The 72,089-nt window shown below is 33.9% G+C and overlaps 4 protein-coding genes across 7 annotated transcripts in view; 1 reads left to right on the top strand and 3 right to left on the bottom strand.

The window, feature by feature from the left end:
• LOC140830623 (uncharacterized) overlaps window positions 1–1,138 on the bottom strand; it is a 3,739-nt gene extending 2,601 nt beyond the window's left edge. Inside the window, exons 1-2 of the mRNA XM_073194033.1 lie at window positions 664–1,138; window positions 1–562 (exon numbers count right to left, since the gene is read on the bottom strand). The exon at window positions 1–562 is cut by the window's left edge and continues 613 nt beyond it. Of these exons, the coding sequence (XP_073050134.1) occupies window positions 1–562; window positions 664–779 (678 nt within the window). The 5' untranslated portion in view covers window positions 780–1,138. The remainder of the gene's footprint in view (window positions 563–663) is intronic.
• Window positions 1,139–21,676: 20,538 nt separating this feature from the next.
• Window positions 21,677–25,367, bottom strand: LOC140830622 (uncharacterized). Of its 4 annotated transcripts, none has more exons than XM_073194028.1 (8): window positions 25,228–25,367; window positions 24,428–24,770; window positions 24,228–24,299; window positions 23,279–23,343; window positions 23,053–23,209; window positions 22,788–22,880; window positions 22,199–22,288; window positions 21,677–22,066 (listed from the first exon to the last, which is right to left on the bottom strand). In XM_073194028.1, the coding sequence occupies exons 2-8, from the start codon at window positions 24,719–24,721 to the stop codon at window positions 21,917–21,919; spliced, it is 921 nt and encodes a 306-aa protein (XP_073050129.1). In that variant the 5' UTR covers window positions 24,722–24,770; window positions 25,228–25,367; the 3' UTR covers window positions 21,677–21,916. The 4 variants fall into 4 exon arrangements, with proteins under 4 accessions (XP_073050129.1, XP_073050133.1, XP_073050131.1 ...); XM_073194032.1 differs by having other exon boundaries at window positions 24,428–24,688; XM_073194030.1 differs by having other exon boundaries at window positions 25,057–25,229.
• A 12,356-nt stretch (window positions 25,368–37,723) lies between these two features.
• Window positions 37,724–62,558, top strand: LOC140830621 (beta-1,3-galactosyltransferase GALT1-like). The gene is made up of 8 exons (XM_073194027.1): window positions 37,724–37,838; window positions 39,031–39,789; window positions 39,916–40,145; window positions 40,233–40,514; window positions 61,192–61,320; window positions 61,401–61,580; window positions 61,674–61,781; window positions 62,027–62,558. Exons 1-8 carry the CDS (start codon window positions 37,763–37,765, stop codon window positions 62,231–62,233), a joined length of 1,971 nt encoding a protein of 656 aa, XP_073050128.1. The 5' UTR covers window positions 37,724–37,762; the 3' UTR covers window positions 62,234–62,558.
• Window positions 62,559–65,340: 2,782 nt separating this feature from the next.
• Window positions 65,341–65,907, bottom strand: LOC140829605 (probable calcium-binding protein CML46). The gene has a single exon (XM_073192919.1). It carries the CDS (start codon window positions 65,905–65,907, stop codon window positions 65,341–65,343), a length of 567 nt encoding a protein of 188 aa, XP_073049020.1.
• Between the last annotated feature and the right edge of the window lie 6,182 nt (window positions 65,908–72,089).

Here is a 72,089-nt window from a genome sequence, read left to right as displayed (position 1 = left end):
TTCATCAGAAAAATCTTGATCCTCCATAGATTCAACGTCCATTGATTGGATCGCTTCAAACCGAAGAATTTTATCATTGAGGGTTGCCGAAATTTCTCCGCCACAAAGACTAAGACTTATGGCAGAGCTCTTCATCTTTTCCTGATCAATAACTTCGAGTTCCTTATCAAATTCTAGAATATTTTGTTCCATTTTTTGCTCCAAATACTCTATTTTTGGAGAAATTTCATCATCAAGACTCTGGTCACTGCAGCTCAAAGCATCATTTGATCCAACAAACATTTCTTTAACATGAAATTCGACAGTCTCGGGTTCTTCAATGAATCCACTTACATTTTCTCTAGGCATAAATTGATACTTATTTTTGCTAGAAATCAATTCAGCTTCCATGAAAACAGAGTCCTCTGTTTTCGAAGTAATTTCATCAAGATTCACACTTTTTGAACTCCCTTTTTCTGCAAGACCACTTAACAAAAAATCAGTGGGATTCTCGGAAACAACTTCGTCACCTTCTTTAGAATGGTCAGCACTAAAATATGAATCATTCCCTTCTGTATTTGATCTGTAAAGCAAACAAAAAAAGCAGAAAATAGAATCTAAAAATCATCTCCCCAAAATATAACAACGAAAAAAGATAAATTTCATAAACCAAAAAACTCATACCTGCAGACATATTTGGCGACGAATCCAAGAATCTTGAGTATGAAAGCATACACAGGAATCAAGAAACTACTGCAAGCCCTAACCATTTTATTTACATGAGTAAACTGGCTCATCATCACAGAAAATCGAATCTTTCCCAAGGAAATATACGATGAACCCAGAAATATTTTTTTTGTTCCAAAGCAAAAATAAGGAAAATCAAATAACAATCATGCACAAGATTCCTACTTTCCTGTCTCTCTGTGTTCCAAAACAGTACTATATACAGTAGTAGATTTTTTTCTTATTTTTTCTCTCCTTCACGTAAGTGGAGTAAGCATTTCCATTAATGGGACACCATTATACGTGAAGGAATAGATATATATCTACCAAGAAAATACAAATTTGTATGGAATTGTTGAAGGTTGGCGATGATTTAATGGAAAGAAATAGAATGATTTTCAGAGGAATAATAATGACGTGGAAGCTACGTGGTTGGTGTGTGAATTTTTTTTTCTTGTGTTAATTTGAGCCGTTGAGAGGCTGATTTTGGCTGGTCCGAAGCCTCGTCGGTCAGATTTTGGAAGTGTGGCTAATGGATACGGTACTATAAAAATATTGAGATGTCAAACAAATAATTAGAAATATATATTTTATATGTATTTATAAAAATTACAATTTTAATTATACAAATTGACTTGTTTTAGATTTTAATTCTGATATTGTTTTGGATTTTAATTTTGGAGTGAGTCTCATGTGAGACCGTCTCACGGGTCATAATCCGTGAGACGGGTCAACCCTACCCATATTCACAATAAAAAGTAATACTCTTAGCATAAAAAGTAATAATTTTTCATGGGTGACCCAAATAAGAGATCTGTCTCACAAATACGACCCGTGAGACCGTCTCACAAATACGACCCGTGAGACCGTCTCACACAAGTTTTTGCCTTAATTTTTGATAGTTGTCAATATTAGGTTTTCATGGAGTAATTTGGATTTTTTTTAATATTAAGTTTTTATATAATAATATGGATTTTTTTTCCTGTTATGATATTTTTTGTCCAAAACTATTAAGTCTATAGAATATAATTTATTTTATATTGATTTTCTCTTATGTTACAAATGTACCGGGAATATAGCTCATATTAATTACACTAAAATTCGTATGATAAAAACAAAACAAAATAAAACAACCACCGATACTTCAAAAAAAGAGAAAAAAAGTTTGTTGTTTATCTTTATTTTTGTTTATGTATATTTTTAATGTGTGTAATATAAGTTTTGTTTTTGTCATATGAGTCACGTATGAGAACATCAATGTCAAATAAGTAATATATGGTATATTTAATTGTTTTGGGTAAAAAAGACTCAAATAAAAAAAAAAAATCAAATTATTTGATAAAAAATAATCATTGATAGATTACAGAACTAAAACTCAAAATAAGTCAAGTCCCTATGTTTTTTTTTATATTTAATTATTCTTTTATGTGAGAAATTTGTTATTATGATATTGTGTATTTGTTTATTTATGATTTTAGTCATCTGTTGTCGGATTTTGATCTTAATTATGTACAATGTTTAAATGACGGGAGGTGGTGGCATGGCGGTCGGTGACCGCCTACCGTCTCAGCCGCTTCTTACTGCTGGTGGCGGGTGTCAAGCAGCGGCAGACAATTTGTGTGGTGGGCTTAGTGGTTGATAGTGAGAAGGAGTGAGAACGAAAAGTTTTTTAAAAAAAAAGTGGGGTGTGATTTAAATATATAAGGTTTTGAGTTTTAATATTAGTTGATTTTGACTAAGTTTTTAAAATTGTTGACTACAACTTAAATATATTGACTGTCTCACCTGGCTCACCTGCTCGCCGCCTCGACCGCCTGCCCATCGCTCTCGAATGTCTGCCCACCACTATATAGTTTGGGCCGCCTAAAACAATCGTCTAATGCATAGGTAGTGTGGTCGAGGATTGCAGCCTCCTCGACACGCTTAGATCATGTATCATTATTTTTTTGTAATTTTAATAATTTTTATATAAAAAAGTTGATGTTGTAACATTAGAAAAATGATTAAAAAATAAAATATAATAAAATTTAAATTTGATAATATAGGTAATCAAAATTAGAAAAAAAAATATATATATATATATATATATATATATATATATATGTGTGTGTGTGTGTGTGTGTTATATGTTATATCAAGATGCGATGATTTTATAGACCAATATATATTTTATAATTTATTTATTTTTAATATAAGAAAATTGTGATTTTTATGTATATTTGTCCAATAGCGATTTTAAGCTTCTATTTCTCAAATTTAAGTATTAATCGTGTATTTTTTAATTTTCCATAAATTTTGTTCTTTCTCCTTATAAATGTTGATGTAACCATGTATATATTAATGCCGTGATGACACCACACGAAAAACAAATTAAAAATTTGATATAATAAGACAAAATTTGATAATATAGAAAATTAAAATTATAAATAGATAAATATAAATGATCAATATTATAATTTCATGGTATATACACACACACTATATTACAAAAATATAGTACCTTAGAAAAATTACATTGATATGGCCACTTCAAAATTACAATTATCACCCTTATTTTAATTAATTTATTAATTATTTATTTGATAAAATATCTAACAAAAATGAAACTCAGGTGATTTTTTTAATTAATTAAATTAAATTAATATTTTTAGATAACTATCTCGAACAACTTGAAAATATTAAAAGAAAAATAAGAAATCCGAGAGCTCTTACAAAACAAAGAAAAATAATAAACAAAAAATGTCAAATTTCAAATTTCCTACTAAAAAATATTATACATAAAAAGGATTATATAAACAGAAAATATGTGCATGTGATCGCTAATATACATGCCTAAACTTGGCAAAACTTTGTTTGCTTTATGGAATAGTCGAGGAAAAGTTACAAAACATCCAAATAAGAGTGGACTTGGTCGAAATACTAAATGAAAAAGTAATTTTGTAAGAAATTGTGGTGTACGGCCCCAAGTTCGATTGGAGTTGATTGATGATACGAAAAATATATATAATTTTTAACACATAAATTAATAGAGGCAAAAACTTGTGCGAAACGGTCTCACGGGTCGTATTTGTGATACGGGTCTCTTATTTGGGTCATCCATGAAAAAATATTAAAATTAATAGTCCAATATTTATCGTTAAAATTTTAAGTTGTTTTAATAATCATTTTGACCCGGTTTAAGATCCAATTTTATGGATAACTATTTGATTAATAAAATTGGATATTAAACCGGGTCAAAATGATTATTAAAACATCTTAAAATTTTAACGATATATATTGGACTATTAATCTATCCTTATTTAATTCACTCAACCAAACACACCCTAAGGCACTGTTTGGTACACGGGATAAGGGTGAGATTGATAAATAATCCGCCTTATTCCACGTTTGGTACATTTTTAAAAAGCACATGATAATATCATGGGCCCTTGATAAATACATTTTTAGAAGGATAAAACATCCTTAGTAAGAGGTGTGATAGTTTTAATTTAATGATAAAATACATTACAAATTACTTAATTACCCTCAATTTATAAATGATTTTTTCTTATAAATCTATGCTAGAAATTAAAATCAAATAAATATTTTATTAATTTTTATATATTATATAATATGATGATTATATAAATGAATTCGAGATAATTATATAAATAATTTTTATAAATCTCAATAAAATTATTATTATCACTCGATTAACCTTAAAAATTGATATTTGACTTGACTCAAAAAATCAAGGGCTCAATTATCATATTATATAATATATAAAATTAGGTAAAAATAAATAAATCATGCAAGTACTATCGACACATGAACAGATAAAAAATATGAACTCAAGCAACAACTTTGAAATTATAAAATTTATTATGATAAGGTTAATTTTGTCATTACAATCTAATATATAAATTTAATCACTCTTATTAAAATCATACCAAACATTAAATATAATATCCTACATCTTATTTATCCTTAACTTATCCTTATATTATATATCACATGTTTATCCTATCATGTGTACCAAACTATGCCTTAGAGTATTATTTTTTATTGTGAATATTGGTAGGGTTGACCAGTCTCACAGATTAAGATCCGTGAGACGGTCTCAAATGAGACTCACTCATTAATGAAAGTTTGTAATTTATTAAGTCCGATAGTATATTATTTTAATTATTAGAAATATAAAATAATAATGATATTGTATGAATTTAAATCCTCATTCTACCATTCAGAAACCAAAACAGTGACGTGAAACAAACCAAAGATTGTTAACTTAGATAACTCTTATTAATTCGCATTTTATTGATGTAATCAACATGTCGATACACACTTTAGGGACCATTAGCTTTTCGTTTCATTTTTATGTTTTATATGGGTCGATTTTAAATTTACATTCGCAAGATTTGGATTGGGAACATGACATGATTTTTAATCTATATTACCAAGTGAGGTAAAATAATAATAATAATAATAATAATATATAAAGAAAATTCTAACATTATGAAAAAACGTCTCACCAATACGACCTATTAGACCGTCTCACACAAGTTTTTGTCCATTTCGAAAGTAAAAGATAAAAGAAAAAAAGAAAGAAAGAAAATAAAAGCAGACAAAAAAAGTGAAAAAAATAAAAAGAAGAAGAAAATCATGGCTCGGAAGCTAGCTGTTCAAAATATGGATACGTTAGAAATGACAAAATTTTGTGTGATATGGTTTCACGAGTCGTATTTTGTGAGACATATCTCTTATTTGGGTCATCCATGAAAATTTATTAATTTTTATGCTAAGGGTATTACTTTTTATTGTGAATATTGGTAGAGTTGATCTGTCTCACAGATAAAGATTCATGAAACCGTCTCACAAGAGACCCACTCGTCAGAAATATAGATTTCTGAGAATAAAAGTGGTGATTTAAAATTTCATATAGAGCCAGAAAATATAGCGTGGAGACGAAAAGGAATGTTTTTAAATATATAATTATAATAAAATATTGTTGAGAAGAATTTAAAATAATATATGTAAACTAAAAGTCATATAAAAATGTTGGTAGGTAATTTACCAGTAAAGAAAACATCAAATATGAAAATATCGAAACATTCAACGTAACAGATTAACAAACAAAATTCGAATTTGATCAAATCAAATCGATAAAAATAATTAGATTTCAAATAACAAAATATTACTTAAAAAGTACTATCAATAACAAAAAAAATTCGCACATAAAAGTATATGAAATACCAAAAATATATCTAGTTCGGGCTTGATTGTGGAAAACGGTAGCTTCCTATATTCGGAACTATTAGACATGTCAAAACGGGTTGCGGGCATGAACCTCTAAATGGTCAACCCAGCTCAACCCACTTTGGGCCGCGGGTCGACCCGCTTATTTTTTAAAGAAAAAAATGTTACACACCGTGACAGTATCATAGTAAATATATTAGAAAAATATATTTCAGTCAAATAGTTTCATAAAATACTTAAAAACATTGAAATAAGAAATTGAGAAAACATAAACAACAAAATCCATAAAAGGTAAATTGTTTAAACCAATCATTAATAAATTAAACAAATACTATAAAATCAATTCTCATTAAATTTTATTCAATCTTAATCTTCTACATTAGCACATATATTTAGATTTTACCAGAGTGAGTGATGGAAGCGTAACGCATGAAAAAATAAGATAAAAGATTGATGGAGGCCCGGGAAAATTATTCCTCAAATGGACCCCGTTTGGCCCGTTTCCAAACAGTCTGTTATTTTATCAACCCAACTCGTTCAATTTTTATAATTTTATCAACTCAACTCGTTCAAGTTTTATAGTGGGACGGGCCGGCCCGACCAGACCCGACGGGCCCAATTTGACAAGTCTAGGAACTACACTCTTTGTCTTTGGTTTTGTTTGTCGATCAGCGAACCAACCGACTCATACTTTGGCTAGTTGATTTTTGCTTTTCTTTAATTATCATGTAGTATCTGATTTATTACAATGAATTTGATGTTATTTTCAGAAATAAAATATAACAAATTAGTAGTCCACGAATGCATCTGTCTCTTTCTGCCGATGTCTGCTGCGTTAGCCGCTGCCCGCTGGAAATTAAAACGAAATGTGTCTCTATTATAACTAAAGTATTATTGTATATGTATCATGTACAAATAATAGAATAAAAAAAAAGCCGATAATATGAACCTAATGAAACCAACATTTTAAAAATAAACCTACTAAAATTTCCGTAATTACAAAAAATAAAAAGTTGAAAAATATTTTATTTCAGACAGTAGTGGTGTAAGAATATTGTGAGAACATAAAAATCACAAAATATTAAGCCAATTTTGGGTACTATGAAAGCTGATGAAAGTAAATATATTTTCTGTCTTTTCCTTTTAGACATATGCTATTGAAAAATCGAGCTTATTGATCACATGTATATGCAGCTAAACATTTATTGTCAAAACAAAGATTAAACTTTTAGAATATATGCGAGGACTCAAATAAATTAAAAGAGAGAGGAACCTTGGTCGAACTGTATGATGCCGGCGGTTTTAGGTAAGAGAATGACTCTTGAATGTTGTTTGTGACTGACGACAAGAGATCAATAGAAGAAAAATGATGAATGACGTGATGAGAAATAAAAAGGATCAAGAAGAGAATAAATATTTGAATGAGTTTCATTTTATTGAAATCCAAATCCGGCATACGGGTCGTATTTTGTGAGATAAATTTCTTATTTGGGTTATCAATGAAAAAATATTACTTTTTATTGTGAATATCGGTAGGGTTGACCCGTCTCACAGATAAAGATTCGTGAGACCGTCTCACAAGAATTCCTGAGATTTGATGAGTCGGTCTCTTTTGAGACGGTCTCACGAATCTTTATCTGTGAGACGGACAATCCTACCGATATTCACAATAAAATATAATACTCTTAGCATAAAAAATAACATGGCAAAAATTTGTGTGAGACGATCTCACTGGTCGTATTTGTGAGACGGGTCTCTTATTTGAGTTACCCATTAAAAGTATTACTTTTTCGTCTCACAGATTATGATTCGTGAGACGGTCTCACATGAGACTAACTCAAATAATATTTTTTTATGGATAACCCAAATAAGATATTCGTCTCACAAAATACAATCTGTGAAACCGTCTCTCACAAATTTTTGCCTCGAAACAATGTGTTAGTGTAAATAGTTAAAGATCTTGCAGGGTTTAAATAGCTGGACGAGTCTTTGTTAAAAATTCGCGTTTAATTGAAGTGGATTACATTGATGAAGATAATAACTGATGCCATTTGTTGTAGCTTGAATGAATTGTACCTACTGTAGGAAGGGTTGGAAGCAGTATTTCATTCATTATTCTTGAAATTTCTGCTGAAGAACAAAAATTACAGATCCCAACATCGTTTTCTCTACATCATATATATTTGGGGATCTGAAAACTAATATTTGCTTTGTGTAAAGATGTCATGTAGATGTTGTATTTATCCACTACTCCCCTGAATATGTTTTTGAATTTTAAATTCGACCGGCGATTAGCTGCAATATGTAGGAAGGCTCATTCTCTTGGCTCAAAACAAAATGTTCTGATATTTTTTTCTTGTAAAGTAGTAAATTGCTACTGTTTCTTGATGCTCATACATAAAATGTTTCAATGGTAAAAATCACTTGTATGTGGGGAATATTGCCATATCCTGGAAGAGTGATCTGATTCATTTAGGCAGGTTCAAATCAATATATTCTATAATTGTGAAGAATATAGTCTTAGTGTTAAGATTGGAACTTGAACCTAACTCAACCCTAAAAGCTAACTCAATGAGGGAGGATTGTCCAAGCCAATATATACAATTCTCAAGATATTTATCCAACCGATGAGTCCAACACATAACGGTGGAACCCCGGCTCTGATACCATGTTAAGATTGAAACTTGGACCTAACTCAACCCCAAAAACTAGCTCAAGGGGGGAGGATTGTCCAAACCAATATATGTAACTCTCAGGTTATTTATCCTACCGATGTGGGACAATTAACACTTAGTATGCCATTAACCACGTGAAACGAATTCAGGTTTTCCAATGTAATTGTGCTCAGGAGCCATTATTCTGAACTTTTGCAAACAGAGGAAAAGGAAAATTGTACTAGTGGTTAGTGATTGAAAATGCTACAGCAAACTACATAGTGTTTTTTTATGAACTCTTGCAATTTATAGAACAGGGTTCTTGCTTTTGCAGGTTAGATGAATCAATTAAAAATGTCTTTGATGTCAGACAAAGAAAATGGCTGCAAACTTATTTTCCCAGTAGATTGTGAGTATTTTTTCAGTGATGAATTGATATTTTCTGCTGGTGGGCCGGAAGTTCAGAATACCCTCTCGAAACTTTATGCATCCCATGTTTAATATTGAAGAGATTAAATATTAGAACAGGACAAAGGAGAAACAAAATACTATTAAATTTCTGAAAACCTACGAGACAATGAATCCAAACAGACCAAATCTTCAGAGTGAAAACCACTTGCATGATGGCCTTCATGTGCCTTGCTCTATCAAGATGTGTAACAGCGATTTTCAAATGTGTGATTGCTTCCATTGCCGATTAATAACTATTCTACACTCATTTTGCACATGATCTACTGCTAAACCTCCAAAACTGTAGAGGAAAGTCATCCAAGGGAACTGCGAATAAACCATAACTAGAAGGTACGATCGATGCATCACCTGATTCTTTCAGGTGCGTGATCTTGTGCCTGTTACAACACATTTTGTACAAGCTTTTTGTTTTCATCAAGTCTTGTTATGGATCGGGTTTGATCCTCTTCCAAATCTTCTTTTGTTTGATTGATTTGAATCAAATCTCTTGTTTACAGGTACTTGTTTCTTGTTTACATCCAGGCTCTTCATGTCTACTGCCTTGAACATTCGACGATTCTTCACCATCGCTGTTTGATCTCTTCTTCCTTCTCCTAAAGCAAAGTCTGACCCGCAGACTTCATTCGGTTGAAACATTAATAATCCTATGCAGATGAGTAACATAAATGTACTATGGATGTGCAGAGCCATGGTTTCTTTGCAAAAGATGAAGTGCAGACAGAATTTATTGGGGTTGTGGTTTCCATTCCTGTAAATATAATTCTTATAGAATTTGGAGGGGAATTTAAAGCATAAAGCAGGATGGCCCCAGAATCCATATGTGAGTTTTAGATTCATTCCAATCATATATATCGGCAAATCTATGCAAAATAATGCTGTTTTAGGGAAAAAAAAAGAATCTCAATTGGATAAAGGACGTGACTGGAACAAACATCCACCATAAGGGAAGCACTTTTTCATTGGTTTCCCTACATTTCTAATTATTTTAGGCTTTTGTCTCCGAACAAAGACCAATCCAGTGACTTAGACTGCCAGTCTCGTCCCATCTAGTTACATCGATGAGACTGATCTCTGATATTATGTTAAGATTGAGACTTAGATATAAGTCAGCTCCAAAACGAATTCAATTAGAATGATTGTTTAAGTCCATATACTCAACTCTCAAGAACTCCGTCCAACCGATGTTAACATATTAACTTGTTTCTCGCCGCTCTAGGGTTGTGCGGCATAGTTTTAGAATCGACAATCAACGATTTCAATTCTAATGAAAATTTTGATCCGGATTTTTAAATATCAAGAAAAAGGAATCAGTATGGGCAATATTGAAACTTGTTGTGAAAAAGTAAAAATTTACGGTAAAAAGTAAAAATCTCAAACTCTCAAAATTATCAAACTACACACTTTATAATATTTTTCTCTCAACTCAATTGTTATTTCATTCACAAATGAGTGCTCTATTTATAGAGTTTCATATACAAATATTCCAAAATAAATTACCTCATTACATACATCATCACACACTAATTTTCAATATTCAACACCTAATTTTACCTAATTTTCAACATTCAACATTCAACATACATATTTTAATATTATATTTTCAACACTCCCCCTTGTGATGATGATCATAATGATTGTCTTCATTACGTGTTTTTATACTGCCTCGTTAAAAACCTTACTTGGAAAAACCCATTGGGATAAAAACCATAGTAAGGGAAAAAGAGTGCAGTCACGTAAACTCCCCCTGATGTTGACATGAACAGTTCTTCACAAATTTCGTAGATTGCGCATCCCAATATTATATATGTGCTTTCTGAATATTGACGTAGGAAGTGCCTTTGTGAAGAGATCTGATGAGTTTTCACTTGATCGAATGTGACGAACATCAATACATTTATTCTTCTCAAGCTCCTTGGTGAATGCGAAGAACTTAGGAGGAATATGTTTAGTTCTGTCGCTTTTTATGTATCCTTCTTTCATTTGAGCAACACATGCAGCATTATCTTCATATAGTATCACAGGTTTCTCGTCGAATGATAATCCGCATGAGATTTGGATATGTTGGGTCATTGATTTTAACCACACACATTCACGGCTTGCTTCATGTAGTGCAATAATCTCGGCATGATTTGATGAAGTTGTTACTAGTGTTTGTTTCTGTGAACGCCAAGAAATTGCAGTGCCTCCACGAGTAAATACATATCCAGTTTGGGAACGTGCCTTGTGTGGATCAGATAAGTATCCAGCATCAGCATAACCAATTATACTTGGATTAGCATCTTTTGAATACAAAAGTCCCAAGTCTGTCGTTCCTCGTAGATAACGGAATATATGTTTAATTCCGTTCCAGTGTCTCTTTGTTGGATATGTGCTAAATCTTGCCAACAGATTCACGGCAAAAGATATATCAGGCCTTGTACAATTTTTAAGGTACATAAGGGCACCGATGGCACTTAGATATGGTACTTCTGGACCAAGAATATCTTCATCATCTTCACATGGACGGAATGGATCTTTTTCTATGTTTAATGATCTAACAACCATTGGAGTACTTAAAGGATTTGCTTTATCCATATTAAAACGTTTAAGAATCTTTTCTGTATAATTTGTCTGGTGAACAAACATTCCACATTCTTTTTGTTCGATTTGCAAACCCAGACAATACTTGTTTTTCCAAGATCCTTCATTTCAAATTCTTCCTTCAAGTATGACACAACTTCTTGAATTTCCTTACTCGTTCCAATGATGTTTAAATCGTCAACATATACAGCAATAATTACGCATCCGGATGTTGTTTTCTTAATGAAAACACAAGGGCATATTGAATTGTTTACATATCCCTTTTTCATCAAATGATCACTTAGTCGATTATACCACATTCGACCTGATTGCTTTAACCCATATAACGATCTTTGTAATTTCACAGAATAACATTCTCTGGGTTTTGAACTTTGTGCTTCAGGCATCTTAAATCCTTCAGGGATTTTCATATATATATTACTATCAAGTGATCCATATAAGTAAGCTGTAACAACATCCATAAGACGCATTTCTAAATTTTCAGATACCGCCAAGCTAATCAAATACCGAAACGTAATTGCATCCATCACAGGAGAATACGTTTCTTCATAATCAATTCCAGGCCTTTGAGAAAAACCTTGTGCAACAAGTCGAGCTTTAAATCTTACTATTTCATTTTTCTCATTTCGCTTTCGAATAAAAACCCATTTGTATCCAACAGGTTTTACACCTTCAGGTGTAAGGACTATAGGTCCAAAAACATTACGTTTATTTAGCGAATCTAATTCAACCTGGATGGCATCTTTCCATTTTATCCAATCCTGCCGATTTTTACATTCACCAAAAGATTTTGGTTCATGATCTTCGTTATCATTTATGATGTCGATTGCCACATTATAAGAAAATATATCATCAATTTCATCTATATCTTTTCGGTTCCATATTTTTCCAGTATTAATGTAATTGATAGAGATTTCATGATTCTCGTCAGTTTGTGGTTCTGACAGAACATTTTCATCATCATGTGTTTCTTCAGGAACACCATTCTCTATTTTGTGATCATCATGTGTTTCTTCAGAAACATCATTCTTTATTTTGTGATCATCGTGTTTCTCTATGAATTTTCTTTTTCGAGGATTTTTATCCTTGGAACCGACTGGCCTTCCACGCTTCAGGCGTTTAATGACATCATGAGTATCTTCCATTTGTTTCTTTGGAATTTCAATTCGAGCAGGGGCATTTGCAGCATGTATATATGATTTAGTTACCCCTTTTGTGTCTGCAAATGCATCTGGTATTTGATTTGCTATTCTTTGCAAGTGTACAATTTGCTGTACATCCTTTTCACATTGTTTTGTTCTTGGATCCATATGTAACAATGATGATACATACCACGTAATTTCCTTTTCGGTATGTTTCTGTTCTCCCCCTAACATTGGGAAGATTTCCTCATTAAAATGACAATCAGCAAAACGTGCTGTGAACACGTCTCCTGTCTGAGGTTCAAGATATCGAATGATTGATGGACTATCATAACCGATATAAATTCCAACCTTTCTTTGAGGTCCCATTTTCATTCGTTGCGGTGGTGCAATAGGCACATACACCATACATCCAAAAATTCTCAGATGAGAAATGTCTGGTTCTTGACCAAATGCAAGCTGTAATGGGGAGTATTTATGATATGCACTTGGTCTGATGCGAATTAATGCAGCGGCATGTAAAATTGCATGTCCCCATATAGAAATAGGGAGTTTTGTTTTCATAATCATTGGTCTAGCAATCATTTGCAGACGTTTAATCAATGATTCAGCCAATCCATTCTGTGTATGTACATGAGCAACAGGATGCTCAACAATGATTCCCATAGACATACAATAATCATTGAAAGTCTGGGAAGTAAATTCACCAGCATTATCAAGTCTAATTTTCTTGATTGTATAATCGAGAAATTGATTCCTCAATTTTATTATTTGAGCAAGTAATCTTGCAAATGCAACATTTCGAGTTGACAATAAACATACATGTGACCATCTGCTGGAGGCATCAATCAATACCATAAAGTATCTAAATGGTCCACATGGTGGATGGATTGGTCCACAAATATCACCCTGAATACGTTCAAGAAACATTGGTGATTCAGTTTGGATTTTGCCTGGTGATGGTCTTATAATAAGTTTTCCGAGAGAACAAGCTTTACATTGAAACTTATTATTCTGAAAGATCTTCTGGTCTTTCAACGGATGACCATGTGTATTTTCTATAATTCTTCGCATCATTGTTGAACCAGGATGTCCCAATCGATCATGCCAATTGGTTAATATCGAAGAATTATCAACTACCATGTTTGATTCAATGGGACTTATATGTGTATAATGCAATCCAGTAGGGAGCATTGGTAATTTTTCAATCACATATTTCTTTCCTGATTTATATGTGATAAGACACATATATTTCTCATTCCCTTCATTCATTGTTTGAGTATCATACCCATGGGAATATATATCATTAAAACTCAACAAATTTCTTTTCGATTGTGGTGAATATAAAGCATCATTGATCAAAAATTTTGTACCATTAGGTAACAAAAATTGTGCTTTACCACATCCTTTAATCAAGTCTACAGGACCTGATATTGTATTCACCGTTGTTTTTGTTGGTTTTAGTTCCAAGAAATATCTTTTATCTCGGAGGATAGTGTGCGTTGTACCACTATCGGGTATGCAAACTTCAGCTTTGCTCATAGCATTTTCCATATTTGAACTTCAAAAAAAATATGCAATGAAATAAATTACTGGCAATATATATTTAAATATAACACATATCATAATTATACAATAAAACATTATTTTATGAATACATGAAAAACAAATTATTGTACATTTATATTCTACCACTATATTGTTCATTTTCAGAAAAATCATTGAGAAAATCTGCAGCATCAAAATTGTTCATTTCTATCCCACCAACATGTTGATCATTTCCAGAGAAATCATTCATAAAATCACCAGCATCAAGATGAGTTGAATCACTCAAACGGTCACTGCGTTCAGTGAAGTTGGTCTCCTTTTCTTTCCCCTTTAATGATTCTTTATAAAGTTTACAAAGGTGCTCAGGGGCTCGACAAACTTTGGACCAATGTCCTGGAGTACCACATCTGTAACAAGAACTTTCATATCTTTTTGAGTGATTCTCATTAACACTTGTATTCTCATGATGCCTTTTCTGTGGATGGTTTGGGACGCTCTTTTGAGATGAGTTATAAAAATAACTATCTCTATTATTTTCAAAACCACGGCCTCGACCACGACCACGGCCAAATCCACGTCCACGTCCACGTCCACGACCTCGACCTCGACCTCGACCAAAATCTTGTCTTTGAATTTGATTTTGGTTCCGAGGTTTAAATTCATTTTTATTTACAGCATTTACTTCGGGAAATGCTGTTGATCCAGTGGGTCGGGACTGATGATTTCTCACTAGAAGCTCGTTGTTCTTTTCCGCCACAAGAAGACAGGCGATGAGTTCAGAATATCTGGCAAATCCACGTACTCTATATTGTTGCTGTAGAGTAATATTTGATCCATGAAATGTGGAAAATGTTTTTTCAAGCATCTCAGATTCAGTAATCTCATGGCCACAAAATTTCAATTGCGAGATTATTCTATACATCGCCGAATTGTAATCACTGACTTTTTTAAAGTCTTGGAATCTTAATGTATTCCATTCATCCCGGGCGGTCGGAAGTATAACTTCTCTTATATGTTCAAATCTTTCTTTTAATCCCTTCCACAAAGCCATGGGATTTTTTTCAGTCAGATATTCACATTTCAATCCATCGTCGAGATGTCGACGTAAAAATATTATGGCTCTTGCCTTTTCTTGTGACGTGCATATGCCATTTTCTTTAATGGTCTCGCTTAGACCCAATGACTCGAGATGCATTTCTACATCTAGAGTCCATGGCATATAATTTTTCCCAGTAATGTCAAGAGCGATGAATTCGAGCTTTGTCAAGTTTGCCATGGTGGTACTAAAAATCACGATGCATTTTATTAGTTAATGAATATTGCAATACAAAGTAATGGATAAACAACAAGTACAAGTATTCGTAAAAATAAAGAAAACACACGAGGAGGATATTCTCCGATAAATACAAGACTCGTGAGTATGATAACTAAAATAATTAAAAATAATCTTGCGAAAGCCATCTTCTTTTTTCTCCGAAAATTTGATGAAGAATAATTTTTAGAGAAGAAGAGAAAGTTGGGGTGATTGAATGTGTTTGAGAGATCATATTTATAGGGCAAAAACTAGCCGTTTTGTTACCGTTTATGACCGTTGGTGAATAAAAGAATAAATGTATGTATTTGTATAATTTTATGGTAATAATATGGTATATATAATATTAGACATGTTTAAATAATTATATATATCATATCATAATATTATAACGACTGTCATAATTTATTTTGTTTAAAAACCTTATAGGCTTTTATACTTGTCGTATCTCTTGCCGGGAGTGTGGGATGTCGTCTTAACATCCTCCCAGGATTTATAACAAGTTTATGAAAAATTTATTTTATTATTTCTAATAATAACATTATATTGTATATTAAATAAATACACAATAAATAAATAACAGTAAAATAAATATAATTACTTTTGTTACCTTTTTCTTCTGTTTGGAGCTTGGAAAAGTATGTAGGACTTTTAGAGCTTCGTGCTGATAACGTGTTGTGAAAAAGTAAAAATTTACGGTAAAAAGTAAAAATCTCAAACTCTCAAAATTATCAAACTACACACTTTATAATATTTTTCTCTCAACTCAATTGTTATTTCATTCACAAATGAGTGCTCTATTTATAGAGTTTCATATACAAATATTCCAAAATAAATTACCTCATTACATACATCATCACACACTAATTTTCAATATTCAACACCTAATTTTACCTAATTTTCAACATTCAACATTCAACATACATATTTTAATATTATATTTTCAACAAAACTAAGTTAGGTTCAATTATCGTATCACAAAAAATATTATGCATGCTTCACTTTTCTATTGGGATAAAGAAATGAAAACAAGTCGTGAATTTAGTGGGCTGTATTCAATTCAGAGTTTTGATGACTTTTAATGACTTTTTTAAATGATAGACTGTTATGGATTTGATAAATTTTTATTGACTTTTATGGAATCTCACATATTTATAAACAGATTTATGTGGATTTATGTAGACTTTTTTGCAAGATTTTTGTAGATTTTTTTTATAGAATTTTATAAATTTTGTACTTAACTATAACATGTGTTTTTTATTAATTTCTTTGAACCAATAATTAATTGACATATATAACATATTCAATTTGAAATTATTTTTAATATTTATATTAATAAATAAATTTACTTATTTAAAAGTTAAATTGTTTAATCCTTACATGTATATATATGTGGGTTTATATGCATGTTTGTAAATTTTTAAAAATACATCAATTGATTAACATGTAATCTTATTTTTAAATTGATAATATAAATATAAAAATAATATTATTTATTATTGTGTGAATATAATTTTGTATAAAAATATCATAGCTTACATATTAATTAAAAATACGAAAATGAATTTAAAAAATCATTGTTGTTACGAAACTATTCAATTATTAAGAATTAAACAACATTTTTTTGATCATATTTTATTATTATTGAATATTACATTAATTTGTATAAATCATAAATTAAAAATTACAAAATCAATTCTATAATTCAAAATTTCCCCGTGTTATTAAAATAAAAAATTATTAAATGAACAATCAGCCAAAAAATGAAAAATTTGAAAAAGAAAGATGAAAATATATATAGAGATACACTTCGAAAATTTGAGAGAGTAATAGAAATAGATGAGAGGAGAGAAGATATGAAGATATGTGATGTGAAGCGACAGAGAGAGAGTTAGAAGTTTTAAAAATTCATTCAAATCTTTGGGGTGAACCAAATACAATTTTTTACAATTTGTAGTTGTATCTTAGGCTTTAATGTTTGTATGTCAATGAATTCCATTGAGTTATTAAAAGTCCATGGAAAATTTGAATACCTGTAGACTTTTATAAAGTTTATAAAAGTCAATGTTGAATATCACTTGACTTTTTAAAACTCCATGAAAATCTATTTTGAATACCACAAGACTTCTATAGAGTATGCAAAAGTCTTGATTGAATACCTCTAGATTTTTAAATTCTACAAAAGTCATTAAAAGTCAATAAATTTCCCAATTATGACATAAATCAAAGAATTTATAATATTGTGGTCTTAATTTAAGATGAATTTAAAGTTGAGGTTTTGATTGATGGAGTTTGTTCCATTTCAATATTCCTTAACCACTAAGAAAGATGTGAGATTTTGAGCAGCCGAAACACAAAATCTCAAAGCAAATCCTAAAGCAAAAGAGAAGTTGGGAGAATAGAACATCTTCCCTTAAAAAACCAACATTAGCTTTAGAATCCCAGTCTCTTTTCCCTACGCACCAAATATACCACCAATATTGAATTTTTCTTATTTTATACCGAGTATGTCTCTTGTGAGATGGTCTCACGAATCTTTATCTATTAGACGAGTCAACCCTATCGATATTCATAATAAACCGTAATACTTTTAGCATAAAAAGTAATACTTTTTCATGGATGACCCAAATAAGATACCCGTATCACAAAATACGATCCGTGAGACCGTCTCACACAAGTTTTTGCTTTTATAAATGTTTCTTTTCTTTTTTCTTTTTTTTGGCTAGTTTCTTTGAGTATTTAATTGAATCCCATTCAAATATCACTTTTTCTTTAAAAATAAATTAATCAGTATCTTATTGTTTAAAAATTGGAACATTCTAAAGCATCGGTTCTATCACGTCGGTCGGATTGACTGGTCATAACTCAGAAATAATGAGGTCCACTTTACTTAGTTTAGTTATTGATCAAATAACTCAGAAAAAACAACGGGAAATTTGTGTTCAGTCCCCAGTCGTTGTTATTTTTGTGTTCAGTTCTTAGATATTTTTTTAGTACCACATTTCCACATGAATTGTACCACATTTTGTATGATATAGTACCACAATTTTGTGGGTAGGGAGTGAAGCCAAAAAAATGTTTTAATTGGGGATTTTTCACCAACTTCCCCCAAAAACAATTAGGCTCGCATTTCCTAAATCTTATTCATGTATCTGTGTAAATAAGTCATTACGGACATTGTATAATTATTTTCATGTGGTTTTTACAAAATGTTATAGTTAGTGATAAAATTACAATTAATTTAAAAAAAAAACAAAAAACTCAAATGCTATATTTTGAGATTCGATATTTTACATCATATAATACATATACAAACTTACAACTCATTAAATTTGAGTACACAAGATCCGATACCAATTCTAGAATCAAACTTTTCTGATATCTCACTCGTGTGATGTACCGATAATTAAATTAAAATTAATAAATATGATCGTTTAAATAATTACTTAAAATTATTGATATAATTAATATATTTATTTATTATATAATTTTTTTAGTTTCATTTGAGATCATATTCAAATAAAGATAAGAACTCTATCGTTAGATTGATTAATTTATAATTGCATTCGAGATATTGATTGGGTAGAACATTATCTGATAAAAAGAATAGAAAAATATATTAAAAAATCATATATTATTTGTCTATCAAAATTTCAAAAAATATATAAATATTTGTCCAAAAATAAAATCATTTATTAAATGAAAATTTCGATTAATTAGTTTTTGAATATTTTAAAAAAATATTTATATTAAAATAATAATAATAATATAGATATATTGACCGTTAATATATCAAAAATTAACGAATTTCATTATTCACTAAAAAGTTGAAAACATAATATTATATAAAATTTTATAATCTATTTAATATTTTAGATAGCATGTAGAATTGAATATATAAAACATAAAATACAAAATCATGACTAAAATTAAATGAAATAATATAATCAATGTAAAATTTAAGAGATCGTTATTTACCCTCCACTTTTTTTAAAATGCACCTCATCTTTTTTTTTTTTAACTCTAAAATACATAAAATGTCTTCAAATAATTTTTAATTTTTTTTCTATATAAACATACAATGTCTTTTATACATACTTTATTAAAAATGATAAAATATTAAAACTAAATCACAAAAAAATTATGAGATTAGTTCATTAGTCTTTGTAAGACATATATTCTATAATATCCAAGTTTGGTGAACGGTATGGTTTAAAATTTCTTGTGTTTATGGACTATTTGGTTAAGTTTAAGTATAGTTTTGATGTTAAGAGTTGTGATTTATGGTTTATAGTATTGTTGGTTATACTTGTTATGTGGTTTTATTGTAGCGTCGTTGCGATTTAATTTAAGGTAATTTGTATGTTGAGCCAATTGGTATGAGGCCAATTGGAGTGGTTAGATAAGATATAGAAGTGCAACTTTCTTGTTGGGAGTGTTGCCAGATTATGAGGAGAAGCGACGTTGCGATTCGATTTTATTTGCAAAGTTTATTGTTGGCTTCAGGTGACAATGCACCTTCACTGAAAAAGCTACCGCACCCGCGGTGATGGGACAGTATGGAGAGTGCACCCGCGGTGATTTGAGCAGCGCACCCGCGGTCGTCATTTTCAGATTTTCGAAAGTTGTTCAGTAAGCCTAGCGTACCCGCGGTAAGAATTTTAGCGCACCTGCGGTCGTGAACAGTAAGTGGGATGTTTCAATGTGTTGGTTTTATGGATTTTATGGTATGAGTTTGTGATTATTGAGATGTTGATGGTGCAATTCATGGGTTATTGTTGTAGGAATTCTACCAAGAGTTTAGAATCAAGTGCTCCAAGTGTTGTAAGTGGAATTCATTTCCTTGTGCTCACATGATAATATATGTATGGTGTTTCAATGGTTTTAACATGTTATTCTCTTCCATTTGATTCATATTATGTATAAATACACTTTGTTGTATATTAGAGGCTTTTATATGTCTCAATTGTGTAAAAAGGAATACAAAAGAAAAGAGTATGCAAAGTGTTTGATTTAATGGCCAAAAGAGAGTTTAAATGATTTATTGGATTAATAGATACATAGTCAGAGATTGCATGCAATTAGTTGATCAACGACCATATGCTTATATCCCAACAGAGTAATCGATTTATATCGATGAGATATAGGTACTGAGACAGAGATACTATTTAGATATCAATCCAACAGAGAAAAGAGAAATATCATCGTTATTGTCATGTTATACCATGTTATTCATGTTTCAAGAGTTAGATGGTATTTAATGATTTCAAATCCACGTTTTACAGAGTATGATATGTACAGATTGTTATGTAAGAATTCCATTTTCCCGAGTCATTTGAACCATTAATGGCATCTGCATAATTTGATTTTATATTTCATGCATCTAAACAGAAGGGTACATATTCTTCTTAAATTCGTTTCAAATATATAAAATACGAGATTGAAAACCACCAAAGTCCAAAATTGGTAACACCGCCACGAAATATCGAAATCGCGGTTTATATCGTTATTATTAAATTTTCAAGAAAGTGTCCCTTAACCATATCAAGGTATTGCTGCATTGAATGGCTATTTCAATTTGAAATGTAATTAAATTATGCTGTAGAGGATTATTTTTAAAGGGAAATGGGACCCCTGCAAATAGAATGTCACCACAAGGCAAGTCCATTGCTCTTTGGTTTGAATTATCTCGAGATCATCGCATCTAAAGGTCAAGTTTTCAAAAAAGATCATTTGGTTTAATATATTTACAGACATACTTCTTAAAAATGTCGATAGAACCCGCAACCACTATCTTTTAGGAGAATTAGATAAACCACAAATCACGTTAGTCAGATAAAATGCATTAAACAAATCTTGTCCGACAGGCTCGTCCGGAAAGTGTCAAGTCAATCTCATGTATTTCTTCTTATTTACATGTGTTGTAAACATGTAATTGGCATAAAAATGTACTATAGTAGTTGTTTGTTGGAAAAAAATTTAGTTATTATTTAGGGGCAAGAAAATGAAAACAAAGGAGTTAGGAAAGATAAAAGGAAAATATATTTTTATTAGACCATGTAACAAACTTTCATTTAACCAAAGAATACACATCATAAATACAAACTGTATGTATTGAATTTTCAGTCCTTATACAACACCAGGAACAGAAACAAGTAAGAAAGTCGAGGAAAGAAGAAAACCTTATTGGATCTTCATGGTCTCTTCTGCATAATAGTGCCATAAAAAAACCAAAAGAAGACAAGACTCCCACATATGTTGATTTTCACCTAAACATCTTCCTGGTGGCGAGCCGCCTGTGCAGGGGTGGCCTGTGAATGGATTGGTGGTGCAGCAGCTGAGGCTACAACAAGGCCGCCTCCGTTCTGTGCCGACTGAACCACAATAGCGAACCGGGTTGATGCCAGTGCAGCAGCCTCCTGTTTCAAGAAATGCAGAATATAAAGACAAGTGAATTGAAATCTTTGACACTCATTAGCAATGGTTTTCAGTTCCAAAATATTTCAATTTCATGTGAAGACGAGGTGTGAAGAGGTTAAAATGAAAATTACCTGTGTTTGCCTCCGACGCTGCAGAATGCTGATGACCCAGAGTACAATGTAGAATGGCAAAAGAAAGCCAACAATTTGAGTCATGAAAAGCTGCATTTAGGAGAGTCGAGCACAAATCACAATCTCAAAACTATGACAGGCTATTATAAGACCGTGACCGATTTGACGGAACTGTTTTGTACCTAGCGTGAGCTTGAGATTTTGGGGAAAAAGAAAAAGTTAATTTTATCAAAGTGGAGGTTACTAGTTCAAAACCTTTGGTGCGCAAGCCCCTTGATAATTCACTATGTTTGTCCGATATGCTTATTTTTGGACCTTTGTCATCCAATATCCGACCAATATACAGGTGGCTATCTGGAATTTTAACTCCAGGTATATATCCCCTAGTTTGTCACTCACACGCAGAGGTGCATATTCAAATATAAAACTATTGTTGAATCACCTCCTATCATCAACTCGAGCTTTTCAGACAAAATGGTTGCTAAAAATTTTGAGAGGTACCGTGATCTGATATCGATGGAACATAATACAATGAATTTTGAGCTATAACATCACAGTGTAATCATATAAATAATTCATACACACTTACTGTTATAGAAGTCAAAGCATCGTCGTCTCCATTCCCATCGCTACCATCATCCGTGATGGACATTCCATGCCTCAGCACCAGAAGAGACAATAACTGCAAATCAAAATACCAAAAGTTTTTGCTTCACATTGCCCTAAGTTTTTTGATCAATATGCTTCAGGAAACTTCCATTTTTTTTCGTTTTTATTTGATGATTACTCAAAAAATAGTTGAATTCTTTGTTGCACATTCAAACTTTAAGATGTGAAACTTTTTACAAACTCACAATTGTAGCAGCTGAACGGTAAAATGCAACGCCACTACTGTGTGTTCCATTATAATCATCATATTCAGTTTCAAACAACTGACGCTCAGCATCAGTAAGCGTCAGAATACGAGGATCGTGCATTTCAAATTGCGTGCCAGAAATTTGCCACACTCCCCTGTGAAAAAAAGAATTTAACTGAATTCACAGTTATAGTTAAAAATTTAACTAGTAGATATTAATTTACCCAAAATCAATAGTGGTGTCCTCAGGTGGAGGTCGTGGAGGGGCAGTATAACCAGATTGATACGGCTGAACATAAAACAATACGTTAAGTATAACTTCAAAAGAATACATGAAATATCAGTTCACCGAAATTTGCTCTACTACGCTTATTTCCAACAAAGAAATCCAATTTCAAACGTCAACAATCTATCAACAGATTATCAGCTGAGTTTAATTCTCCTGAAAAGATAATAGGCAAGGATATACATCAAGAGCATATGCAGGTAAAACCTAAACCAGACACGTGTGTGTATCTTATGCATCTACAAGAATCTACATTTTCTTTTATCATAATAGGGAAAATCTATCTTCATTCTAACCATAAAAAAACTCCAGTTTGCTAAATCCAAGTTGATATAAAAAATTCTTCGGAACAATAAATTGTTTCTTCTGCAAATTTTATTCCTATCTGAAGGTTTTGTAATCAACAGATTTATTAACAAGATAGCAATGCAAAATGACTTGTTTTTTGCTGTAAACTATAATGGTATCAGCCACTAGTCACAACTGGAAAATTTCATCTTTTTATCATGGTGACACAAACTGTCATGCGAAAATAGGCATAATTTTACACCCCAACAGTTCCCATCCCAAGTGTGAGCTTGACTACAACTAAATCGTATGACTGATCATTAAAAATAACTATACTTACTAGTAATGATGTAACTAAAAGATTTTACAACCATACAACAGACCCCACAACATATTTCAATCGCTGATATCAAATACAAAGTCGCACATTACAATAGAGATACTGTTGCTACCAAAATAATTGTAGCACAAAGTACTCGAACACCTCATTACCAAATAATTATAGGACAAAGTACCAATAAATTGACATCATTAGCCTTCGCCAGCATTAGTAAAAGATCAAAGAGACGACTAGAAAGGCATAAGGAGCCATTACTAACCTGATGGCAGATCTCACAAGTAATATCTCCCTTCTCATTGCACCAGTGCTGAACACATTTTCTGTGAGCATACTGCAAAATCACAGGTCTCAATTATTTATCAACTCAAAAAATCAAAATGCACAATATTAGGTAACAAGTGCATATGATGGTTAACCAACTTACGCAAAAGGAAGGATGCATCTACACAAAACATTTACCTTAAGGCTTCCACTACAAGCACACGGGCTCTCCAAATTGTTTAGATGATCTTCTTCCTGGCAAATACGGCATTCCCCTATCCCTATTAGTGGATCATGCTCATCTGCTTCCTCATCATCCTCCACGAAAACCACCACCTTATTGTCTTCCGTCGCCACTGTAGATGATGAGGGCCCCATCATTTCCGCTTTTCCGGTGGTCCTATAACCCATGGCCGGAGGAACCAGCGGATTAGACTCCACCGCCCCAGACTTTGTCAACTGATCCACATTCACTACCAAATGTTCACCCATCTATACGTTTTCTTACAGCTCTACAACCTTAAACAAAGCACTAGATTTCCTGAACACAAAACACCAACATAAATCCCCAATTCACAATCTAAAAATAACAATTCAATTTCATTTAAAGTTTCGACCTTTGGCCTTTACTTTCGACGGTTTCTTCGAATTCACAATCTAACACATATACATTCCTTTGTTTTCACAAAGTTACGATCTTTTGACCATCACATTCAAGTTTCTTGGAGCTAAAACATAAATCCCATTTCGTTAAATGCTTCAATTTATGGTTGAAACAACTAATCCTTCAAAAAAGAAAACAGCGTTTTCTATTGTTCACACTTTACCACGATAAATGTGGGTGCTCAAGGAAAGTAAATCCACTGATCACGCTGGATAAAGCAGCGAGATCAGGTATCGTATTAAGCTTGAAAGGCACAGAAAACTCAATATTTAATCACGAAGAAATTAAACCAAAAAAAGGTTAAGAACAATATGTACAGAAATAAGAGAAGTACCTGAACGAAGATCAAAGAAATGGAAAAAATAATGGAAATGGAGAAAGCGATCTTGTCGCCCAGCCAACGGAAATTTTAAGGTAAAACAAATGTGTAATGAAGATTTTTTTCTTCCTTTTTTTTCTTCTTGTTTCTCAATATCTTTCTATTTTCATATATATTTACAATATATATATATAATGAAGATTTTTTTCTTCCTTTTTTTTCTTCTTGTTTCTCAATATCTCTTCTTGTTTCTCAGTATCTTTCAATTTTCATATATATTTACAATATATATATATATATAATGAAGATTTTTTTCTTCCTTTTTTTTTTTTCTTGTTTCTCAATATCTTTCAATTTAAAATCTTCCTTTTTTTTCTTCTTGTTTCTCAATATCTTTCAATTTTCATATATATTTACAATATATATATATATATATATATATATATATATATATATATATATATATTTATACCGTTTTAATATGATGTACCTCTACCGTGCACACTTATGTAAGCACCGATGATGTGTCACTCACCTATTGGATGTGATGAAATATAGAAAAATTACGCATCCAATGGATGAGTGACACCTTATCGGTGTTCACATAGATGTGCACGATAGATGTGCAGCATATCAAAACTGATATATATATCACTCTAATAAATATATCTATATATCCATTTCAAATATATATATATATATATATATATCTTAAAAAGAAATTTAATCCCCTTTGATATTGGATTCTCATTAATCCATATATATATATATCTTAAAAAGAAATTTAATCCCCTTTGATATTGGATTCTCATTACTGCACAAAATTTGAGGAAATGTTCCTTTTTTATAACACATGTTTGAATAAACATAATGTGTTGATTAATTAAATTAAATACATGAAATGTGACAAATTGTAATTTACTATTAATTATATATGACTTGTCTCTTACTTGTCCGTTGGTATAACTCTTTGGTGGCCCTTGATTTTCTTATCTTAGCATAATAAACACAGGGTTAGTGAGTCGAGTGTGATTCATAGAGTAAATTTAAATCATTTTTTTTGGTACTTTAAGATGTAATTTTTCGGGATAATTTGATATTATCTTATCTTGATATGTTATAATTTTTACGTTTGATAAGAGAGATAAATATCAAACGCATAGGCGTAGAGATGTCAATGGGACGAGTATGTGACAGATTTGGCTAAACCCAAGACCCTCTTCATGAAAAAAACTTTGACCCATTACCCGTCCCATCCGGTTAAATATTCTTCGGACTCATCCCACCTCGAATATGAAACGGGGCCGGGTAGACCCGTGAGACCCGAATTTTTTTAAAATAAGAAAGTAATATTTCTTCTCACATGACTAAATTATGAAACAGACAAGCCTCTAAATACAACATTGTCGAAAATTAATTCATGTTTTCGACCACACTTAATAATAACAAACAAAGTACTTTCACGACATAAAAAAAGAGTTGTTAGCTCTCCAAAAAAATCTTAACATACCCAAAAATAAGTCATAACATAATTTAAACAGATCAATATAAAATCGGTGAGTAGGCAATATTTAAGTCTACTAAGATGAGGACCAATTATTCTTCCACTATTGCTAAAAGCATATTCAAATACAACAGTTGACATAAGAATAGCTAAAATCGTTATAGTTGAGGTGAGCTACTAAAAAAATGAAAATTAATAAAACTAAAACCCTAAAATATTTATATATACATATATGGGGCGGGTATCATAGAATCCATAACCCGCTCCATATATGGACGGGTCTGAAAAATTGGACCCGAGACCCACCCCATGACTCATTTAGTATGCTCAAACCCATCCCATACACGCATGTTCATTGTAGGTCTGAGTAAAACCCGGACCTATTGACATCCCTACGTAGGCGAAAGCAAATAACTTATTTTTCTTAAAAAAAATTATGGCACTAAAATTTTGGCTCCTCATTTATTAATGTCCACGGTCAAATCCATTAAACGCGGCTCTTTTTTAAATTTTAGAACATGTAATAATAAAAAATTATTTTTTAAAAAAATATTTATATTTTATTGATGAGCTTTATTTTACATATGTATATGTTGACATACAATAATTGTTCAAAGTTTGAATTGAACTATTAACACGAACTATAAATTTTGATCAAACGACAAGTGGTCGGGAATCTAAAAATGATATCTGAGTCAAAGTCAATGTTTAATTAGCATAGATTGCAAGAAATGAAATTATCGGGAGGATTATTATTTGAGACAATAATGACCGCTGCTTAATTAAACAATTGAAATCGAAACGTGGTCTTTGAAAATTTGTATGAGTTAAACTGTATTTAATTAATGTTGTAAAAGCTCAAATATTTTTTTGAGGACGGCATGAAAATTACATTGTCGATTTTTTTTTTCCAAAGTACAGATTTTGTAAATCAAACCAAATAATATAAAGGAAAAATTTGTGTGAGACGCTCTCACGGGTCTTATTTTGTGAGACGAATTTTTTATTTGAGTTATCTATGAAAAAATATTACTTTTAATGCTAAGAATATTAATTTTTATTGTAAATATCGGTAGGGTTGACCCGTTTCACATATATAGATTTGTAAGACATACTTATAATATAAAAAATTAATAGTGGTTAGCTCATGATGCGGCGTCGTTAGCGGATGGAATATACGGCAACTTAAAAATAAGCTCAACAAACCAAGACTCAAATCACGCCTAGAAAATGTCTACTACTTATTTCATTGGGGGTTGCAATTTTAATTATTTTATATTTATATTTATGTTATATTTTATAATATATTTTTTTCAAAATGTTATTGTCCAATATATGTAATAGTTTTAATCAAGATTGTTATTTTGATCGTGAATATTTTCTTTAAATAAAATTTTCACGGCCATTTTGAGAGTTTATAATGAGATAGGATTGATATCCGAAATTCCAAATTATCAAAATAAAGCTGGAAATAAAATGGCCACGGAAAATATTAGTAGGAATATTATTTTTTTTTAAAAAAAAAACAGCTTGACCGACCATATATGTTTTGGTGGTGAAAATAATTAAAATATTTATTTAAATTGAAAAAATTATTGAAAATATTGTATTTTTTTTTTAGTGAATTATTGTATATTGATTAAAGTAATGTATATTCATGTTTATGGTTAGTGGATTGCATGTAATAACTTTATTACAATTCTTGTAGGACCAAGTGTTTACCGCTTTACCAAAAGTTATAGCTAGTAGTAATTGTGCAACTCAAATCTTTTAAACCGCACAACAGCTCAAGCACCACGGTTCGATCGCTCTATCAAGCAAAGACAATTATTGCATCTAACAATCTCCCTCCTAATAATTGCACTCCTTAGCAATCAATGGGAATCGAACCCGTGACCTTTGCTCTGATACCAATTGTAGGACCGAGTGCTTACCGCTTTACCAAAAGCTATAGCTAGTAATAATTGTGCAACTCAAATCTTTTAAACCACACAACAGCTCAAGCATCACGGTTCGATCGCTCTATCAAGCAAGGACAATTATTGCATCTAACAACTCTATATATATTTTTTTTAATGAACGATTTCATTAAAATAGGAAAAAAATAAGTTTGATACAAATATACTGGCATCCCCATAGAAATAACAACACACACTACTAATTAAGACTGAAATCAATATTACAACTCTATATACATACATAGAGAGAGGCATGTTCATAGCAGTAACACGTCCACTATGAACTTGATTAAGACATTTTCAATAAGTTTTGTGAATTTTACACTTGTATGTTAATTTAATTAAGTAATGACCATGTACCTACAAATATTTTGGGCATGCAATCGCATCGCTCACAATATTTCATGTATCATTACTCATAATGTTATATCACTCCTGACATTAGTTTCTTTCATCTTCCCCAGCACTCAGACTGATTACCTCCAGGTCAATAACGAGCACTCGCAATCAAAGAACCTACGTATTTGACTTAGAATACTAGGTTCGAGTGCTAGAAAAACGAGATAGACCATGACTGTAAGTTGAATAAGATTATGAGCAATGATACACGAGATATTGTGAAAAATTTGATTTCAGACCTGAAAAATCAATAGATCATGATCAATACAAAATATAAACATAATATATTTATTTTGTTATATTTTATTAATAGAGTAAAACATTTTTTATATGTGATTTATTTATTGAGATATAATTGTATTAATATATAATTATATTATTATTTATTATATTTAGTTAATAATTTATCAATTGATATATATATATATATATATATATATATATATATATATATATATTTGTATTAATTAATAATTTATACCATTTGTATACATTTAAAGAGTATGATAATTATTATAATATATTTTTAAATAAACATAAATTTTTTTTATTTTATTCAGTTAAATAATTTGACCCCGGATTCCATCTCTAAATAAAAATAGTAAATGCTTTATTAAAGCAAAAGTAACATGGTTACAAAATTCAAAAAGTAAATAGTGATATGCCACCCACTTTTTGTCATGATATGCCATGATGATGTGTTATTCCACCAACTATTGAATAGTGAGATTCCACTTTCAACGATTCTAGTCATCTTTGGTATTATCTTTGAGAGATTTCTTCAAATTTTCAAATATATCCTCAATTTGAGATAATTGAGGAATTTCCTCATCTGGATCCTGTGCATCATGCATCTTCATTAAATGTATGAATTGATTATCACTGGTATCTGAAGCCATTGATTGGTCTGATTTTGAATCAAAGCATCCCATATTCTTATAAAGATCTTTTTTCATTTCATCAATGTAGATTTCTACCATCTTCTCTTTAGAATAGATCTCTGAATATTTTTGAGTCAAAATTTTAAATGGACTCATTGCATCTTTTTCTTTTTGTTGTTGATTGAACAAATCTTTCTGATATGAAGAAATTTTTTCTTCCATTTGAAGTAAGGTGTCATGACCATGAAGTTTTCCAGATACTGGATCTTCTCGTAACATTTTATCCCAAAATTTTGTAGAGCTAGTTCTCCATAGACAAGGAATACCTTCATCTGTATAACCAAATTCTGGCTGCCATTTCCAGATCCATGGAATACCAAATTCCATGAAGAATAGACATAAAGTCTTTCCATCAATCCAATGTTCAGAAAAACTTTTTGTAATAATTGGTGCAACATTTAACCAAGTATCGAATGGTTTTATAAAAACCTCTGGCAAAATCTTTGCTGATGGACCAAATATTTTCCACCAAATAAAAAACCAATTTGGAATAGGATAATGGAAAACATTTTCACAAATCTTAAGAAACCATGTATGTTTCCTTTTTTCATTTTCATATAATAAAGTTTTATTAAAACTTTCAATATAATCCCAGAAATTGAATTTAAAACTGGTTTTATGATTTTCTGAGTAAAACTCTTTTTCAACCAATGGAGATATACCACATTCTTCAATAGATATAATCTTTTTGATAATAAACTTAGAGAAGTTATAACTTCCTTTTTGTTGAGTATTACTGAAAAAGTGAGTAATATCAACACTTTTTGTAGATATGAGAAGATTCTCATAATATCCTCTTTGCTTATAAGCCCCATATACATATGATGTATTGGTAAAATATCTTTCCATAATAATCCAAGGAGTTTTTTCCCATTGGATATCTTTTTCTTCTACAAGAAGAATTAATTCTTTATGTTTTGACTCTGTATAAAGAGCGGTATCATTATCATCTTCTTTGATGATATTAGCATATGATGCTGAAGACTGAGAATCAGAATTATTTTTCTGCTTTTGTTTCAAGAATTCTTGAAATTCATTGTATAACTCATTCTGCTCAGTATTACTGGCTGATGATGAATTAGATAAATTCTGGGCTATTAGCCTCTGTTTTCCATGTTGTGCTATAATATTAGGGGGTTTTCCCCTACCACCTCGCCCTCTATAAGAGGACTCTCCTCTGCCTCGAGAGTACATATCTGTAAATGAAAACATTAAGATAAATATTCTCGAGTTAAGAAATCTGGTAGATGATTATCTTCACCTTTTTTATAAATAATCTCAAAATCAAAAGGAGCTAAATGAGCCTGCCATCTAGCAAACATTTGCTTAGACACATCATGTTTAAAATCTTTATTAAACATAAACTTTGCAGATTTGCAATCAGTTTTTATAATAAACTTTTGATTATATAAATCATCTTGAAATTTTAAAATACATCTAACAATAGCTAAGATTTCTTTTGCTACTGTGGAGTAATTTTTCTGAGCATTATTCCACTTCCCAGAATAAAATCTTATAAGATATTCTTGTTTTGTTTGAGGATCTTTTTGTTTTAAAATTCCTCCAAAACCTATATCTGAGGCATCAGTTTCTACAATTTTATCCCATAAAGGATTTGCCAGCATAAGACAAGGAAGATTTTTAACTTTATCTTTAATAATTTGAACAGCTTTAGTATGCTTATCTGTCCAAGGTAAAGGATTTTTCTTTAGTTTATCATATAATATAGCAGAATCTTTAGTAAGATTTTGAATATAAGGAGAAATATAATTTAAACTTCCTAAAAATCTTTGCAACTGAGTTTTATCAGTAATTATATCAGGAAATTTTGAACCAAATTCAATACTTCTTTGAATAGGAATTATTTTTCCTTTTTCAATCATATGACCAAGAAATCTAATATTAGTTTGAAATAAAATCATTTTAGATTTTGATATAACAAGACCATTTTGTATAACAATATTTTTAAACATTTCTAAATGTTTAAAATGTGTTTCAATGTCATTAGAAAAAACTAAGATATCATCTATATAAACAATTATAAAATTGCTATAATTATAAAAAATATCATTCATAATTTGTTGAAATTCTGAAGGGGCATTTTTAAGGCCAAATGGCATTACTGTCCATTCATAATGTCCTATAGGAACATTAAAAGCAGTTTTATACCTATCAGATTCTTTTACTTGAATCTGCCAAAATCCTGATTTTAAATCAAATTTTGAAAATATAATTGCATGCACTAGTCTATCTAATAAATCTTTTTTATTAGGAATAGGATGCCTAATCCATTTCAAAACCTTATTAAGAGGTTTATAATTTATTACTAATCTTGGAACACCTCTTTCCTGCTCAGAATGTTTATTAACATAAAAAGCAGTACATGACCAAGGAGATTGAGAAGGTTTTATTAAACCTTTGTCTAACAAAGAATGAATTTCATTCTTACATAATTCTAAATATTCAGAATTTATTTGACAAGGACGAGCCTTGGTTGGAATATTTTTTTCATCAAAATTTTCTTCATATGGAAGAGAAATAATATGCTTCTTACGATTCCAAAAAGCATTTGGTAAATCATTACATATTTCTAATGAAAATTTATTATAAATAGTTTTTATTTTTTCCTGTAATTTAGGATTCTGTAATTTATCATCAATTGTAAGAAATTTTATTTCTTCTTTTAAAGAGTTTATTTGAAAGGTTTTTCTTTCAATCTGTTCCTGTAGTTCATTTAAAATTCTATGAACAGGTTTAGTTATAAACTGAAAAGAAATAGGATTACCTTGATAAGTTCCTATTATACCTGTTTCATCAACATATGTTAAAGGATAAATTTGATAAATAAAAGGAAGACCAAGTATTAGTTGGCTAGAAATATCTTTTGCTAATAAAAAACTGGTTTGAATACAGTTTTTATCTTTGCAAATATAAGCTTTAGGTAATTTATAATTTATTTCTAAAGGTTCTCCTCCTGCATGAGAAAGAGAATGAGTAGTTTTATGAAAATATTTTGTAGGAATTAATCCTTCCTGTATAACATTTAAATCTGCTCCACTATCTATCATAGCAATGAAATTCTTTTTATAAGAATTATCAATTAATAAAGTAATATTAGTATACCATTTTTGAGATATAATCATACTCAAAACAGATAAATGTTTCTGATTATTATCAGGAAATGAAATATCTTGAATATTTTCAAAACTTTCGGAAATTGAATTATTATGATTTTCAATGACTGAAATACGATAATTTAAACTATTATTATTATCATGTAAAAATTTTATTTGTTGTTTAAGATTATCAATCTCTTTAACTAAATCCTGTATAGTAACTGGATTTTGTTGACTATATTTTTTCTGTAAAAGATTTTTAACTTCTTTCATAGAATAAGCTTGTTCTTGTTTAACAAGAATATTATTTTCATTATTACTTGTTGAAGCAGTATTCTCCATTTGATCTATGATAGTGGATTTTAATATTGGATCCTTAATCATTTTAAGGAATTCTAAAATATTATTGTTAGTTAAAACATTAATATTTAAATCTTGAAATTGAGACATAAGTTTATAAAACTCATCATTTTTATTATTATTATCCTCTATAGGATTTATACAAGATTTTCTTTGTATACAATTATTACATTCTTCTAAATCAGAAATATCTTATTCATTATCCAGAATTTCTTCTGAATTATAGGATTCTGAAGAATTCTCAGTTTCACTATCAGAATTGTTATTAGAATCCATTATTATTTTAAATAATGTTTCTTTTAGATTATCATCTATATCTAAATTATTAATTTTGTTTTTAGCCCAACATTGATTAGCATAATGTCCTGGCTTTTTACATTTTCTACAAATTATTAATTTGTTTTTGTATTTATCTTTTTTTCTATCAGCTTTAGTTGATTCACGAATTTCTTTTCGTTTCTTTTTTCTTTCTTTTTGTCTTTCAGACAAATGTCTTTTCTTATAAATCTTTTCATCCTTATTTTTAATTTTCTTCTTACCTTTATTAGGTAAGTCCATACCAAATTGATCACAAAATTTACCTAGTTGTTTTTTCTCAAGTAAATTCTGTCTTTTAATTTGATTATTTAATTTTAATTCATTACAGAGAGCTAAACCCTCTTGAATACAAGTGTTAATTAAATTACCATAAGTATAACTATCATAAGAGATATTTATATCATCTTTTCTTAATACTTTTCTAACCCTTTCAGCAAATAAGAAAGGTAAGCCATCTATGAATTTAGCTTTCCAAAGACTATTATTACAATCTGGAATCTCATAAATACGAGATAAGAAAGTATCTTTATACCATCTAAAATCAGTAAGTGTTTTACATTTTAGATTACTTAATAAAGTTCTAATTTGTTCACTATTATCAGTGAATTTTCCTGTGAAATGTTCAATCATAGTTAGTATTAATGTATATACTACATTTTCTGATTGAATATTATTTTCTATTTTTATGGAATTAAAGATTTCATCTTTTTGAGAATAATGTAAATAATTATCTCACCAACCTTTAAGTTGGCCAGTAAATCCTGCTGTTATCATTTAGCAATATTCTTATCAGTATTACCTGATGATTTACACACAGTACTATACATTAGCATTCTGTGAGCAGTATTATAAATTTGCCTATCACTATAACCATCAATATTCCATTCATAAATGTTTTTCCCATTATAATTATTAGAATAAATATATTCATTTTCTTCAATGAGAACATCCATGGGAGTAGGTTTATTATAGTAATATTTGGATGTAGTAGGTCTATCAGCCCATTTAATTTTATTAATTTCATTTTCAGAATGATTATTAATCTTATCTAATTCTTCAAACTCTTCATTAAGAGTATTTAAATTAAGATTTCTAAATTTTTCTTCTAATAATTTTTCTATATCAGAAACAGAAGATTTAAATTTAAAATCCTTTATATCAGGTGGGGATTGAATGGATGAGGTAGCAACAGAAACAATATTATTTTCTGGTTCTTCTATATGAACATCTGGTTTAATTTTATTAATAGCTAAAATAATTTTATCAATACGATCCTTAAGAGAATTAATCTCTTCTCCTATAATCGTGAGATATAAATTTGTATAATTCTGTTTTTCAATTATCTGATTAATATGTTTGACAGTAATTTGTAACATATCATTCTCAAATAATTTTGAAAAAGCAGTAAAATTTAAAATTTTATTATTCTTTTCTATTATAAAAGATTGTTGAGGAGGATAAACAGATTTTTGAATCTGTCCTGAAGAAAGTTTATAATTTCTTTCAAGAATAGAAATATAATCTATAATAAATGTTTTAAAAAACCAAGGAACAAAATGTATAAGTTTATTCTGGTTTTCACAATATTTATAAAATGTTGAAACAATATATTCAAACTCTTCTTCAGAAAAACTTTTAAAGTACCAATTTCTGAAAGATTCCCATTTGGGTAAATAAAATTCTGCATTGATCTTAGCTCTAGCAGAAGATCCTTTAGTAAAATCAATCTTTGATTTACTATCCATTAAATACTAAAATTCATTTCTGAAACTGTATCAGTTTCTTTAACTTTTTGAAAGTTACTTTTATGAACAATATTATTCTGATTTATAATTAAATCATCTACTGTATTGGTAGATTCTAATTCTTCTCTAACTTGAGAAGTAGAAGCTCTAGAAGTTTGTGGTATATCTACCATATAATCTAGAGGAGAAATAAATGAATGACTAGATCTTGATCTAGCATAAACAGAAGAGGGTAATAATCTTCTTTGTTCATTATTAAACTGTATTTGAACAGATCCTTCATTAGTTTGTATGACTTGTTCTAAATCTCTATTTATTATAGGATTTCTAGGAACAGCTTGTTCAATTATCCAGTTTTCTGGAAATTCTATTTCTTCCCATTTTATAGATCTACGAGTTGTAATATTAGATATATTAAAATTAGTTTCTATTAGAATAGTTTCATTTAATTTTTTATCTATTCTTTTACACATAGGATTCAGTGTAAATAATGGTTTATAATAAATACGATAACAGATACATATAACTTCTGTTCCAGGAGTATAATTATAACCATGAGTTTTAACATTTAATGTTAAAGCATCTAATATATTTGGATCAAACAAAGATAAAGATAAATTTGGATAAACATCAAAATATACTGGACCATGTGCCAGACTAGATTGAATTATTCCCATTAGGGATTGTTTCCAATTCAAATTTCTTCCATCTCTTAAAGCTGCTATGAAGCTTTCTGGTAAACCTTCTAATGTTAAAGGTCTAAAAGCAATTTGAATTAATCCTATATGAATAAATTTATAATTTTTCATATAAGGCATAATATCTTTATTGTTTAACAATCTTATTACCATTTCATTATTATGAAGAGGTACAGATGATTCTGTAGTTTTAACTACTTGTTTAAAACCAATTCTTTCAAAAGTTCCTAACTTATAGATCATTTTAGATTCTATCTTAGGAATAGTCCATTTATTCAATAAATCTAAATTTTCAGGTAAATCATATTCTTCATTTAAACTGTTATGAACAATTTCTTTCATACTGAACATATTCATTTGAATAAAAAGTGCTAAATTATTAACCAGACTATTTCCATGGCTCTGATACCATCTGGGGCTTGGAATCAAAGAGGAATCTGATACGTGGCATTGTTTTACCAAACTTTTCCTTAGTGGCTTTCGCACACATGGAGGTTATTGGTTTCCAGCCTATATACCATCTTCAACTCAAATTGAGCTAAGAAAAGGAGAAATTTAAACTCCAGAATAATAATGAATATAAGATTCTTATTTGGAATTTTACGAAACATAAAAGGATTTACGAAAGATATATCAAAGAAATTAAACAACAGAGGATTTATCGAGGGCCCAAAGAATCATAAATTCATAAAAATCACCCATAAACGCCTTAAACGCCATTTCTCGGCTAAGCAGGCTGAAGGGCTACAACATGAATTTACTTTTCCCGGATAAACTCGAACCTTGTGTTAACCATTTCCTGGTTCATCTTCTTACCTTATGTTCTAACCAAAGACTCTTATATTACATTAGATTCCAGAAATTTAAATAAATCTTTTATTATATCAATCTGATTCCAAGTTACAAATAAATATAGATCATGTCATAGTAAAGAAAATAATTTAGCACGAATACTTTAGCCTGTCATTCAGGCTAATCACTGAAATATTTAAATTAAAAACAAAAGTAAAAACAAAAAATAAAAACAATAAACTTACAAGGTTGTAAGCAGAACTTCAAGCTTTTATTAACTTCAGAAGGGTTGTATACAAGAGAGAGTAGAGAGGGGAGCAAACTCGACCGTGTCCTCCTAAGAACACAGAAGTAACCTATATATAGATAGAAGTGCCGGATATCAAACCCCGGATTCCATCTCTAAATAAAAATAGTAAATGCTTTATTAAAGCAAAAGTAACATGGTTACAAAATTCAAAAAATAAATAGTGATATAAAAATAAACATAAATTTTTTTTTATTTTATTCAGTTAAATAATTTGAAAATAAAATGTATATTTAAGTGAATTCAGTTAAATATTCTACTTTTTAGCTGAATCATGTAAAATAGTTGTAGTCATTTTTCACCAGTTTGTATCAAAATAGTTTATATATATCAAGGAGAAAAGAAAATACAAATAAATCAGTGCCACCGACAGCGCCAATTAGTAAAGACGACATAAAGCAAAAATACTCACATGCTAACGTTTCACATATTTCATATTTCTTCCATTAAATCTCGAAACCAATTTCTCAAAGTTTTGAACTTAAAAGGTACGCCTACATTTCATATTATAGACTATTTATGTTAAACACCATGTATAATACATTTTTTGGTATAGATTTAATCACAAAGGTCTGATATTCTGTTTTTCTTCTTTTTGAAGTGTAATAATCAGTACAATGTACTAAAATTTCTTCAGACTTCAGTCGCTCTTGCTTGCCTGTGCAAAGTATTCGCATGATTTGTTTATGTGTTCATGTTTCTCGAGTTAGATGTGAATATTCTGAGTTGATTGCTTGCAGAAAAGCTAATCATTTATGTGTTGATGTTTCTTGACTGAGTTCATAGCCCTGAGTTTTTTGGATTTTGAAGATCAAGTTTAGATTTAGATTGTGTAAGTTCTTAGAGATTCTGCGAAAACAAATCGTGGGTTTTTTGGGGAAAAAATATATTATATCTGCTACTGCGAAGTAAAATTATTCTTCTTGATGCATTAAAATAAAATGGTGTTGTAAATATTTTTTTAAAAAAGATTCCATTAAATTTTAAAAGAATTTATTTTTAACGTAGCTTTGGTTGTTTGCATTGTGTTGATGATTTAAGTTTTCTGTTGCATCTCAAATTTTGTGGTAAAACCATGTGCATTGACGATTGACGAAGGAAGTGGAAGAGGTCGTCTCTCTCATTTTTTTTTTCTGTTGACATGTATAAGTATTGATGTTTCAATAATAGAAAGGGAGAAAAGTATTCATTATTGCTCGAATCTCTGAATTGTTTGATAAAGATGACGAAGTCTTTAAAAATTCTAAAATGTGTCCTTAACCAATCGAAGTAAATATCCAGATGGAATTTGTAAAGATGGTTTCCCCATTCAAACAACTTGTTAAATTTTACCGCGAATTTCACGTCTCAAAATTGTGTAACATTTACCAATAGAAGATGTATATACAGGTGAAAGAAACGCTGTTGAGAAGAGAAGAAATTGGCTGATTAGTGTTGGTTGTATAGCATAACATAAGCCGCGTTTCGTGTTTTCTATTAACTAGTGTCTTTGTGATTCACGCTTACATAGATAGTTTGCGGAGAGTATATATAGCATTGTATCTGCAACGACATATTAGAGAGATCACTTCAATAACAAACTGATTTTGTTCCTCCAGTCTCTACATGTTTTAACAATTAGTTTTAGGTGGGACATTCTTGGATTGATATGATACATTGATGAATGCCATTAGAAAACAGAGATGAAGACATGGAGGAGTGGTACTTTAAACCTATTCTTGTTGCTGTTATTTGTTATTGGATGTTTTGTGGTGAAAAATCCCATCAAGAAGGGCTTTTTTCATGTTCCTCCAAACTTCAACACGACGTATCCTCTCGACTGGGAAATCCCTGGTCCTTCACCTGCTCGTTTTAATCCGGAAAACACTTCTCAAGGGATTCCTGATGAAGCTATATCGTCAGATTTAATCTTTGCTCAAAGCATCCTGTCAAACGAAGAACAAAGTTCCTTGCAAGCATGGAGGCGTTTCACACGTTTCACTGTGCATGATCAGCTCTTACCTAAAGCAAGTGAAGCAGTTAAGGCTGGTGTTATTGCATGGAAAAAGCTTATGATATCTGTTGAAAACGAAAAACGTGAGAATAATGGAAGTTTACCTGAGAAAGTCTGGAAAGTGAAGCAGTGTCCTCGTTTTTTGAGTAGCATGACTGCTTCAGAAGTTCACGAAAATGGCTTTAAACTGCACATTCCTTGTGGTTTGACTCAAGGTTCTTCAATCACTTTTATAAGCATCCCTTCTGGTAATTTTCAAGTTGAGTTGATTGGTGAACAGCTTCCAGGGGAACCAGATCCTCCCATTATTCTGCAATATAATGTGACCTTTCACAGAGATAATATATCTGAGGATCTTGTGATTAGTCAAAACACGTGGATTGTTGCACATGGCTGGGGTGAAGAGGAGCACTGCCCATCTGCAATTCAAGAAAATCTAACAAAAGGTACATTTGGCTTCATATAACATGTTCTTCAACTATATTATACTTACTCTGCCCCCTATTTGATCCTCCTAAACTGAAATCTTTTGTTGCATGTGGTGGGTGATACTGCTTTCACTATAATAATAGTGGATGAGTTAGACCGGTGCGACAAGTTGTGGGGCAATGATTATAACCACACCATCAGAACTAACCAAAACAATGGATCGACAAATATTTCTATGGTTTATGACGGGGAACCAAGAAAACATTTCCCTTTCAAACAAAACGATTTGTTTGTTGCTACAGTCAGAATTGGTTCAGAGGGAATTCATATGATGGTAGATGGAAATCACGTGACTTCATTTGCTTTCCATGAAGTAATCTCTCTAACCTCCTTTGGCCCTTGGACACGATATTTTCTAATTTGCTGATGTATGATTCACCTGTATCCATTGTGCATGCAGGCTTTGGAGCCATGGCTTGTTGGAAAAATAAGGATCTCCGGGTATGTGAATGTGATTTCTATGGTTGCCTCTGGTTTGCCAACATTAGATTTTTTGGAACATACAACTGACATGAATGCACTTAAACCGGTTACATTACCTCCACAAACTGAACTAAATCTCTTTATTGGAGTTTTGTCTACTCCCAACAATTTGAGGCGTAGAATGGCAGTTCGGAGAACATGGATGCAGTATCCTGCAGTCCGGTCTGGAAAAGTTGCAGTTCGATTCTTCGTTGGCCTGGTAAGAGTGTGTGAAGTTTGTGAATTTGGCTGAATAAATTATTTTATTCCTTACACTTGGTATTTATACAAGAATTACCAAATCTCCTATTAAAATAAAATATTCTATAAAATCTCCTATTAAATTAAAATATTCTATAAAATCTCCTATTAAAATAAAATATTCTATTTCTATTAAGCTTAGAATCCGGAATCATTTGTCAATAAATAATTCCGGATTTAGCACATTTTCCTATTATAGAATAAATAAATAAAATCATAAATACAAATCTGACTAGGAAATAATAGTAATTATAGTAATTCTAACACTCCCCCTCAAGTTGATGCATAGATGTCGATCATGCGCAACTTGGATTTAAAAGAGTCAAACTGAGGTCGATGAAGATTCTTCGTAAGAATGTCAGCAAGTTGACCATCGGACGGGACGTACGGAATGCAAATTTCCCCGGTGTCAATCTTTTCTTTGATAAAATGACGGTCAATCTCGATATGTTTAGTTCGGTCATGTTGAACGGGATTATGAGCAATGCTGATAGCAGCCTTATTATCACATAATAACCGCAGAGGAGTAGTGAAGGACATATGCAGTTCCCGAAGTAGAATCTGTAGCCACAATAGTTCACACACACCGTTAGCCATAGCTCGATATTCTGCCTCCGCGCTACTTCGGGCAACAACAGATTGTTTCTTGCTCTTCCAGGTGACCAAATTTCCCCAAACAAAAGTGCAGTAACCCGACGTGGAGCGGCGATCATGAACCGAACCTGCCCAGTCCGCATCAGTATAGGCCGACACGTTCCGAGAGGAATTCTTGCGAAAAAGGAGGCCCGAACCCGGAGTACCCTTAAGGTAATGGAGAATGCGAAAAACAGCCTGAGGATGGTGGGCATAAGGGTCATGCATGAATTGACTGACTACATTCACGGCGTGAGCAATATCGGGGCGAGTATGTGCAAGGTAAATGAGGCGGCCTACCAAATGTTGGTACCGAGACTTGTCAACGGGAACAGCGTTAGGAACGTCGCACAATTTCTCATTAGGATCCATTGGAACAGTAACAGGTTTGCAATGTAAGAGACCTGTGTCACGAAGTAAGTCGAGAACATACTTGGTTTGGGACAGAGCAATCCCTTCAGATGAGCGCGCGACCTCCATCCCCAAAAAATAACGTAGGGGTCCCAAGTCCTTCATAACAAAGGTAGAACTAAGAATTCCTTTAAGCCTTGCTAACTCCGGAAGATCACTGCCGGTAAGAACAATATCATCGACATACACAATCAAAATCGAAACAAGACCCTGAGAAGAGTGCTTAAAAAACAGAGTGTGGTCTGATTGAGCCTGAGAATAACCGTGGTTAGTGATGACGGATGTAAACTTCCCGAACCAAGCCCGGGGAGACTGCTTAAGGCCATAAATAGCCTTACGAAGGCGACAAACATGACCCGGAGGAGAGTCTGCAAGGAAGCCCGGAGGGAGCTTCATGTAAACTTCTTCTTCAAGCTCACCATTTAGGAAAGCATTCTTGACATCAAGCTGATAAAGGGGCCAATCAAGGTTAACGGCAAGTGAGAGTAGAACACGGACAGTATTAAGTTTAGCCACTGGGGCAAAGGTCTCCTCGTAATCCACCCCATAAGTTTGGGTATAACCTTTGGCAACTAACCGAGCCTTGAAGCGCTCTATTGAACCGTCGGAATTATACTTGATTGTAAATATCCAGCGGCAGCCAACCGCACGCTTCCCCGCTGGTAACACGCCCACTTCCCACGTTTTATTAGTAGTCAAGGCATCCATCTCCGACATAACAGCCTCCTTCCATTTCGGATCCTCCATGGCCTCATCGATAGAGGTAGGGACACAGGTAGTCTGTATAGCAGAGGCAAAGGCTCGATAGGAAGTGGAAAGTTTAGCAAAGGAAATAAAATTATTCATGGGATATAAAGGTGTCCTGGTACAAGTCCGCGTCGGTTTTCGCAGAGCAATCGGAACATCCAAATCAGTAAATACCGGGTTAGGTAAGGGAAAAGATGTATTACCTGAATCGTCGGTCGAAGTGGAATCAGGCAGTGGTAGAGGGGTGGCATGACCTGAAGTAACGGCAGGAGGGCGGCGCCGGGAATAGACCTGAAGAACCGGGGCCTGGTCAGAGGGCAGGGTAGATACCGAAGAAGGTTGATTTATGAAGGGAGTGGGTAATGGTATGGGAATAGGGTCGGGAAGGTCACACTCCCCCTGGGATGTAACCGAGTCATAGTAAGGAATGTTTTCAAAGAACGAAACATCCATGCTAACAAAAGATTTGTTAGTGACGGGATTATAACATCGATAGCCCTTTTGCGTAGGAGCATAACCCAAAAAAATGCATTTTATGGCTCTTGGATCGAACTTGGAGCGAGTGGGCGATATATTATGAACAAAAGCAGCACAACCGAAAACTTTAGGGTCGACGGAGGTAAAAGAGCGGTTCTGCGGGAAGTAGGAGTGAAACAATGTAAAAGGCGTTTTAAAGCGAAGGACTTTGGACGGTAGCCGATTAATCAAATAGGCAGCGGTTAACACGGCATCGTTCCAAAAACGAGTAGGAACTTTAGATTGGAACATGAGGGAGCGGGCAATCTCAAGTAAGTGGCGATTTTTCCTCTCTGCGACACCATTTTGTTGGGGGGTGTCGGTACAAGAGCTGTGATGAAGAATTCCGTGAGAGATAAGGTATTCCCCCAGAATAGAATTAAAGTATTCACGACCGTTATCAGTCCGCAGGACTTGAATATTGGTATGAAATTGAGTTTTGACAAAGGAGTGAAAATTTTTAAATGTGAGGGCTGCCTCTGATTTATCTTTAAGAATAAATACCCAGCAAAATCGAGTATGATCATCAATTAATGTTAAAAACCATCTTTTATTGGTATAACTCGGGACCCGAGATGGACCCCATAAATCACTGTGTATAAGGGAAAATGGAGCAGAAGGTGTATATGGATGTGGTGGATAGTGAACACGGTGGTGCTTTGCTAATTGACAGATATCACATTGAAAAGAAGACGGATTTTTATTTGTAAACAAAGAAGGGTACAAATGTTTTAAATAATGAAAACTCGGATGACCTAATCGGAAATGTAAAAGCTTAATTGGACACACATTAGAAAAGGAAAAGAGGCCTAAGTGTAAAGACCGATCTTTAATGGGACCAACGCCGTCTTCGTGGTGAAAGATGTAGAGGTCATCCACTCGTCTAGCATTGCCAATCATCCTCCCCGAACGACGATCCTGAAAAACACAGACATCGGGGGAAAAGTGTAAGGAGCAATCTAGATCAGTGGTTAATTTACTGACGGATAGTAAATTGCAATGTAAATTAGGGACGTGTAAAACAGAGGTAAGGGTTAAGGTGGGTGAGATAGTAATGGAGCCTTTGCCAGCAATGGAAGAAAATGAGCCATCCGCAACCTTGACTTTATCACGACCCGAACAGGGAGTATAAGAAGAAAACAACTCGGAACATCCCGTCATGTGATCGGTGGCACCGGAGTCTATAAACCATGGCCGATGGTGTAAGAGCGAAGCTAAAGCTCGAGGGATGTTACCTTGACGAACATGGGAAGTCGATGAGGAAGCAGGAGTAGGCTTGAGGAGACTCAGCAATTGATGAATTTGATCAGTGGAAAAAGTCATAGGGGCAGGGGCAGAAGACCGTGGAGAGGTTGTAGTAGCCACAGCGACACTTTTTCCAGTCGTCTTCGAGCTCGATGGTAACTTTGGGGGCTTGCCATGTAGGGCCCAACACTTCTCCCGAGTGTGCCACGGTTTATGACAGTAATCACACTCAAAATAGTCAGATTTGCCCGGTTTCCGGGAGTCATTGGTTCGAACTTTGGCTGGGGCAGGGGCCTGGGTAGCCATGGCAGAAGGCTCGAAAGAGGCGACGTTGGGGCCAAGCATGACCGTACGGCGGCTTTCTTCACGACGAACCTCGGAGAAGACCTCCCGCGGAGTCGGGATAGGATCCCGGCCAAGTATCCGACCACGAACCTCATCGAGATCCTTATTAAGGCCAGCAAGGAATTGGAAGACACGGTCTTTCTCGATCAATTTGAGGAACTGAGCATGATCCGCAGAGCACTTCCATTCAAAGTCATAGTACAGATCGCATTCCATCCACAAGGCCATGAGATCGTTGAAATATTGAGTGACAGATTTGGATCCTTGCTTAGCATCCCGCATCTTAGTAGTTACCTCATAGAGTTGAGCCGAGTTCCCAACATCTGAATACGTATCCTTGACAGCGTCCCACAAAGCTCGTGCTGAAGGTAGAAACAAATAGGAGCGACCAATAGAGGGCTCCATGGAGTTGATCAACCATGACATAACCATGGAATTCTCAATCTCCCAGGCATTGTAGGACGGGTCGGTTTTGGCAGGTTCAGTCGTGGTACCATTGAGGTGGCCAATTTTTCCTCGTCCTTTAATGAACAAGGTGACCGATTGGGACCACTGCAGAAAGTTGGTACCATTAAGCTTATGGGTAGTGATCAAAAAATTGGTGGAAATTTCATTTTGGTTAAGATTGGTGGAAGAGTGGCCTCCACCAGTGGGTTTTGTGGTAGATTCACCATCAATTGTAGTGTTCGGGGAAGATGACTCAGCCATAAAGCTTCCAAAGAAAAATTCCGGGTAGCTCATAATAGAAGAGCAATCGGAAAAAAAGAAAGGTTTAAAGTATCGGATCGATTATAGCTCTGATACCATGTGAAGTTTGTGAATTTGGCTGAATAAATTATTTTATTCCTTACACTTGGTATTTATACAAGAATTACCAAATCTCCTATTAAAATAAAATATTCTATAAAATCTCCTATTAAATTAAAATATTCTATAAAATCTTTTATTAAAATAAAATATTCTATTTCTATTAAGCTTAGAATCCGGAATCATTTGTCAATAAATAATTCCGGATTTAGCACATTTTCCTATTATAGAATAAATAAATAAAATCATAAATACAAATCTGACTAGGAAATAATAGTAATTCTAACAGAGTGCAACCAGATGGAGAAGCCTTTTTAAGAAACCACTTTTTTTTTTTAGGAGGATGGTTTTTTTTTTTTTTTTTTTTTTAATACAGTGATAATTTGTTAGTTTTTGGGTAAATTGCTCATAAATCCCTGAACCCAAACTCAACTTTACCCAAACTCCCTACACCTCAAAATGGACAAGATTAACCTTATTCCTATTTTAAGTTTAATTGATCATCACGCTTTCCAAATGGTATCAGAGCGAAAGGTTGAATTATTTCAAATACAAATTTTATTATTATAAGTAACTAATTGTATAAGAAGGACAATTTTGTAAAAAATATGAATTCGAACTTCGGTTCGAGTAAAAAATAATTTACAAGGAATATTCCAATATTTTGGAATATAAACAAGTGCATCTAACTATAGTTAGATATCAGAAACAAAAAGGGAAACTACTGCACCCTCAGGTAAACTTATGATTCAAACAAATAAGTTTCTGGAGATAGTTCCAGATTTCTCTAAGCTTTCTTCGGATCTTAGGGAAAGACAGAAGACCGTACAAAATTATGGCAATATGCTATACTTTGTAACTCAAAGGGTTGAGAAAATCCTTGAAACCTAGGAAAAAATTCTTGGGATATTAAAGTATATTCAAATAAGAATTCAAAAACTAGAACACCAACCAAAAAAAAATTCAGGAGGATGGTTACCACCATCATTTGGGACCGAACCTTTGTTACATCAGCAAGGGAAGATCAGAGTAGTGTCAAAACCTTTGACTGAAGAAGAAAAGATGATCAATCTAATTAAGTCTGTCTCAGAAAAGAAATTAATCTGATGACAACTTTAGAAAGGATTGGTTTGGAGGATCTACAAGAGCTTGCGGAATCTTTCGCGAATCTCAAAGTAGTAGATCTAAAGATGAACACAGCAGTAGGTGAAACATCACCTGCTATAACTTGGTCATCTTATCAGGAACCATCAAGGAAAAGTATGGGATCTCATAATATAAATATGAGAGAATCTCAAACTGATTTCCATACTGGTGGAGGATCACACCCAGCGGGAACAAGGGCAAGGAGAAATCAAATTCCTTTGCACCAAACATCCTATTGGAAAACTGTTTTGGATCCTATACATCCTTATGGGGTTATGCTTAACCATGATGTATTAAACTTCAAAAACAGAGAAGATCTCATAGATGATTGGACATATGCTATGAGAATTGCAGCAGGAACACTTGATCTCAACAAAAGAGGATTCATTAAACTGTTATAAATGAGTCTTATGAGATTAGTGAAAATTGCTTGGGACATGACTTCATTAGACATTAAAGAGTCAGTCCTAGCTGGCGAATCTCTTAGTGAGATCGATGGAAAAATGGCTACTCTATTTAAAGCACATTTTATAGGAGTAGACTATTTCAATAGTCAAGATACAGAGAAGAAGAAGAAATACACTCAAGCTCTGTATAGTCTTGAATTACATGACATATGTTTGATGGATGAATACATTATGTTATTCACTAAATATAGATGGAATTCAGGAGTCGAAGAAGATATACCTATGCAGCTTTTCTTCGCAAAAATGCCAAGTCCTTGGAGAGAAATGCTCATAAGGGAATACGTACCTGGTAATCCAGATACGTTGGCAAGAAGAGCCTCTTTCCTTAAAGAAAAGTTGGCAGAATGGTGTCACATGGCAGCATTACAAAAGAATTACAAACGATTAAAGGATATCAACAAAGAACTCCTTTGTGTTGTAAAGAAAATGATTTTCCAACAATTTTTGGAAGTAAACCACATATGCATAAAAGGAAAAGTTTTAGAAATCATCCTTATGCTCGAAGTGGAGGAAGTTCTTGGAAACCAAGAACAGTATGGTCTAGACAGAAAGCCGGATCTTACAAATCTGGACAAAGAAGCGGACCATCAAGAAGTAGGATATCATCCCAAGCATCGAGTTCATCTCGAAGCACTGGAAGAACACCTACAAAGAAAACTTTCAGAAGAACTTATACTCGGGCTAATGAAAGTTTCAAAGACTGTAATTGCTGGACATGTGGAGCAAGAGGTCATATCTCGACCAATTGTCCAGAAAATGAAAAAAGAGGTATTAAACGCTTTGATCTTATCCCGGATATTGAAGAAGCAGTTTATTACCAAGATCTTATTCAAGTATATCGGTTTGAGGATATTGCCTCAGATGAAAGTATATATGAGGGGAACTTGTCAAAAAATCTCTATTCTCATTCTCAACCTTCTCTTTACTCTCTACCCTACTAAAACTTTGTTTCAACTCTCTATATCTTTCAAATTTCCAAATTTGCCCTTTTACCTTTATTTCGAATAATTGATTTTTCACTTGTAAATAATGGCCCATCATGCTTCCGTAAAATAAATTAAATCTTTTACCTCTTTGACCGGAGTAGCACCGGGTTATATCCACCGTATTTTACAGACTGCTCCTCACAGCCCAACCACGCGATCGCAACCGATGGTTAACGACGTAGGTTCCTTCAGCAGTACTTGACACAACCCTAATTCGTTTCCTACCTTAAGGTGTACAATAAAAGATAAATTTTTTAAAATAATACATGAGAGGGGCTAAGAGCAAAGATCTCTTTATTCAAACACCAACATTTTATTAATACATAGTAACCTCCTGTAGAGGAGGAGAAACTTGTTTAGCTACTAATAGTAGCTGAACTCACTACACACATAAATTTGAAAATATTACAAATGATTTAGAAAGATGCCTTCATCTTCCTTCTGTTTCTTTATTTATAGAAGGCTCCTTCGGATTTGAAACTCGGATCATAAGCCTTTATAGCTTGCTTGGGGACCATATAGTGGTTGAGTGGTCCTTTCCTACAATGTCTTTTTCTAGATTATTAATCTAGACATCAACTTTTCCCATTCTTTTATTTCACCGCACTGCCAGTAGGAATGCGTTTGAAAAAGATCAGCTGTAATTTCGTCCCCTTTTTCTTGGAACGTTTGAGCTAAAGATCTGAGAGCTTTCAGCTCCTTCCTTTCATACTTGAATTTTGTTTTTAAAACCTTTAGATATGTAAAATACATTTTCTGTAGATTTTCTTTCTTGGTGTGTTTCACTGGTTCCAATATGTCTTTATTTATAGATGAAAATTTCGGGACCAGTTGTTTGGCTTTTATTCATGGGATTCTTTTAGTCTTTTTAAAGATATAGTATCCAATGTCCTTCTGTCTTTTACCACTCATTATTAGTGGTTTTTGTGTCATCTACCACCTATTATTGGTGGTCCTTGTCTTTCCACTCACATGGTGGGTTTTTCTTTTTGCTAGTGGGCTGATCACATGTACACCTTTAATTTTGTCGAGGAATCTTTGGTTTTCGTTGTCCTCGAGGAAAACGTGAAGGTGGTCCATCTCCACTTGTGCTTGTGTCGGTAAAGTGTTTCCAATCAGATATCGGTTTGAATCCTTTACCGAATTCAGGTTCCTTCTGGTTTTGGCATTCAAGGCAGATGTTTTCTGACCATCTTCCTATATGTGCCATATTACAGAATTTCGGCGAGTCTCTTTACTAGCCGGCAGCTTGCTGTTCCACAAAAGATTTCTCTTTTTCTCGAATTAATCTTCTGCAAAACTTGTAGTTTTTCCTGTCATGGTGTTTAACATGAATGATCCGTTCACTAAAAGATTATAAAATTTGAACGGGAACTTGACTTTGTCCATCTCAGTGAGACAGACCCATAAACCCCATGCTCTTCGTGTATGTCACGCCCCGAGATCGAGGTTAGTTGACATCGGCGTTATTCAACAATCACATAATTGCTAAACAACAAGCCTCGTAGTACAGTATAAACCAAAACCAGTTTATATATCATAAATGCCATAAAAATGGAATCTTCTTTACAATAGTACCTCTGAAAACGATAAAAATCTGCGGAAGCGTTTATAACTTGAATTAAAAACTCACGAGAACATATTCTTAATTAAAACTCTTCATGCGTCCACTATCAGTCCCAAAAACTGGTGTCCGATTCTTCTTTCTCTATTTCTTCTTCTGACTTATCTGGGGAGGATAGAGTAAGGGGTGAGTATTTTGGGAAATACTCAGCAAGCAGGGGCCGTTCGAGTACAATATAACAACATGCATAAAATTTTGAAATCACATGACTTGCATAACATCATTCATAACACATGCTTAACATTGACCAGCACTGAGATTCATCTACTTTCTATGGTTTACCGATATCAGTCCCTAATTTTTACTCCTCTAAGGGGGCGAGGCCGTATAGCGGTTATGTCCCCCACCGCGTAAGGGTACGTCATGGTTGGGATTCCCACCCATATACAGTCGAATCCTCACAGTGCTCAAAACCGTATGACAACCAACACAAGAACGGAGTAGAAGAAGAACGTACTCGACCGTATTTTCAAAAAACGAAATAAATATGCATAAACGAAAGTTTAATCTTTAAAACAAGCCCACTTACCTTAGACTGGAAGAAAACGTGAAGAACTCGGAAAACATAGTAGAATCATGCAACCAGCACTTTGAAAACGCAGCAGCACAATCGTCGAAAAATCAGCCGTCTTGAAAAATTCATTGCGCCTTATTGAACCGTTGGATTTTGCTGAAATTTGGATATGTTATTCGGAACATATCGAAGGATATATTGAACGGTGGAGATCGGATTCTGAGCAACCAAACGTGAGAAACGAATTTCTAAACTAGACAGAATTTTGATGACTCGTGCAGAATTTTTGGGAGAAAAATTTCGAAAATTTCAGCAGCATGCGGAGAGCAAATTTTCGAAATTTAGGGTGTAGGGAATGCTAGGCTTGATGTGGTATTTATAGGAGAGGAGAAATGAGCTAAACTTGGTATTCAAATCTTACCAAAAACCGATTGATTTTCCTTCCAAAATTGCGAGATAATTATTCCTTAATTATCGAGATGCTCCTTCCATACATATTGATATGCTTCCTTGTTGAGAAAATTTGCCTTGTTTGTAATATTTCCTTCCAAATTTGATTGATATCCAGCCTTATTTCGAAATTAATACATGATTTGTACTGAAATTGAATTTCATGTATTTATTGGCTTGAAATTTCCAATACCATGTATTATTTAATATTTTCGAATTTATTATAACTCGAAAATAAATTCTTATACATGTCTATATTTAATTAATTACATGCCCAAAATTTTGGGTTCTCACATTCCTCCCTCCTTATTGGAAGTTTCGTCCTCGAAACTTGAGTCGACTTGACCTTGGAAAAGGTAGGGATATTGCTTGCACATTTTCCCTTCAAACTCTCATGTAGTTTTCTCGTTCTGTTTGTTTTGACCATTGCACCTTGACGTAAGGAATGATACGTCGTCTCAATACTTGGTTCTTGGTGTCCACGATATGAATAGAGACATCTTCATATTTCAGCTCTCCCCCATGTTACATTTGATCATGAGCGGTTTAATTTTCACAACATGGCTTCAGTTCGAGATGTATTTCCTTATTTTGGACTTGTGGAATACATTATGGATTCTAGACATATCTGGTGGCAATGTTATTCTGTAAGCCAATATGTCAATCTCTCCAGAATTTTGAATAGTCATACGTACCGAGGTTTCACTTTTTCAGCTTTACTGAATCTAATGATTCTTTCAACTAGTGAGACCCTTATATAAGCTTTTTCCCTCAATGTGAATTACATTGGTCTCTTTTTAAGATCAGACTAACTCTTTTGCTGGTGTTATGCGGCCTTGAGTCAGTCTCTGATGATGGCCACCTTTCCATTGTCTCTTGGATTAGTTCTAGCCCAGTTATGACTGTCTCTTCTATTTTGTCCTAGTACAGTGGTGATTGATACTTTCGTCCGTAAAAGCTTCAAATATATTCATTCCAATATTTCCGTGATAACTGTTATTGTAGGAGAAATTCTATCAGGGGTATATGTCCACTTCAATTACTACTGAAGTCTTAGGCACATGCCCTTATCAAACCTTCTAAGGTTTGAATCATTCTCTCTGTTTGACCATCATTATAAGGGTGATAAGCCGTACTAAGAGTAACTTTTGTTCTCAGGGCTTTTTGAAAGCTCTACCACAGACGTGACACAAATCTTGGATCTCCATCCAAAATTATGATTGTAGGCACTTTATGTAGCCGTATAATGTTATCCATGTATAGAGTAGCCAACTTGTCAATATTATAATTCCTTCGGACGAGTAGAAAATACACAGATTTTATGAGTCTATCTACGATTATACGCACCCTGTTGTGACTCTGTATTGACTTTGACAATTTTACAACAAAATCCATGGAAATATGTTCTCATTTCCATTCTAAGATTCTAACGGTTGCAGTCTTTCCAGTCGTTGAAACTCGACTTTCACTTGTTGGCATACTTGTCACTTAAATATAAATTCGGCGATGTCTCTTTTCATTCTGCTTCGTCAAAAACATTCTTTCAAATCTCTATACATCCTTGTAATGACGGAATAGATCGTGAATGTTGACTTATGCGCCTCTTACATCACTTTTTATCGAATATTGTCGATCTCTGGCACACACAATCGTCCTCTCATTCCTAGGATTCCGTCTGGGTCCACTTGAAAATCTGACAATTTTATTTCCTTGGCTTATTCTTCGAAAAACTCTAGTGTCGTGTCTCGACTCTGATTTAACTTGACTGCTTCTCGAAGACATGGTTGTGCGGAGAGTGATGCTAGGGTTATCTTACCCATGTTTTTCCGACTTAAAGCATCGACAACCTTATTTGTCTTGCTGGGGTGATAGCTTATTGTCAAGTAATAGTCCTTGAGCAACTCTATCCACCTTCTTTGCCTCATTTTAAATTCTTTTTGCATGAACAAATACTCGAGGCTTGGTGGTCTGTGAATATTTCACACTTGATATCGTAGAGATAGCGTCTTCGAATTTTCGAAGCAAAGATCACTTCTACCAACTCGAGATCGTGAGTAGCTTAGGTTTGCTCATGCGGCTTCAGTTGACTCGCCTATCTCGCATGAGTACGCATCTGATATCTTTCTTTGAAGCTTTACTGTAGATGGTAAAATCTTGTCCTCAGTAGATCATACCAACATTGGTGTAGATGCTAACTTCTTCTTTAATGTTTGAAAGCTCTTTCACATCTTTCTCTTCAGTTGAATTCATAGTTCTTTTGTACGAGTCTCGTCAGTGATACGACTATTGAAAAGAAACCCTCGACGAATTTCAGCTAATAGCCTGGTAATACAAAGAAGATTCTAATTTCGATTGCATTCTTATGTTTCAGCTAATTTAGAATTACCTCTACTTTCTTTGGGTCCACTGATAGTCCTGATTTTGATCTTACATGACCTTATTCTGAATGCTGACATTGGGGTGTCTTCTGCTCTGACCTATAGCTGATGATAGCATGTCCTCAGGTCAACCTTGGAGAATATTGTAGCTCCTTTACGTTGATCAAAAAGATCTTTTATCATTGGAAGAAGATATTTATTCCTAATTGTGATTTTATAGAGTTCTCTATAATCTATACACAATCTCATACTTTCATAATTATTCTTTACAAATAGGACTGTAGCTCCCACGAGAATGCACTTGGCCTAATATGCTTTTTGTCTAACAACTCTTGAAGTTGTTCTTTTAGCTCCTTGAGTTCATCTGGAGCCATTCGGTACAGTGTATTGGAGATTAGTGCATCACTGGTACCAAATTTATCTCGAAATCTACTTCTTAGTCCGAGAACATTCCAAGCAGTCTTTCTGGAAAAACATCTGAAAATTTTCGTATTACTGGAATATCTTCCAACTTCGGCTCATCTCCTTCTTGCACTTTGTTCACCATTGCTAGGTAAACTTCTTCTCCCGATATTATGGCTTTCAAAGTCTAGGTAACAGAAAAATGTATTTTTATTCCTTGGCATCACCATGGTATCTGATTTTTTTCTTGATTCGGGGTTCAGAGTTTGACATTCTTACTCTGACCATCTACTATTGCACAGCTCTTAGATAACCAATTCATCCTTAGTGTGACGTCGAAATCTACCGAAGTGAGTTGAATTAAGTCGGCACTGAACATACACGAATTGATACTAATTTTATCTTATCTTGAAATTATCCCGATTCCTATCTCAAAAATTAAAACCCATATAGAATATTGAAACTTAACTCAATATCGATCTATAACTTAAATCCCGAAAATTATAACCTAGTCGTTACTTCAAATATTTATTCTTTTTACTAAATCTTACTTCATCAAGATCATGAGCCTATCACGCTCTAATACAAAGGAGTTCACTGGATGTCATTCTCTTTGAATCATTCTTAGTACCATAAAAGTCAAAACTTATTGTACTATACTTTCCTTGGTACCCATCAATATCTCATAACTTACTTTTTTTTTTTTTACGTAAGGTCGTAGCCTACTTGTTATCCCAAAATAATATAAATTCCTTAACCTGATGATATTTTCTCACGACATATTCCAATGTCCTACATATTTAAAGTTAACGCTTAATATTCTTAATAACCCAAACATATTGCTCACACAATTAACTATCGACATAAAATCAACTTCTATAGTACAGTACCCAAAACTTATGATATAATTCTTATATCAACTTTTCTCATATTAGTTTTCATAAATAACTTATCATCCTCGAGTCAATTTTTTTTTCTCCTTAAATCAGAAGCTTAAGTCAACTTATCTTTGATAGATATATTCCCAAAATATATACAAATACTAATTGTCCTCATAATAAATTTCCATAAGAATTCTACAAGTAATCCCAAAAACGCGTTGAACGTGAATTTTCCAGAATTTTTCCAAAAATAGAAATTTTGGACATTGATCCATGGATAGAAAGAATACGTCGAGAGGATTCCAGAACAGTTGACGAAATTAAATTCTGAGTTTCCTACGAAAAGTTATGAGTTCTACGAAACTTTCCTAAAATAGCAAAAACGTGATTTCGGAGGTCTAAATGAAGGATTTTCTCGTTTTCGGACCACGCCTCACATCAAAGTTGTGAATAATACTTGTTGGAAGTTCCGAAGGGGACTGCGTCAGCCTTTTGCCATAATCTGACAAATTTTTCTTCCCAACTGGATTATGAACCTGGCGGCTCTGATACCACTTAAATGTCACGCCCCGAGATCGAGGTTAGTTGACATCGGCGTTATTCAACAATCACATAATTGCTAAACAACAAGCCTCGTAGTACAGTATAAACCAAAACCAGTTTATATATCATAAATGCCATAAAAATGGAATCTTCTTTACAATAGTACCTCTGAAAACGATAAAAATCTGCGGAAGCGTTTATAACTTGAATTAAAAACTCACGAGAACATATTCTTAATTAAAACTCTTCATGCGTCCACTATCAGTCCCAAAAACTGGTGTCCGATTCTTCTTTCTCTATTTCTTCTTCTGACTTATCTGGGGAGGATAGAGTAAGGGGTGAGTATTTTGGGAAATACTCAGCAAACAGGGGCCGTTCGAGTACAATATAACAACATGCATAAAATTTTGAAATCACATGACTTGCATAACATCATTCATAACACATGCTTAACATTGACCAGCACTGAGATTCATCTACTTTCTATGGTTTACTGATATCAGTCCCTAATTTTTACTCCTCTAAGGGGGCGAGGCCGTATAGCGGTTATGTCCCCCACCGCGTAAGGGTACGTCATGGTTGGGATTCCCACCCATATACAGTCGAATCCTCACAGTGCTCAAAACCGTATGACAACCAACACAAGAACGGAGTAGAAGAAGAACGTACTCGACCGTATTTTCAAAAAACGAAATAAATATGCATAAACGAAAGTTTAATCTTTAAAACAAGCCCACTTACCTTAGACTGGAAGAAAACGTGAAGAACTCGGAAAACATAGTAGAATCATGCAACCAGCACTTTGAAAACGCAGCAGCACAATCGTCGAAAAATCAGCCGTCTTGAAAAATTCATTGCGCCTTATTGAACCGTTGGATTTTGCTGAAATTTGGATATGTTATTCGGAACATATCGAAGGATATATTGAACGGTGGAGATCGGATTCTGAGCAACCAAACGTGAGAAACGAATTTCTAAACTAGACAGAATTTTGATGACTCGTGCAGAATTTTTGGGAGAAAAATTTCGAAAATTTCAGCAGCATGCGGAGAGCAAATTTTCGAAATTTAGGGTGTAGGGAATGCTAGGCTTGATGTGGTATTTATAGGAGAGGAGAAATGAGCTAAACTTGGTATTCAAATCTTACCAAAAACCGATTGATTTTCCTTCCAAAATTGCGAGATAATTATTCCTTAATTATCGAGATGCTCCTTCCATACATATTGATATGCTTCCTTGTTGAGAAAATTTGCCTTGTTTGTAATATTTCCTTCCAAATTTGATTGATATCCAGCCTTATTTCGAAATTAATACATGATTTGTACTGAAATTGAATTTCATGTATTTATTGGCTTGAAATTTCCAATACCATGTATTATTTAATATTTTCGAATTTATTATAACTCGAAAATAAATTCTTATACATGTCTATATTTAATTAATTACATGCCCAAAATTTTGGGTTCTCACAGTGTAGACATATCATCTTCAGAAATTGAAGCAACCACGGGTGTTTCTTCTGTTGGAGGGTCCTTGATAAATTTTTGAATATTTGTATCCGGCCTCCTTAACTTGATGAAATGAAAGGCTTCGTGAGAACCTTTTACTGCTGGTTCTGGTGCTGCACTGAAAAAGTATAGCTCCAAAACATCTCCTCTGGACAAATAATAATTATTCGCCCAAGTTTCATGAACAGCTTCCTGGATCCATTTTGGTAATCATGAAATTTCCGGAAAGCTTGGTGATCAAGTATAAACTGAGGCAAGAGCCCCGAATTCATACCATGCCTTGACCTCCTTTGGATATGAATTTGGTTTCATCCATACCCTCGGATATTTTCCTGAAACATCAACCCTGTTAGTAGCTGGGTTAATTCCAATTCTTGTTTTCAATTTCTCCCAATTCTACTGATAAACCTGAAATGAAGAAATTGTTGCTTCTTTGGTACCAACATTAGATTTGCCTTTGTCAATACGAGACCTAAGGTTGATCTTTCCCTCTTCAATCCCCGAGGTGAAGGGTTGACTTGAAGACTCAAGATAAGGATCAGGAATCTCAATTTTTGTTTCAGCCGACTCATCTGGTGGTGATCCCGACTTAACACTTGTGCAAGGGGTATTTGAATCTCCCGCTACAGGTATAGAGTCCTGTACTCGAAAAATCTCAATTTGGGAAACCAATGGCTTCTCAATGCCTTGGAGGATAGGCCTTTGCATTACAGACCATAACTGAGTATATGCCTGTAAACAACCTGTAATTCGATCAGAGACAATTCTCTTATCAGCTTGTTGTAGCCTTCCCGCAACTTCTGCGTTAACGGCCAACTTGTTGAACTCGGTTTGAAGCATTTCAAGGTGTTCCCTCAAATGCCTCTGCATCTTGATAATAGCACCTCTGCATCTTGATAATAGCATCAATGTCAATGCTGTACATCTCTTGTTAAAAAATCTGCAAGAATATTTTCATGAGATTTTATTATCATAATATCAAAAATATAATTCTGACAGAGTGCTTGCCATCTTAATAATCTGGCTTTCTCAGGTTTAGATTCAATTCTATTCCTTAAGAAAGCTTTCACCTGTGTATTATCAACTTTCAGAGTGAATTTCTTTGCAAGTAAGAATAATGGCCATTTTTCAAAAGCCCTTTTTACTGCATAAAATTCTTTCTCGTTGATATGCCATCTGATGGCTTCTGGATCTGAGAATAACCCACTACAATATCTACATGGTTGTTCTCCATCTGGTGTGAGCTTAGTAAGAACTGCTGCCCACCAATGATCACTGGCATCGGTATACAATACCAGATCATCTTTGTCTTGAGGAATAGTCATTTTTGGAATATTTTTACAAACCTTCTTTAAATGGATAAGTCATTCTGTGTGTTCTTTTGTTCATATAAATTTTGCATCTTTTTTCAATAATGGACTGAACATCTTCCTGTGTTTTGCTAGGTTTTTGATAAACATCCCAGCAAAATTAACAACTTTGAAGTTGCTTCTTGTCTTTGAGATTTTCTGGAAAATTCTGCACCTTTTCCACTATGTGTTCTTGCAGAATTATTCCTGACTCATCGGTTTCAATTCCAAGTTACATAGGATTAAGATTCTTCTGGAAAAATCTCTCCAATCAATCTTGGGTAAATCTTCGGAATTGAAATCGATGAGTGAGGAATAATTTTGCAAGAACACATAGTGAAAAGGTGCAGAATTTTCCAGAAAATCTCAAAGACAAGAAGCAAATTCAAAGTTTCTTAGGAGTTGTTAATTTTGCTGGGATGTTTATCAAAAACCTAGCAAAACACAGGAAGATGTTCAGTCCATTATTGAAAAAAGATGCAAGATTTATATGGACAAAAGAACACACAAAAGGACTTATCCATTTAAAGAAGGTTTGTAAAAATCTTCCAAAAATGACTATTCCTCAAGACAAATATGATCTGGTACTGTATACCGATGCCAGTGATCATTGGTAGGCAGCAGTTCTTACTAAGCTCACACCAGATGTAGAACAAACATATAGATATTGTAGTGGGTTATTCTCAGATACAGAAGCCATCAGATGGCATATCAACGAGAAAGAATTTTATGCAGTAAAAAGGGCTTTTGAAAAATGGCCATTATTCTTACTTGCAAAGAAATTCACTTTGAAAGTTGATAATACACAGGTGAAAGCTTTCTTAAGGAATAAAATTGAATCTAAACCTGAGAAAGCCAGATTATTAAGATGGCAAGCACTCTGTCAGAATTATATTTATGATAATAAAATCTCATGAAAATATTCTTGCAGATTTTTAACAATAGATGGACAACATTGACATTGATGCTATTATCAAGATGCAGAGGCATTTGAGGGAACATCTTGAAATTCTTCAAACCGAGTTCAACAAGTTGGCCGTTAACGCAGAAGTTGCGGGAAGGCTACAACAAGCTGATAAGAGAATTGTCTCTGATCGAATTACAGGTTGTTTGCATGCATATACTCAGTTATGGTCTGTAATGCAAAGGTCTATCCTCCAACGCATTGAGAAGCCATTGGTTTCCCAAATGGAGAGTTTTCGAGTACAGGACTCTATACCTGTAGCGGATTCAAATACCCCTTGCACAAGTGTTAAGTCGGGATCATCACCAGATGAGTCGGCTGAAACAAAAATTGAGACTTCTGATCCTTATCTTGAGTTTTCAAGTCAACCCTTCACCTCGGGGATTGAAAAGGGAGAGATCAACCTTAGGCCTCGTATTGACAAAGGCAAATCTAAGGTTGGTACTAACAAAACAACAATTTCTCCATTTCAGGTTTATCAGCAGAATTGGGACAATTTGAAAACAAGAATTGGAATTAACCCAGCTACTAACAGGGTTGATGTTTCAGGAAAATATCCCAGGATATGGATGAAACCAAATTCATATCCAAAGGAGGTCAAGGCATGGTATGAATTCGGGGCTCTTGCCTCAGTTTATACTTCATCACCAAGCTTTCCGGAAATTTCAGGACTACCAAAATGGATCCAGGAAACTGTTCATGAAACTTCGGCGAATAATTATTATTTGTCCAGAGGAGATGTTTTGGAGCTATACTTTTTCAGTGCAGCACCAGAACCAGCAGGAAGCTTTTCATTTCATCAAGTTAAGGAGGCCGGATACAAATGTTCAAAAATTTATCAAGGACCCTCCAACAGAAGAAACACCCTTGGTTGCTTCAATTTCTGAAGATGATATGTCTACACGAAGAGCATGGGGTTTATGGGTCTGTCTCACTGAGATGGACAAAGTCAAGTTCCCGTTCAAATTTTATAATCATTCAGTGAACGGATCATTCATGTTAAACAACATGACAGGAAAAACTACAAGTTTTGCAGAAGATTTATTCGAGTTGTGGAACAGCAAGCTGCCGGCTAGTAAATAGACTCGCCGAAAATTCTGTAATATGGCACATATAGGAAGATGGTCAAAAAAACATCTGTCTTGAATGCCAAAACCAGAAGGAACCTGAATTCGGTAAAGGATTCAAACCGAGATCTAATCGGAAACACTTTACCGACACAAGCACAAGTGGAGATGGACCACCTTCACGTTTTCCTCGAGGACAACGAAAACCAAAGATTCCTCGACAAAATTAAAGCTGTACATGTGATCAGCCCACTAGCAAAAAGAAAAACCCACCATGTGAGTGGAAAGACAAGGACCACCAATAATAGGTGGTAGATGACACAAAAACCACTAATAATGAGTGGTAAAAAACAGAAGGACATTGGATACTATATCTTTAAAAAGACTAAAAGAATCCAATGAATAAAAGCCAAACAACTGGTCTCGAAATTTTCATCTATAAATAAAGACATATTGGAACCAGTGAAACACACCAAGAAAGAAAATCTACAGAAAATGTATTTTACATATCTGAAGGTTTTAAAAACAAAAATCAAGTATGAAAGGAAGAAGCTGAAAGCTCTCAGATCTTTAGCTCAAACGTTCCAAGAAAAAGGGGACGAAATTACAGCTGATCTTTTTCAAACACATTCTTACTGGCAGTGCGGTGAAATAAAAGAATGGGAAAAGTTGATGTCTAGATTAATAATCTAGAAAAAGACATTGTAGGAAAGGACCACTCAACCACTATATGGTCCCCAAGCAAGCTGTAAAGGCTTATGATCCGAGTTTCAAATCCGAAGGAGCCTTCTATAAATAAAGAAGCAGAAGGAAGATGAAGGCATCGATCAACCTCTTCGTTTTTTTCTAAATCATTTGTAATATTTTCAAGTTTATGTGTGTAGTGAGTTTAGCTACTATTAGTAGCTGAACAAGTTTCTCCTCCTCTACAGGAGGTTACTATGTATTAATAAAATGTTGGTATTTGAATAAAGAGATCTTTGCTCTTAGCCCCTCTCATGTATTATTTTCAAAAATTTATCTTTTATTGTACACCTTAAGGTAGGAAACGAATCAGGGTTGTGTCAAGTACTGCTGAAGGAACCTACGTCGGTAACCATCGGTTGCAATCGCGTGGTTGGGCTGTGAGGAGCAGTCTGTAAAATTCGGTGGATATAACCCGGTGGTACTCCAGTCAAATGGGTAAAAGATTTAATTTATTTTACGGAAGCATGATGGGCCATTATTTACAAATGAAAAATCAATTATTCAAAATAAAGGTAAAGGGCAAATTTGGAAATTTGAAAGATATAGGGAGTTGAAACAAAGTTTTAGTGGGGAAGGGAGTAAAGAGAAGATTGAGAATGAGAATAGGGATTTTTTGACAAGTTCCCTTTGGTTTTTTGCTCCCCAAAAAGCTATTAAAAAGTTTGAAATAAACAATAAGGCAGAAAAAGGGTTTCTGCTCCTGATTCTCAAACATCTGAAAAATGCTAGTTAAAAAAAAAGAAGGATTTAGTAGGTCAAGAAACACATTTTTTAGACTGAATCAAGATCCTCACGTCTTGGAGCAATATTCAGTATTATTCCTGTTAGACAGAAACTAATACAAATTCAAAGCACCATCAGTTAGAATAAAGTCTGGTTATTAAAAATACAGCGTGTATTTTGCAGAATAAGAACCATACTGTAAATAAAGAGCTCTGGGACGAGGCACAAACTTTTGAAGACATCCAATTGATGCCTTTTGTCGACAATTATAGCCTCATCACATGGAAGACAATAGCAATCTGCATCTATGGGGTAGAATCTTCTCCCTTTCCTTGCTTATGCAGCTGACTGTTCCACCTATAGAGCCTTATTTATTCTAAACTCTTCAACAGACTGATGTTGTTTCAGCCAAGTTTATTATGAAGACGGATGACGATTCATTTGTTCGTGTCGATGAAGTATTAAATTCCTTGGACAGAATCAATGTGACTCATGGTTTGCTATATGGTCTCATCTATTCTAATTTAGAGCCTCATCGAGAACCTGCTAGCAAGTGGTATACTACTCTTGAGGTATCTGTTCCACTGATTTAAGTAACACATTTAATGACTGAATCATGCAATGAAATGGTCGTTCTGACCTCTTATTATCGAACTTACTACAAGGAATGGCCTGATGACAAGTACCCCCCTTGGGCATCTGGTCCTGGTTATGTCGTATCAAAGGATATCGCAGAGGCAGTTTCCAAGAAACACCGGGAGGGTCAGCTTAAGGTAGGAGTAAAAGAAAATCTTTGCTAGATTTCTCACTCTATTATACAAGTGACTGATGCTGGTATTATTTGTTACACTAAATAAGTATTTCTTTCACAAAAATGACGTGATGACCATGCAGATTCGGTGTATAGGAGAATCTAGCGACCAGGATATTAGAAGATTTGATATGAACGTTAAAATTCATTCAAAGGGGTTTGTTTTGTATTTGTTTCAAGTATTAATGGTCATGTAATTGCATGCAGATGTTCAAGCTAGAAGATGTTGCAATGGGAATCTGGATTTTAGATATGAAGAACAAGGGATTACAAGTTAGATATGAGAAGGATGATAGGATTTTTTATGAGTGCAAAGATGGCTATGTTGTTGCCCACCGACAAAGTCCTGGGGAGCTGCTGTGTTTGTGGAAGAAGATTCAAGAGAAAAACCTCGCTATATGTTGTAGCAATTAACTCGAATAGGTTGAAGATGATGGAAGATCATTCAATCATGCTGGAAGAAAGATTTTTAAGACATTACCTCTAGGGAAAGGTGACTACGAACGAATCAAATATGTGAGCGAACATTGGCTCTGGAAAGATTCCATTGGCAAGCCAAATATATCAATGATTTAAGTTGCGAGTTCGAGTCATACCAAGTTACTGTAAACACGAAAAATACGACATTTTGGCTAATTATATAGGAGTTGTCACGGGTAGCCGGAAACATCATGGCCGCCCTGCCCCATACTATTCTATTTTGATGTATAAATAAACACAATCTCTTGTTTATTCTTCATTGGTTGTGTATTTTGCTGCTCCCAAACAGTTTAAACTTCCATGATTTTACCCATATCTGCTATCTACTTTGACGTCAACACATCATTCATTCTTGTATACAAAGATAGAAACTTCTAGCACAAACCCAGCCCTCACGCAAACCTGGTATAATAGCTCGAGGGTGAAGAAGCATACAAATGCAGAGCCCAAAAATACAAATTTTTTTGTGAAGATCGATAGTCACTACATGTTGAGTAAGCATCAACGGGTGGTTTGCAATCAGACCTAACATCTATCGAGACAAGAATCCATGGAGAGCAATGGCAATTTCGAAAGCTTGCATTCGTTCACCTCGAGCCAATCCATTGCGAGCATAAGTAGAAATTTCATCTATATTGAGATCTACACAAGCTTTAATAAGCTCTTCTCCAACACGCTCAGCTGCCTCCAAAGAATAACAACTTTTACAGTAACTGAATCTTGTCCGCATAACTCTTTTTATTTTCGCAATGTCAACGTCCAATAACTAGCTAGTCTTGCAATAAACTTGAGAATTGCAAGGTGACCAACTGCATGCAGACAAGCAGGTTGTGGAGCATGAGAAAGGATGCATTATTCTCAATTCTCATGTCACGTGTAAGATTGAAAAACAAAAAGGTTCACCTTTTTACTTCGTCTTCTGTTCAGAATCTTAGCACTCTCAGTCCGAGTATTGGTTTCAGCTTCAACAGCCAATGCCTTCACAATCAAATCCAAAGAAGGCGAGTTAGTAATTAAAAACTAGTCAAAAGAGAAGTCAATCCTCATGAATTAAGAGGGAAAAAAATCACATTTCAATGCGATATTTGAGCTACGAAGATCATTTCCGAAGTATACATCCACAACAGTGCGGCAGTAAGAGCCATGGTTCTCCGGAACGGCCGCATAACGGGTGGAACGGGCGGAACGGAACGGGAACGGTGGCCACCGTTCCAAAATTCCAGGCCAAATCATTTATTGTATTGTAGCGGCGTTAGGTGGCGTTTTATCGGCCGCATAACGGGAAAGCGGAACGGGACGGACGGAACGGAACGCAAGTTGCGATGGATTTGTTTTGAACCGTCGCTACTAGCGACGGTTTTGGTAAAACCGTCGCTAAAATCCGTGGAATTCTTCATAATTTTATCAGAATTCTCTAGTGCTAGTGATAAAGAACATTCAGCTGATTCTACTCAACCATGCATGGGTGTCGAAGAACATATAAGATGTCTTGGATTGGGGGGATATCGACAAATTCAAATGACAGATAATTATGGATCGATGAGTTACAATTGGGACTCTCAGCATGTTGGGTATGATCCGACTGGATATCAATCAGGTGGATATGGATATCAGGGTAATTATAATTCCACACACGATTCTTTTGATAGATCATTTGATTTTTCAACATCTGGTACACATAGAATTAGACATCATGGATTTGATTATGGGTCGTCTCAGTATATTGGTAATAGATACAATGAATCTTCATCATCTATATGGCGTTGTGTTGGACGTCATGGTCCCGAGTATAGATCTTCAAGTACAGCTGATAGTTCTACTGTGTATCGTGGATTCGGATACTATAATTGTCGTGACGAAACACTATTACAAAATCAATCATCACATTCTAATGATATTTCGTCATCTCAATCTAATCAATATCCCTATGGACAATCACGTCAATATTCAAATGTTCGAAATCAATTTTATCTACGAGATAGTGATGAAGAATATAACAATGATCTCGCTCTTCTGCGTCACTCTTCATGGTATTAGCTTTGGTATGTTATAATTTTTAGTGTGTATTTTCTTATTGTGCTATTATTGTAAAATAGTTTTGTATTGATCTATTAATTTGTAATAACTTTATATATTTTATTTTTTAGTATGATGTAATTTATATTTACATTTTTTTACCAATTTTTTGAATTTATTAATTTTTTTATACAACCGTTCCGCAACATAACATTGGAACTGGAACGGTCGTTGCCGTTCCAAGCACCGCAACCGTTCCGGCGAACCATGGTAAGAGCATCCAACGCCATGGATGCATCCACAACAATCAAAACCCAGAAAATAACTGCGAGAGAATCCGAGAAATGAGACCAAAAACAGATTAAAATTCGGCTAAATCATTCATGCAAACAACTCCACTTGTGGGTTCGAATAGCTAGAGGATAAGCAAGATAAAACTAAGCGACGAGTTTACCTCATGCCCGCAATCAAATAACCTCGAGCTGAACCCAAGAAGAGAAAATCCTGAAATCCTGAAGATACTTGATGACTACGGGATTAACCTTCAAAATTCAAGAGAGTCTATTTTACTTTATTCAAATATAATATCCATGCACATACAATATTTATTATTACCAATTTTCTTTTAAAAAAATATCGATCATTTGACTTTGTAAGATGATCTTACAAAGTCAAATATCTTACAAAGTCAAATAAACTTTCTTTGACTTTATTTCTTCTTCTTTTTTTTATGTTACAATTTTTTTACTTTCTTTTATGCCAAAAGACACCTCAACAATTTTTATAATTCACATTACAAATAAACTTTCAAAAAAATCAAATATTGTACGAGCACGAAACACTAGTTTACTTTTTAATATTTAGCATACGAGGACGAGTTTTTATTCCAAGAATATTTGTATATATACAATACAAGGACGAGTTTGAAAACATTTAAAATCTCGCGAACGACCCATAATTAATCTTGCAATGCATTACTCACTTAAACTTTATATTATTTCACCTCATGCGAAACGGTGAATAAACTATGCAAGAAACATTTTCTCCACGAACACCACGAACTCACGAAAATCAATAAGCCCATCTCCATTAACATCAAAATCTCGGATCATCCTCTTGCAATCTTCCAAACCACTCCCTTCTTTGAATCCCAAACCATACAAAACTCTTCGCAAGTCACTACAATCTATGTATCCATCCTTGTTCGAGTCGAAAACCTCGAAAGTCTCCTTGATTTCGTCGAAGCTCGGCTCTTCTTCGTGGAACAATGCCAAGAAATCATCCTCGCCAAAAAGCTTATCAGCATCCTCCATTGCACACCACTCCACTCCTAATCTACTCATGATCAGGTCGATCTCTGATATACTTATCTTCTCGACCTCGGAATATCTCTTATTGCGAACCGGCACTGGGAGGCGGGCCTCTAAAGAATTGGACATCTGAGTTTTGCTGTTCCATTTGGTTGATAAAAACTTTGGAACACTTTGTAGGAACAAATCGATTCTTGAAAAAAGATGCTCGATGTTCCAGTAGATGGATTTGATTAGCCAACACACTGAAAATGAAATAGAGTTCTCAAATACTACATCCATTAGTAGACAAATTACAAATTGAATTGGATAAAAAAAAATTAGTATTTATTTTCAATCTCCCAAAACGCGCGCACACACACGCACGCACGCACACACTCTTGGGTGTTCTTGGTGTGTTTGATCATCAAAAGAATGTATTTATACGAAACAAAATTTCCCCTTTTCGGCTGGCGTATGAAAATGCCACATTATTTGTGGGAAACTTCATAAGATTTAATGAGGTGGCTACGAAGAATATTTTAAAATTTACAGTTTTTTTTTTTAATGCAAGTGTGTATCGGGGTCGGCCTGATAAAAGATATTGTAAGTAATTGACAGGAGAAAATGCGGAGGAAAATGTGGTGAAATTTCGGGGTCATTCAATAATTGGAAACACGACGACACAATATGTAATTTCCAAGAAAGTAGCTAGCTAATAAAACTCGAACCCTATTGCAGTTGGTGAATGAATAGCGGAAAAACTGAATATTTTCATTTCTTCTCTTGTTCTTATATGTTCTGTGTTTACATTCAAGTAAGCTATCTAACTACCAGTGTAACTACCGACCATCTAACTACCAGTGTAGCTTCTGATTAACAAAATGTTAACTGACTCTAATAGCCGCCCCTCAAGATGGACTGTAAATGTTTTGTACAGACATCTTGGACATTAAATGGGAAAGAGTAGGCAAGGAGAGAGGCTTGGTGAACATGTCCGCAAGCTGGAGCTGTGAACGAATAGGTAGAAGTTTGATGGAGCCGTCTTTGATTTTGTCACGAATGAAGTGACAATCAATCTCAATATGCTTGGTGCGTTCGTGGAACATAGGATTGTTGGCAAGGTGAATGGCGGATCGATTATCACAAAAGATGGTTGCTGGTGCTGATATAGTGATGTGAAGATCCTTTAGTAATTGAGTAAGCCACAGTACTTCACTTGTTGTAGTGGCCAAAGCTCTGTACTCTGCTTCTGTGGAAGACCTGGAAATCGTCACTTGCTTTTTAGATTTCCATGAGATTAATGCTTCACCAAGGAAAACACAGAAGCCTGTGGTTGATTTTCTTGTATCAGGGCAATTTGCCCAATCAGCATCTGAAAATGCCCTTAATTGTATGACAGAGGCTGCCGGAAAGGCTATCCCTTGACCGGGATTAGCTTTGAGGTACCTCAGAACTTGATGGGCTGCATGTAAGTGAGTGGTTCGTGGCTTAGACACAAACTGACTGAGCTTGTGTACAGCGAACACAATGTCTGGTCTGGACAACGTTAAGTATAGGAGACGTCCGATGAGACGGCGATATTGTGTAATGTCTGTAAGTGGTTCTCCATCAAGAGAAGTGAGTGAAACATGTGTTGTCATGGGTACTTTTGCTGGTTTGCAAGCTAGCAAACCTGAATCTTCAAGTAATTGGAGTGTATAATGTCGTTGGGATAGGAAAATTCCTTTAGATGATCTTGCGATTTCAAGTCCAAGAAAATATTTAAGATCACCGAGATCTTTAAGTTTAAATCGGCGTTGAATATCGGATTTGAGATCTTGAATGAGGGTGGATGACGGTCCTGCTATGATGATGTCGTCAACATATACAAGGAGAGCTAAGAAAGATTGACCCTTGCCCCGAATGAATAATGTATGATCGGATGGAGATTGCTGAAAACCGGATTCTAACAATGCATGGGAAAATTTGGTGTACCATTGCCGAGATGCTTGACGTAGGCCATAAAGAGATTTGTGAAGTTTACAAACAAGCCGGATATCTGCTGATCGATGCTTGACAGGAGAATGAAGACCAAGAGGAAGGTCCATGTAAACTTCTTCAGAGAGATCCCCATTTAAGAATGCATTGTTAATGTCAAGTTGGGCAAGAATCCAATTCTGACTAGCAGCCAAGGCAAGGAGAACTTTGACAGTGGCGAGCTTGGCAACTGGAGAGAAAGTTTCGAAAAAGTCCACACCTTCTTGTTGGGTGTAGCCCTTAGCAACCAATCTAGCCTTATGTCTATCTATTGAGCCATCAGATTTGTATTTCACTTTGTAAACCCAACGACAACCAATAGGATGTTTTCCTGAGGGAAGTGGAACCACTGACCAAGTGTGGTTTGATTGGAGTGCATCAAGTTCTTCTTTCATTGCTGTACGCCAAGAGGCAGATGTGACAGCTTGGTGATAGAAATGGGGTTCAGGATGAGAAGAAACATTGAGCACAAAATTTTTATAAGATGGAGATAGAGAGTCATAAGATATATAATGATTTAGAGGATATGCACTGGTCGAAACAGGTGGGGAATTGCAGTGTAACATATGGCAGTGATAATCCTGTAGATACGAAGGAGGGTGAGAAGTCCTTGAGGTTTTACGAGAAACGGTTAGAGGTAATGGGACATGAGATGAACGGGCAGAGTCATTGGGCGCATCTGTAGGCATTACTGCTGGTGACAGATTTGGTAGATTAGTGTTTTCAGAGGATGAACAAGAAGTATCATCTTGTGCACTGAAAGGGTCTTGATGATGACTGATAGTGGGCATGGGATTTTGAAGTTGGCCATCTATTGAAAATTGAGTGTCAATGGGGGCTGGTTGAGGAAGAACAGTATGTGGAAATGGATCAACAATTTCTGTTTTAGAAGAGATATAAGAAAAAGGAAAAATGGACTCATGGAAGTGAACATCCCTGGAGATAAAAATCTCCTTAGTCTTGATATCTATGAGCTTGTATCCTTTCATGCCTGGTGGATAACCTAAGAAAACACAGACACGTGCCCGTGGCATAAATTTGTCACGATGTGACTTTAGTGTAGAGGCAAATGCGAGACACCCGAAGACTCGTAGGTGTGTATAATCAACTGGTTTCTTATATAGAAGCTCGTATGCTGACTTATTTTGGAGGGTTGGAGAAGGCACTCTATTCACTAGATAAGTAGCTGTCATGATGCAATCATTCCATAAATCAAGAGGAACATGTGACTGAAAGAATAACGATCGAGCTACATTAAGAAGGTGTTGATGTTTTCGCTCAACCACTGAGTTTTGTTGAGGTGTCTCAACACAGGAAAATTGATGTAAGATTCCCTTAGCCTGAAATAGTTCTGTGAAGACAAGTTCCTTGGCATTGTCGGTTCGGAAGACCTTAATTCTACCATTGAACTGTGTCTCAATCATGTTGCAGAATCTGGTGACTATACTCAAGGCCTCGGACTTATGTTGCATGAGAAAAATCCAAGTGAATCGTGTGCAATCATCGACGAGAGTCAGAAAATACCTTTGTTTATTTACTGTAGGAACATAATATGGACCCCATGTATCACAATGTACAAGATCAAATGCATTAGAAGATTTGTGACTAAGAGAAACAAAAGGTAGTCGTCTTTGTTTTGCTAAAGGACATACTGAGCAAGGTATGTCCCCAGGGGAATCAACCTTATCAAAAAGAATATGTGATTTCAAATTCTGTAGTATTTTCAGTGATGGATGGCCAAGACGATTGTGCCAAGTCTTCGTTCCAACTTGGTTAATTGAAGCTTCGGAGCGGATTGAATTATCATCCAGAACATAAAGACCTTCTATTCTTTTACCCTTGCCAATCATCCTCTTGGTTTCCTTGTCCTGAATTATGAAAGAGTGACAGCAGAAACTGATCACATGTTGTGTTGTGGCAAGATAAGAACTTACAGACAGCAAATTAAATCTGAAATCTGGTATGTAAAGGACATCCAATAGAACTAGAGAGTCACCCAGTCGAACATCACCATAGAAGTGAACATCCACATATGCATGGTTAGGTAGTAGTACTCTTGAATTTTCTACTGCCTTAAGAGAAGTAAAAGCACTTGCATTTGAGCAAATGTGTCGAGAGGCACCCGAATCAACTATCCAGCAAGTAGCAGACTTCAATGCATTAGGGATGGAAATTGATAAACATGTACCTGAGATAGCTGGGTGTTTTTCACTCTCATGTTGATCTTCTTTCTTGTCAGCCGTTGAAAGCTGCTGAATCATCATGGTCATGAGGTGGTCTATTTGACTCTTGTCGAGATTTTGAAAAACATTCGAGAATGTACCAGTATTGTTGGCCTGAGTTTCAGAATGACAAATTTTATCACTCCCTTGATTGACAAGAGCAGCATAGCTTTTGTTCCCTTGCTTGTATCTGGTCTTGAGTCCAGGTGGATAGCCATGTATTTTGTAGCAAGTCTCAATCGTGTGACCGTGAATGTTGCAATGAGTGCAAAACGGTCTGCCTTTTGGAAATCTTGACGGTGGTCGAGTGTTGACATGTGATTGATTCGGTTCATTTTTTATTGCAAACGCCATGTGATGGCTTGGTGTATCCAAGGAGCCTTGAGTGCCAATGGCTCTCTGTCTTTCTTCTTGTACCACTAGAGCAAACACTCGGCTGATGGGTGGCAAAGGATCAAGAAGTAGCACTTGGCCTCTAATGTGAGTAAATGAATCATTAAGTCCCATAAGAAAGATCATGGTATAATCCGTTTGAACGTATGTCTCAAAATTCTTGACCCCATTGCAAGTGCATTTCCCACAGCTACACACTGGACGAAAGTGATTTAATTCTTCCCAAAGAGCTTTGATTTTAGTGAAATAAACACTTACCGGATCTTGACCTTGTTTGAGATTAATCAAGTCCCTGCGTATTTGAAAAATCCTTGGTCCATTGCTCTGTTGAAATCGATCTTGAAGATCAATCCAGATCTCTAGTGCGGATTCGGCAAATAGAATGCTTGCCGATATGTCTTTGGACACTGAATTTAGTAGCCAAGATATGACTATATTGTTGTTCCTGGCCCATGCATTCAGTAGACTCACTTCAGAATCTGATGGTTTGGAGATCGATCCATCAACAAAGCCTAATTTATTCTTAACAGAAAGAGCAATTCGCATTGCTCGACTCCACGATGCAAAATTATCTCCAGTGAGTGGTTGAGAAACCAATACGAGCCCTGGGTTATCGGAATGATGGAGAAAATAGGGGCTCGAAGGATCATCAATTATCGATCGTGGTGCTATATTCCATGCAGACTGATTCGTGTTTGCCATGAATATGAGATTGGAGATATAGTGAACTCACCTCTGATGAATTTGAGGGGGGAAAGAAAATCTGAGAGGATTCGGAACTGTACCGCCGAGCAAAAAAAAACTGAGAGGATTCGGAACGGTACCGCCGAGCAACTTTACGACGGAGATTCAGAGATTACTGCGCAAAAATGCGCTCTGATACCATATTGCAGTTGGTGAATGAATAGCGGAAAAACTGAATATTTTCATTTCTTCTCTTGTTCTTATATGTTCTGTGTTTACATTCAAGTAAGCTATCTAACTACCAGTGTAACTACCGACCATCTAACTACCAGTGTAGCTTCTGATTAACAAAATGTTAACTGACTCTAATAAACCCGATGTTGAATTAGTCTTTCGTGCGTTTAGGTTTGGTATTCGTTTTGTCTTAATAGTTTTGGGGAAAATTATTTGGAGAAAGACAAAAACTTGTGTGAGACGGTCTCACGGGTCGTATTTTGTGAGACGTATCTTTATTTGAATAATCCATGAAAAAGTATTACTTTTTATGCTAAGAGTATTACTTTTTATTATTAATATGAGCATGATTGACCCGTCTCACATATTGAGATCTGTGAGACGGTGTCACATAAGATCCACTCTTGGAGAAATAGGCAGGCGGGTTGGTATAAAATCCCATATATTTAAGCATATTTGTGTTTTCAGTTTTCACACAGATTTGAAAAAATTATTGCTTTTACAAAGAAAAATCTCATTTTATTCATATTTAATGAGTGATTTAATATTATATAATATTTTTAAAATAACTAATATATATAATTAATAGAGGTAAAGCGTTTAAATAATAGAGAACATAATATTAAATATATGCGCAAGACTATATATTTGAGACATGAAAAAAAAAATACGATTTATATTTGGGACGGGAGGAGAATGCGAGCTACTAATTATGTCAAATAAAACTAAAAAAAATTATTGATCAAATTGGTTTACTCATAAAGTGAGTAAATAATGTTTTCGACTATATTATATCATCTCATATTCGACTCAAATTTTTATAATAATTAGAGATAAAAAAAAAACACAAGGATGTTCTCCTTATCTTTCAATTTATTATTATTTCATTCGTCGTCACGTCACGTCATGTCACGTCCACCAGCCAAGCGGTGC

The sequence above is a fragment of the Primulina eburnea genome, chromosome 4 (assembly GCF_022965805.1).
Source record: "Primulina eburnea isolate SZY01 chromosome 4, ASM2296580v1, whole genome shotgun sequence".
Taxonomy (NCBI): Eukaryota; Viridiplantae; Streptophyta; class Magnoliopsida; order Lamiales; family Gesneriaceae; genus Primulina; species Primulina eburnea.
This window is presented reverse-complemented; position numbering and strand designations above follow the sequence as displayed.

Coding starts and splice junctions, on each gene's coding strand:
- LOC140830621 (XM_073194027.1), top strand. CDS start 37,763: ATGCTAACGTTTCACATATTTCATATTTCTTCCATTAAATCTCGAAAC. Junction 39,790..39,915: donor TCAAGAAAATCTAACAAAAG/GTACATTTGGCT, acceptor CTATAATAATAG/TGGATGAGTTAGACCGGTGC. Junction 40,515..61,191: donor TTCGATTCTTCGTTGGCCTG/GTAAGAGTGTGT, acceptor TGTATTTTGCAG/AATAAGAACCATACTGTAAA.
- LOC140829605 (XM_073192919.1), bottom strand. CDS start 65,907: ATGGATGTAGTATTTGAGAACTCTATTTCATTTTCAGTGTGTTGGCTA.
- LOC140830622 (XM_073194028.1), bottom strand. CDS start 24,721: ATGGGTGAACATTTGGTAGTGAATGTGGATCAGTTGACAAAGTCTGGG. Junction 23,210..23,278: donor GACACCACTATTGATTTTGG/GTAAATTAATAT, acceptor TTTTTTTCACAG/GGGAGTGTGGCAAATTTCTG. Junction 22,289..22,787: donor ATGCTTTGACTTCTATAACA/GTAAGTGTGTAT, acceptor TCCTAAATGCAG/CTTTTCATGACTCAAATTGT.